Genomic DNA, 72089 nt, shown 5'->3' with positions numbered 1-72089 from the left:
ATGGTTCTTCTTATTGAATCAAGTAAAATGGTGGTTTACTCACCAGTTACTTCCCAGTTAGATTACTGCAATGTACTCTACCTGGGAGCTACAAAGGGTAACATAATTGTATTTGAAAGAATGCAAAATGCTGCGGACCACCTGTTTCTTAATCTCCCCAAAAGGACTTCCACTACAGCAGCATTAGCCACCTTTCACTGACTTTGGCTTGAAAAGAGAATCTGCTTCAGGGCTCTTTGTTTCTGCCATAGGATTCTTGCTTTCAAAGGTCCCAAATACTTGCGCCCCCTGATAAAGCCCTATTCCCCACAACGTTACCAAAGATACATTAAGGCCAATCATGTGCAAATTCCCATGATCCAAAGGGCGAGATTGGGGGCACGTTCCTTTTCCTTCCTTGCAGCCAAAATTTGGAATTCTCTCCTGGCACTGATAAGGGACAAACCTTCGGAGACTCGGTTTAGTAATTTTTTATAATCCTGGCTCTTTAGTTCCACATAGTCACCCTCCTTGGGCTCTGTGTTGCTTCTGTTGGGCTTCGGTAACCTCGTCTTGGTGTAAGCGCTGGGACACACCAGTGTGCTGTAACCAGACGCTCTATAAATCAATATATTGGGCCCGATTCACAGAACTAACTTAAGACAATATCCTAAACTTATTACCATTTTTGTATTCACAGAAGACACTTACTCATTTTGGTATTCACAGAAGACACTTACTCATTTCGGTATTCACAGAAGTTAGGACTCCTAACTATAAGACTCCTAAATGCCTTCTATGAACACTGATCTTAAAATTTGGATTTTTTTCAATTTAGTAGCAATAAAGTTAGGACTCCTAACTTTAGGACTCCTAAATGCATTCTGTGAATACTGAAAGTCTTAAAATTAGGATTTTTCTCAATTTATAAGTCCTAAAGTTAGGACTCCTAACTTTTCTCCAATGTAATGAATTTATTTTACTAACCCTCATTAGAGGGACCTGTAGAAGTTTAATCTATTTTAGATGCCTTGGCAAAGGAACAAAATTGATCCTTGGCTATCCTGGCATCATCAAAGGATGCCGTAATTTATCTGAGGCAATTTAAAGAAGGCAAGGTGGCAACTCCACTGTTTATAAAAAATGTATTCTAAAAATCAGAGTGGATGATGGATGTAATGCCACACTACAAGTCATTTCAAAATATGTGTGCAAAATATATGTCATTAATGTTCTTTCCCTGAGTAGAGCTCCTATGCCCTCCCCTGGCATGTGGCCAGGGACATGACCACCCTGCTCTGTCACTCAAAAAAGATAGTGGGGCAGCTCCTCTCCCAGTGGGATTGGTGCCTGTTTGACTACAGGGACAAAAAAGGAGTAGGCCCAGGTGTTAATTACTTCTGGCTAAGACGGGGTAGGCCTCTTCGAAGTTCCTTGGCACATCCCAGATCTTCATCCTGCTAGAGGACGGAACACGCAAGACCTTTGTCTCAGCCCTGGGAGCATGTTCACTTGACACCTCATCAAAGAAGGTATTCAGTTCCTGGATGACCATTGCAGTGCATGCAAATGGGCCTCTAGAGCTATAGGCAGGGAAAGGGTAACTTTTCTAAAAATACCCTTTCAAAAATATTTATTACAGAACTGAAACCCCCAGTGAATTGTACTTGTAACAAACATTTAAAAATGTCCAAACACAAACTTTGTAGCTTTTGCATAGCCAGACATAATATTATTCAATATAATATAGTAGGCCAGTGCTTCCTTATAGAACATACAACCCTGCTAGGGTGAGAATAGTCTTTTGGGCCTTTCGCTATGAGGGCATGTTTAACATTAACTTTCATCATGTCCTAATTTTAAACACCATCTCCCTCCCTTGTGGGCAGTAAGGCTTACTTAGGGATGACTTATTATCATATAAATGGCGGGTTTAGACCTGTCAAAAGGGGTTATTTTTTACAGGCCACATTTGCAGTTTCAGTGTACCATGTGTAGCCTACCAGTTTATATTTTAACTGCAAATTCAGCTTGTCACAATGACTTCTTTTGACAGGCATGCAGTTATTTTTGCATTGTCGCTGAGGAGGTGGCACAGGAGGTGCTACAGCCCACATGTAACATTTAACTTAAGAGGTCCTGGGTATACTTGGGGTTCTATAAAATGAGGACTTATAGGTAAGTTAAATATGCTAAATAGTGGTATGCCAATTTCCTCATGTTGAAAGCTGTCAAGCAAGCCACTCACCTGGTGTTTTTCTTTGTTCTTCTCTAACAATGATAGAATCCCCGTCTCCTCTGTAGTTCCCCAAACGGAAGAGTTTTATTAAGTACTCTGAAGTCTGAAAAGCCACCAAGGGGAAAGGGGGATGGGAATCAAAAGACAAGAAAAGAGACACTGCTTCGACTGGTGAAATTGCAGCTAACCATTGGTCCACTGTTCACAACTTCTCACTGTGGAATGGGTATAAGTCTCTTGTACTGGCAACTTCAAATTATTATCAACAACACAAGACCTGTTCTTATGGTGAGTGTACTATTCCTGATCCACACCAACCTACAGTTTTATTGGGTTGGAGCTGTGGCCATAATCATCTGGCCAGCTTTTTACTAGACCAGGCTCACCCTTTGTGGTTATTTCATGTAAAAAGATGTGATGTATACACTATATCTCCTATCTTGCTCTCCCTCCCCACCCAGGCCTCATCTCTGCAGCTGCAAATCTCCGCCATCAGATAATCTCTGTCTCTGTGCAGGCCACTTATCAACTCATCAAAGGAGTTTGGCTAAGTCTGTTAAGGGCTGGCCAATCAGGAAAGGCTGCTAGAAGGCTAGATTTTGGCTCACAGAAAACGTTCTATAACTTATTTTCTGTATTAGTTACGATAAATTCAACAGTGGCAAGTTGTTAGATTTATCATTACCAGTCTTTTAAATCCTTGAAAAAGTATTTTAGCTCTTTCCAGTTAATAGTTACACTGTATTACAGTATTCCCATCTTGGCCCATGGAGCTAAAAGAGCTACAATGGGGAAACACTACATTGATAGTTTTCCCTTCACCACGGCAGATAAAACATCCTTTGAAATGTCCCTCCTTATTTCTACGTGGCACCCTACCCTAGGGTAGACCTTAGCGTTGACTTACATGTAAACATAAGATGGTTTAATACTTTGGTAAGACGTTTAAATCAAAAGTCGAATTAGCAAGTAATTTCACTTTAAAAGAAGCTTGCAAAGCAGGGCTGACTTTTAAAACGACAGCAAGCCACACAGTAGTGCACACTCAAGTGCCTCAAAGCTGCTGGGCTTCGAAACCTACATGACCTACCTTATACTAGGGACCTACAGGTAGGTTGTTAGTGCCAATTGTAATTACACCTAATTAGCATATACCCCTTTAATAAGAGCACTGACCCCAGGGCCCACAAGGCCCAGGGCACAGACAGAGTCAGTTAGCACTAGTATCAGTCAAAAGAACGGGCGTGATCAGGGCAACTAGGATGACTTTCTCACACTGTGAAGTGCTGCAACTTATGTTCCTGCACTTTGAGGTGTGCAGGTGAAGGGGCAGGAACATCTCACTTATTTATTCATACATCACATAACTGTAAGTCACACTCCCAGTTAAATGTTGTACAGCCAAGTCCAGCTCTGTCAAGTATGTCCAGTCCATGTGTGATATGCAGCACCAGGTTCACCTTTGCATTCTGAGACTTGTAGTGGAATGTAGAACATGAGTAACCAGGAGTACAAGTCCCACAATACAAAGCAAAAAGCCTGGACTGGAGAAGCACATCATGCATTAACACTTGAACACTAACCAACCTGACTGGGACAATGCAGGCCCCCTAGCACCATGAGGCCAGTGTATCTAACTTGGGTCAATGCAGCCAAACCTGGCCTAAAAGCAGTGGAGTGGAATGGGGTTGGCAGAGGATGTACTCATCTGAGAGGGGGTTCAGGTTTGGAGTATGTTAAGTATTGCCAAGTTGGCTCTTGCAAACAGCCAAGTGAAAAGTCACTAGTATGAAACTACTTTGCACGCAGCTGTCAGGATGTGCTGTGTGAGGGCACATAGGTGTCCGCTGCCATGTCACAGACCACCCTACCATATATACTCACAAAAGGGTTAACTAGGAGCATTATACCACCCTTAAACAAAACTACTGTCCGGCTCCAATATGAATCATAACACAGAACGTGCGTGGGTGTAAAAAGAAGAAGAACGGATGTAGCATGATGGGAGTGCTGTGCTGTTAGGACAAGAAACCTCACTCACCCGAAGGTGACATAATTCATCATTGGGTTCCCTTCACATACACTAGGACTGCAAGTAACCCATTGTGAGCTACAACTCAACATAGGGAGGAACAGAGGTGTTTTCTACTCAAGATGAGCTATGTTAATGGGTATGAGTGAGGGTCGGAGTGCAAATTAAGTGAAACAAGTATGATCTAAAACTATCTTGTGGTGGGACAAAAATGTCATTTGTTCTGGTGCCCCCACTGGATAGAGTTAAAAACAATAAGGATAGGGATTGTTATGATTCCCTACCCTATGTGGTCAACATGTTTCTGCCAAATAAGATTTGAAAAAGTTCAAGGCATTCATCAGGACCAGGGTATGAATGTCACTCTACTATTGTGTTCAAAATATTTAAATCTAGCCATACAAACAACTTGATGGTTCTTCTTGTGACCCCTTCGCAGTTGTACGGTCCACTTAGAACACCTGAGCGTGACTAAAAACTTCGCTCAACCATCATCAATCCCTACCTGAAGTACAGAGCTTCGCTGCTTCCGGGCGCTTTTTCCTGTATGGGACTGGTCAAAGACTGCCCTACCTCCTGTCATATACAAATGTATACTGGGGGAGGGGGTGAATGCAAATGACATACACCAGAGGATCATTATTGTTTCCTGCCAGAAAAGATGTTGTGTGAGTCTGGTGGGCCCAAAGTAGTGTAGTACAATGTAGGTGTGGCTGAGCACATTGAACTGCCACTGTGTCTGAATGGGGAGTCACTGCATAGCAAGGAGGTAGGTTGTGACATGTGCTGAAAGGTAGCCTGAGTAATACTCACCCACTGCTGTGTCTGATAATGTCACTCTTGTCTCACAGCTGTGAAGGGAGGCCTTAGAAGAGGACATTGGTGTACTACATCCTACATGTAATGTGAACCAGGGTGAAGTTATAGCAGGTGTCAGGAGGGAAAAACAAATGTCTGTCTATGCCACATATGTCAAAGCAGGATGATGTGAATCAGGGAATAGTGAAGTGAGAAGATGAGATCAGTGTTTTCGAAGATAGACTTGTTTTTTGCATGTTTGAAGGGTGAGGTGTATGGGCCTAGTTGTGTGGCCATATAGAGTAGGTACATATCACAGAGTATCATTACTATTTGCTTGTGGAGTAAAGCTTGAGTCATAGCTCTCAAATACAGTCAGCCATATTGGTCAATTGCATATGGTAACTTATACCGGTAGTATTGGTGTCACATGAGTGTCAATTAATGATCTGGGTGCCATCAACGTGTTACAGTACGTTGAGTCCTTGAGTCTAAATGTGGATTGCAAGAGGAGTCATGTACATGTACAAGTGAGCAGATCTGAGTTATGCCATGTTTGATACTCTACAAATAGCCAACTCTGCCAACACGTAACAGCCTTCAACTGCACACCACACATCATATATTCCACTATATCACTGGGAATAACACTCAATAAGAATCTAACCATACAGGAACACATCAGCGTAGCCACCAGAGGAGCAAACTTTCATTTGAATATTATTAGAATACTAAAACCCTTCCTTACTGTCAATGACCTCAAATTGGCCGTGCAAGCTCTAATGATACCCAGATTAAACTATAGGATTAAAACATTATGTGGTTTGCTGAGATCCAGACTGTCTCCACTATGAGCCTCCTTCAACACGCCTGCAAGGCTTGTCGCCAGCTCCAAAAAGAACAACTGCATCTCCCCTGAACTAAAGGCACTTAACTGGCTTCCTTATGAGGCAAGAACACAGCTAAAAATTGCTTGCATGACACACAAAGCCCTGCACTTCAACACAACAAAGTATATAGCCAATAAACTAGATTTATCAGGCGGTGGCAGAAATTCAAGAAGCACTAGCACCTTGCTGTTAAAACCTCAAAAAATTTGAAAACAGAAACGATAAAACCATATCTTCTCCAGTCTAGCACCTAAATATGGAACTCCCTGCCCCCGGAAATCAGAATAAACCCATCAATCACTTTCATCAAAAAAGAAGTCAAATTACTTTTGATGAACAAAACTTTATCTTGATCCCAATTCTTGAGCTAGTTCGGCACTTACCAGATGCAGCCCACCTACCAGGATCCACACTTGACTCTTAGTGAGAATGACTAACGCACTCCTGCATAACATCTGGATCTACAATGAGTATTGGCAACTTTTATGTTCTCCTGTGATCCACTCATATATGTGTTCCCATTTTTTTTCCACCCCATCCATTTGATGTGATCTACAATGAGTACCATCATCATCTATGCTGTAAGGTTATACTTGTTCATAGTTTTTCACTCTATCTATTTGATGTAACATTTCCAAAGTGTTCTGATACCCTTCCAGGGTCCAGCTCGCCCTATATAAAATTTTAAAAAATAAAATAAAAAATAAACCATGAGGCAGAGGCCAGAGCTACATCTCTGCCATGTGACCCCAGTGAGGTTACCACCCAGCTGGGGGCAATATGCACCATCCTCTAATCTATGAAGCGCGAGCAGGGCTCCTATATTGCAACTTTGGTTGCCTTCAACAGTGAAGCTGTTGACTGCCTGACAGGCCATCAGGCCCTTGTCAGCGTTGTGCTGCATTCCTTGATGGCACAGGCAAATGGTGTAGGGACAGGAGAGCCACATCCTCTGCCCTGATGTGTGTTTGCTTCAGATGCCTCCCACACAAACACCACTGCCCAGACAAGAGGTACAACACAACTCAAAGGAGAAAAATGTGGACTTCACTAATTTCTGGCAGCGAAGTGCCCAGTAATATTTGGCTGAGCTTCTTGATCAGTTTCATATGAGACCTGTGTTTATCATCATGGCACCACCTTTTCACCTGGTACTGTTTCCCTTTGTGTATGCCCACCTGTTTATCTGATCCATTTGTGACCTGTTGATGAGGCCTAACTTCCCTAATGGCAATTTGAACAACCTCCTCACTGGAATTCACCTCACCTTGACATGTCACATGACATGTATCATGCATGGACTCTGTCTGGACACCCTTCGATCTCTACAAATGCTGTGGCTGTTGTCCCAAGAACTGCACATTTGTTAATGCCCATGCACACACCTGTAAATAAATGCACTCCTATGAACCGGTGTGTCGTATGTCTATTGAGGATAGGACTATATAGACCATGGTGAATGTGTATATACAAATGTCCCTTCTTAGCATATCAAGGAAATAGCGCACAGTTACTGTCACCTGCTCTGGTTGGATATGTCCAAGCCTCAGACACATCCACTGCCATGGCATTATGCGAAAACCGATTGAACATCATGGTGTGACAATAAGCATCAGTTATTTGGCTGGCACACAGTAAAAATGCCTTAATATTCACACAAATGCCTACCTGCACAAAACGGCTCCTGAGTGGCATGCGAGCAACTAACACTGTTTCATGAATCCACATATATCTTGTTCAGTGATCATGAATACGTGATTAAGCACATATGATGGGACAATGCTTACATTTAGGATATCCTATGAGTAGTAAGATTATGCATGTACTGACAATATGCAGATACTCATGCCCAGACTCCTTCTGATTTAGCATCCTTTAGCAATCCTTTGTGAGAGGTGAGTGAACCAGTAAGCCTCACTGCAGTGAACCAGAAACACATGGTCATGTTCACTACTACAGTTAAGTTAACATCATGCTGCCAAACCCAAAGTTCAATCTGTCTCAGTCCTGTCAAAGGCAGTAGCAGTGCATATACTCTGATGACAGGTCTTTCTGTGGGCCTCCTTGTCCAAAAAGACAGCATTCCCTGACAAAGGACTATGTAATGCCACACACTTGAATGTCATTTTCCCATTGGGATGTTACAAGTTTAGCTAATCCGTCAACCATGCACTTCTACACTCATGCCAGGGGTAAATTACACCATGTTCAATGAGTGTGTGTGTTTGTGACTAACAATACGTTTTTGCCAGACTTTTCATATGGATTATCACACTCCTGAGTTCTTGATATTCTTCAAGAGTTGTGATGTTTGCTAAACCCATATCCATTGTCATACTTCTTTGGGTAAGTATATACAGTGCAAAATGATCTCATAATGTTGTATTGCAAGACTTTGACTCTCAGCACATGACTGTTGAATTTGTGTGAGTTCTGCATGCTGACAACTGTGTCCTGTAGATGTATATATGAAAATTAGGCCAGTAATTGAGTCGCATATGTAGTGTTTTGAGGTTCTTCAGATATGCATGTATGCATTCTGTAACAGGACAATTTCATCATGTACACATCACACTTGATCTTTGTCCATGACAACTGTCACTCATGATCTGTGAAGGTTTGTGCTACAACATTAACTCCTGCAAAGTACTACCATTGTGCAAGCCACCACATTGGTGAGACGCACTACACTGAGTTGATTATCTCAGGTATGAACATATTTGGTGGTTTGTGTTCCAACGCTCACTGAGTGCCATTTGAAACAAACTTTGCTGCTGCAGAATACAGCAAGACTGCAAGCTGTGCAGCACTGAACTTCTCAAGTGCATGAGGACAGGAATGATAATTTTGCATGTGGGTATGTGGCGTGCCTGGCCTGTCTGTTTAATGTAGTGCACTGCATCACATTGTAATTCTGTTTAAGTGGTTTGAACAAGGGGAGCCATAGCACTTTGTTGCTCAGAGGGTCAGATAGCATGATTGTTACATGTTGCGGTCTAATTCAAGTTGAGGATATGTGAGTGAATAGAACACAAAGAATGTGTACATACATTGATTTACAATTTGCACAAATCAGTTTATATGTGAAATTTGTCCATTCAGTAATTGGAAATTCACACAAAGAAATTCTGCACAATGTGGTTGCACCGCCGCTTAGCAGGAATTGTGTGTTGGATCTCTCCTCCATCCTCATCCTCCTCTTCCTCCTCCATTGGTTCCTGCTCCTAATGGTCCACGTCCCATGGATTATTAGTCCGTACACATATGTTGTGTAGGATGGCACATACAAGGATGATCATGCACACCATTGAGGGTGAGTATAGCAATCTCCCCCATGACATGTCCAGGCATCGGTAGCAGGACTTCAGCACACCAAACGTTCATTCCACAATGTTCCTGGTTCATTCCAGAATGTTCTGGTCCAATTGTGTGTTCATGCTCTTGGCCAGTGCCTGGTTATACTAACCTTCAATCTGTATGTTATTATGTGCAATTGGGGTCATACCCCATAGCTGCAGACCACATCCTTGTTTAGCTGAAATTAGAAACAGATACTACTGTCAATGATTATGCTGATTGTTAGTCACATTCCTGTCCATGTCTGTTATGTGTACTTAATGACTCCTACACATTTCTTACAGTATTTGTCAATATATGTTACATATACATGTGTCCATTGCATTACATGTGTATCTTCCATTTCTCTGTGTCATAGCAAAATCTTTGCATGACCTGATACTATGGACACTTCTATATGCAGACATTAATGTCTGGCCAGAAGCTCACTGTGATAGGTCTTTTGAGAGGTTCATTACCAGTCTATGGTATGTATACAAACTGCATGTGGTAAGTAACAGTATGTCCATCTGATTTGTGGCCTTTTGGTCACCCCAAGTGAGGCTGTGGCAGTGCCAGCATGTTTGACATTCACACAGACGTATGTCCATGTAGAACCACTGATGTTGTTGCTGCCCTCCCTAACAATGATAGTCTTTGAATTGTTCACTTAGCTTGGCATATGCATTTGGTACGTACATGTAGTGCATTTCAAACATGTTACACAAAGAGTTGAACAATATATTGGCAGCCCTAGACTGTTGCTTTTGCTCTGACAATTTGTCATGGTGCACTGGGATTGACACATAGGTATTGCAATGCATGCCATCTCTATGTAGGAACAATGATGTTGTTCCAAGTATCTGTCTGCCACAGACCTGGACATAATACTTTGGTATTCACATGTATGTGTATGGCGGTAACTTGTAGGAGATTGTGTACCTCTATGCTTTGATTTTATCATCATTGCTGTGGTGAATTAATGTTGAGATTGGTATCCAGAGTACACTGTGATGCCTTGTGTAGGTTGCATTTTATTCTGTGTCGATGACTGATGCATGGCGTGTTTGACAGCATTGTGTTAGACTTTGTGAGTTTAACATTACTGGATTAATATGCTTTTCATTTGGGCAACTTACACAACAGAAAAGGTGAGCCATCACATTGGTTACATCTGTCAATGCTGCTGTAAACCTAGGTGCATGTGTGTATGTAGACTGTCAGTATGACTGAGACATTTGTGTGTTTTGTACTGTTAGTGCTACAATGTCATCCAGTATTGACATTTGCACATGTCTGGGGCCTACACTGACATAGCGTGCCACACATGGCCTTTCCAAATATTACTTCCTGTGTTGCTCCTGAAACATTGTTCAACATACAAGTATACTGCCATGTGTGACACACTTAATCATTTCCACAGTACTTGTTTTCACACCACAAATTATTGACCCTTGACTGATACCAAGAGTAGATACGCTATTGAGGAGACACTCATCTCACACTTATCCCTTGGGCTGCCTTTGTACTCATATTGGCTTGTCTAGAATACCACATGGTTTTTGTATGATTTGTTACCCAGTGCAGATGATGTGGTTCCATCCATACATACCAGTAAAATGTCATATTACTACTCACTGATGTACAGTAGCTACTGCCATTGACAGATTATTGGGTGCATGTCAATGTGGGACATAATTGTCTACATGTTGCAGTGCAAAGGGCCCACTATGTGCACATGACATAAGGGCCCAGATATTTGTAAATGTGGCACTGTGCAGTGCAGCAAATCGCCTATCAGTGCTGCACTGTGTCACTGAGAAAGGGCAGTATTGCACATTATTTGGGCCATGCAGCACATTCCTAACCTTTCACCCTGCAATGCACACAATGGGCTGCCTAGCACAGACACAGGCACAAATGCATCATGTGTCTTGGGTTCCTGCATTACATGCAGGATTGTTCTCGTGCAGGAGGCGGCACCTTCTTGTTCTTGATGATCCTTCAGAGGCCTGATCATCTATGTATATGTGCCACAGAATGCAGCACACATAGGAAGCAGAAGTGTCTTGGATGGCTTGTTATTTTAACTATTTTAACTATTTTTACTTTAATCATCCTTACCCTCAATACTTCACACAATAATAATCACGAATAATCCGGTGTCTCTGTGCCCTATAGTTGGTAGGTGCTTCCCATACCATGCTCCTCCCTCTCTGCTGCTCCCCTTGTTATCATTGATAGAATTGATGCCAATGTTTATAATGATACATTCGAACATAAGAGCAAAATTGCATCACTACTATCCAATTCGCCCATCATGAGGTCTCCATCAACCCGACTCAGAAATATGTGATCAGGCCTGCCCTGCAACCTAGGCCTGAGGTTACTGATTGACAGGTCACAGGTGGGTGGCACATAGCAGGCAGACATATATTTGAACAGGAAACTCAGGTCGATCCTACAGATAAGCACTGCAACACCACAATGGCCCACGGAGATTTACCCCAATGAAGCACATATGGCCGGAGGGGTGTGCACATTCAAAAACACCATAACGTCAGATGCCACATGAAGTTAGGATCCCACAGCCAATCAGGACACAGCACACACAGTACACGTAGTGATCATGCACCCCTCATGCCAGACATATGGACACGTTACCCACTGGCCCACTTTGTGTCCAAACAAGGTTGAGGCCCACCTGCATTTGTTATCAGGGGCCTTCTTTATGACTCCACAGACAAGGGCCACATTATTTTACCAAAAAAGGATCTACTGAAGTGCTTTATGATACCAATAAAAATGTATACAATCCTGTTCAGATTGATTATACTATAGGACTGTCCTCAGACAAGCTTCTGTAACTGTGCTCCTGGCCGATGTAATTAGTTAAACCAATGTGTCCTGTTTTGCCAAATGGCTCTTGTATTTTGTTTTTTAAAAGCAAATTCATATTCAATCAACACCCTAGTTCTTTCTAGCGGAACCTCAAGAGTAGAGTGAATAAGGCTCAAACACAGTTTTGATCACCTCCAAATGCACATGTGCACTTAGTCTGAGATATTTGATGTCTTACCCATTCAAGGGATGACTGAGTTCTTTCACAATTCTATCAGGCCTGCCTCGTTCTCATTTTGCATATCCACATACATGGGAGGGCAGCAGCCCACTGACTAGCATCAATACAATGTCTTTGGTGCCAGGCACAGGGTATCATTTAGCAGTGCACCCGCTCTACCTTCATGTCTCAGTCACCTTGAAGATCGGCATCCCTTAGTTGGTGCGGTCTCAGGCACATTGTCCATAGGTGCAGTTCCATGTGGACCTAATGATCAGCAGTTGCAGCCCCATGTCTGGGCTGGCTGAACAGAAGAAATAGTTGCCAACAGGGCTATCAACACATAGTGATATTCTGAACCTTAACAGACACAACCCTCATGGGCCCTACAGACATTTAGGACAGAAACCCTGGTTGTATACACTAAGCGGGAGGCCCCAGTCAAAACTTTATCTTCACACTTAGAAACTTTTTATGGAGCTTTTTCTTCTAAACTCGCTCGATCCTCCACCACGGGCTGGATTTGGAGATGGTTCTCCGGCTTAACTTTCTGCAAGATCCAGTCAAATCCTTGAAGTCTGGAGCTCCAGAGCTTTCAGCAGGATGAGCTAGAAATAATACTGACTGGGTTTTGGTCTCTCGACATCGGGTCGGTCATCCTATTGAGCTCTTTCACATAAGTTCCCAAAAGTTCTCCATACATAAGGAGGTGCTCCCTGTAGGTCTCCTCGTAGGATCAATGTGTCAAAATCACCAATCCAAAGGTCAGCAATCTTCTAGATGGTCTCTGGGATGTCTGGACAACAATTTCCACAATGCATATGGCCAAATCCTTAAAAGTCTACTTGAAGCACTAGAGGATGGGAATGCAGTGGATGTTAAAAATAGGGGTCTCTAGTTGGCAGAGGTAGGAACCTTTGTCCAAATAGTGACCCTTCTTTCTAGTCAGAGTAATGGGGATACACTTCTAATATAACCCCTGCTCACCCTGTGGTAGCTTGGCATGAGCAGACAGGCTTATCTCAGAGGCAGTGTGTAAAGCATTTGTGAACACATACAGTAATACAGTGAAAACACTACAAAAGGACACCACTCCAGTTTAGAAAAATAAGTCATATTTATTTCAACCAAAACAAGACCAATTTACAAAAATCCAGAATACAGTAATACAAATATGACTTTCAGATGGTAGAGATAGTTCAGTTCAAAGCAAATTGCAGATGCAACACCTTTCACACAAAGTACCTGGGATGCGTCATGCAAACAAAGAAAATGGGCCGCTGGGAAGGTGATGTGTCGGTTCATTACTGCTGCGCAGGGGAGGTGATCGGTCATTTCTTACTGCATGGGAGGTAATGCGTCAATTTCTTACTGCGTCCCCCAATGATACGACAAACTCAGCGCCTCCATGTGATGCGACGATCTGGAATAATGCATGGATTCTTCCAGCTCTCAGCGGAAAACAGTCTCTAGAGGTCCAAAACAACAGCAAGCACCTCTTTGCAGGTCAGAACTCCCAGCAAGGACATTCAGGGGAGCTGGTGGTGAAGTCCTTGTGTCCCTGAGACTTCAGAACAAGAGGCAAGCTCCGTTTAAGCCCTTGGAGATCTTCCTCAAGCAGGGGACACAGCAAACACCAAAGTCCTTTCTCCTTTCCTGGGCAGCAAGTAGCCACAGCAGGCCAATCCCAGGCCGCAAACAGCACAGGGGCAATATTATTCCTCAGCTTCTCTGGCTCTTTTCCTTGGCAAAGGTCCCTCTTGATTTCCCAGAAGTGATCTAAAAGTCTGGGCCCCTCTTTTTATACCCAAAGATCCTTTGTTCTCTGAAGGCAGAGAGTTTCTGTACCCAGCCGACGCCAGTTCTGTGGGGCACTTTGCAAATGGACAACAACCTCCATTGTCAGTGTGAACCCTGGCTCCAGACACACCACAGGGGGGTGGAGCCATCATTGTAGAAGGCAGGCACAGCCTTATTCAGTTGCAGGTGCTACTCCTCTCACCACTGCAAATGCAGACCAGGCCTATTCAGCCCAGCCCTGAATCATCAGGCTCTCTGGAGTCACTGCTCCTCCCATCCCCTGACACTTCAAAGCCAGACATGCAATACACAAACCGAGCAGAGGCATACTGGATGGCTAAACAAGAAAATACATTCATTCTAAAAGTGGTATTTTGAAACACAGAATTTAAGAATCACCTTCACTAAAATATGCATTCTAACATTCTGAGTTCAGGCATATCACACTTTATTCTCTTACCTTGTTCCCATGGATACTTATGTTTATAAGATGTTATAAATAAAATCCCCTTTGTATCCTATGAGAACAAGTAGCCTTGCAATACTGTAAAATGAAAGTGGCAGTATTTCACTATCAGGAGATGCCACACACACCAGGGCATGTCCTACCTTTCACATACAAAGCACCCTGCCCACAGGGGTACTTTGGGCCTACCATAGGGGTGACTAACATGTAAGAAAATTGAAGGTTAGGGACTGGCAAGTGTGTGAATTTGGCATGTCGACATGGCAGTACCAGATGGCATATAGGCTCTGCAATGGCAGGCTAGAGTTTACATTTACAGGCTGCTTATGTGGGTAGCACAATCAGTGCTGCAGTCCACTAGCAGCATTTGATTTACAGGTCCTGGACACACACAGCGCAGTGTACTAGGGTCTGACTAGTAAATGAAATATGGCAATCATGGAATCACCAATCCATAATAACATTTTACAAAGGGAACACTTCCACTTTGGCATTGAACAGCAGTGGCAAAGTGTCCAAAGCATCTAGACCAGCCAAACAAATTCCAACACACAGCAAAAACACAGGAGGCAAAAGGCAAAAATACAGGGGAAACTCACACCACTGGTGCCAGGTCTAACAGTGGAGATGATGCAGGTGCGCTCTGTTAACCTGTAGCTTGCAGGGAGTCCTTAATACTTCTTGAAGCAAGGCACAGTACCCAGGAGTTATTACTAGATTGTGTAGCAGGTGCAGTCATTCAGAGTTCAAGCCTTTGCATGCAAATCCACATTCCAGCAGTGCAGTCCTTTTTTCCTGTAGTTTCAGGCAGCAGATTTGAGAGAATGTGAAGCTCTCACATATTTATTCAGTGTTCTGGGGCCACAATCAGAAGGAGACCCCTCTGCCCAATAAGATGATGGGTGCCACCCAAAAGCATGACAACGTCCTTCAAAGTGTGGCATCTTCTTGTCCCATGAACCTTTGCAGTTCCAAAATCCAACATGGCTGATTTGTCTCCAGAGGAGTAAGAGCTGGCTAAACAAACCCACAGTGTTGCTCATTTCTATTAGCTATCCTCCACCTAAACTCTGCAAATTCCTTTCTTAAGTTTGCCATCTGGCTGGGGCCCAGGATGTGGGGGTAGGTACTCCTGGGACTACTTACTGATCTGCTCTCACCTTGAGCTCAGTTTGATTAACTCAGCACCCTCTTTATGACCTATCCTCCTCAGCTGCAGAGCTCTCTCCATCAGATAACCTCTGTTATAGCCAGGCCACTTATCACCTAATGAAAGATGCCTAGCTAAGCTGGTTAAGGTTGACCAATCAGCACAGACCACTAGAAGGCTGGATTTGGCCTTACAGAAGAGAAAGTTCTATAATGTCTTTTCTGCATTAGTTATGATATATTTAACATTTGTAAGTTGTTGGATTTATCAGTCGCAATCTTTTACGTCTTTGAATTATAGTGTGACTCCTGACCTAGCAATAGTTATACCTAAATAAAATATTGCAATGTTACCCTATGGAGCAATGGCGATAAATGAAATGGACAGTTTTCCCCTCAACAAAACATTTAAAAGATATTTTATAGTTTAGATGACTCCCCCCCCACCCTTACAGCACCTAGAGGAGCCCTTGGGGGTGCCTAATATGTACAAATAGGGTGGGTAATCTCTTTTAAAGTGCCCATACCACCAAAGTCGAATTTACATCCAATTTACTTTTAAATCAATTTGCAAAGCCAGACTGCCTTTAAAATGACAGCTGCCACTCAGTAGCTCACATATGCAAGTGCAGGAAATCTGCTGGACTTTTAAATTCCTGTGCCCTATTATATACTAGGGACTAATAGGTAGTTTGAATCCCCTAGCCCTATTATATCTATTATATACTAGGGACTCATAGGGTCTGTCAATTCCACACATATCACTGATTTAGTGCAAAACTCTAATTCAATGCTGTGATTATATTTCCAATGCTGACTAAAATTAAGTTGCTACTGATGTTTTACATAACTACAAGTCTTTACACAAAACCATCCATCAAGTTGTTTTCCAGAGCAGTTCCCTCACTCCCATGTTAAGGGTGACATCATCTCTCATGTGACAGTTCAGTTTGGCAATTCCATTTTTTCTCATCTTCATCGTAATCCGTGGGTGCAACTTGTCCATAGGGCAGGCGTGTAGTACATTTCACAAAAGAGGGTGTCCAAGTGCCCACCAATGAATCAAGTTTACACAAAGTTATTCAGTTTAATCTTTTTAGCGTGCACGAAATATAATCACAGCATTGAATCAGAGTTCTGCACTAAATCAGTGATATGTGTTATAAACATCTTTGCTTTATCACTTGATCGACGTTTTGGATACCAGCAGCAGGTGGGCGGGGTAATCGAGAGAGTAATTCAGAAAGGTTTCATTCAGAGGTAGTGAGTTTGACATGAACTTGGAGGGGCGATATATTTATGGTACAGTTCACGAAAGGATGTTTATGGGAGGGTTATGAGGGGAAACATTCTTTACAACGAAACCTTTACAACGCAGTGCTATTACAACGCAGGTTTTACAACGAAAACCATTACAACGCATTGCGCTGGGGGGCGCTCTAGGATAGGGAATAGATTTAATTTACTATCCAACACCTTCCCTAGTGTCCACGGGGACTGGAGTTGGAATAGTAAATTAAACTATTCACTATCCAGCACCCCAAGGTTAGGTGCTCGTATGGTTGGATTGAAGGGGCCTTGAAGGTGGGAGGTAAGACATTTAAGAAATGTGTTGGAATGGAATTATGTGGTCTGAAAACGGTTAGGGAAGGTTGAACGAGCAGGGATGTGAAACAGGGAATAATTGGTGTACAGGAACTTTTTGAAATAGAGTATTATGGGACTTGTAGGCACAAAGAAGGATGGAGTTTTTATATTTCGGGAGTGGTCATGTAGAGAGTGTTTAAGTGAGGGCAAGAGCAAGACAAGTGGGAAGGAGCCGATGCCAGCATTGGTTGAAAATATAGGGGTATGTTGACGTTCTTGGGGGAGTGGACTGATTACACTGGGGTTTGGTACAAGTTGGTGGGGACTAATTTAGGAGGGTTATTAACGGCATATGGAAAGTAAACAGGGCAGAGAGTAAGCGATTCGGAGGAAGCCTATTTGGTTACCAGATAGCGTGCAATCACGGAACTAGAGGGATAAGGTTGATTACGGGGTAGCGATAAAAATCAGAGAGGGGCTAGGAGTAGCATTGTTGCTTGCAAATATTACGTTTTGGACATACAATCTAAATGTCGATGGTGTTTTATTTTAATTCAACTCCTGACGAAGGGCAAAAATATGCCCGAAATGCATTGGGAAGAACTTTTATCACTAAGGATAATTTGCGTTTAAATATTTGCTTCAGACAAAGGCCTGGAATGGCATATCTGATGTATTAGATGTTGAAAATATGCTTTGTGCCTCATGTGACATGATGAACTGATATGAGCACATTTGATAATGATGTTGGAATTCAAGAAATAAACAAATACTGAACGTGGATGAATGTGTGGAATCTTCTGCCAGAAGTCACTGATTCAGCTGTTTGCCCGGTACAGGAGTGAGACTCCGCTCCAGATTTGGTTGACATTCAGGGACTCCTCATCAGATTTTGCATTACGCCACTGATTGCATGAACGTGCCCAGATGTTAATGTGAGCTCTGTTTCCAACGTCATGATCATGGACTTAATGGTTTGATTGGCAATGGAAAGTTATATATATGTATCCTGCACAAACAGCCACTGAGGACCCTCCTGCTCCTCCTCCTACTTGTTTCCTGCACTTTTGCACTATGACCCCGTAGTCTGATTTATACATGTTCCGTGGCTGATGGCTTTCTTACGCTCGTATCTATTGCTCCTGCGTTAGAATAAGTCAGTTTCTTATGGTTAAAGATTGGAGGACTCACCTCCACCAGTTTAGCATCTTCGCAACTTGTCAGTTTGGATCGCCTCCTTCACCAACCACATTTTCAAGTTGGGGAAAATGATGCTGTTTTATTCCTCGATTAATAGCTTTGAAAGAAGCGTGTGTGAAAGAAAACGTCATCTCACATTTCAAATGGAGTTTGAAATTGTTCAGTGACAAAAATTATTAGACGGTAAATCAGAGAGCGCTGTCGAGGGGCTCTCACATACATCAGAAACTGAGAAGGCTCATTCATACAAAGCAGAGCTCAAGTATGTAGCCTACAGTTTTAGCACAGATCACATGACAGGGTTCCCACTAATAGAACAGAGAGGGGCACTGAAGAGATCATGAGAATTAGCACATGGCCTTGAAGAATAACTAAATGTAAATCGTTTTTTATGAGTACGCTGATTTTCATACTGTTCCATCCTGTGTGCCAGGGCGCAGTCCGCCTGAGGCTCAGAGGAGATGGGCAGATCCAGTGATGCCAAGTTAGCATGAGCGAGAAAATGCGGTAATGCAGGTTATAGTTATGCTAAACAAACAAAATGTAAATTCTTCTACATAAAGCATATGTTTCACTTCTGCTGTTTGCATGTCTAACTATTTGCGCACCTGTTACGGTGTGAGCACAATTAGCACATTTTCAGATGCACAAATGTATTATTGATGAATTAATGTTTTTGTTAATCAGGCCTTTGAATTTGTGTGTGGGGAAAACGAATCCATTTACATGGCTCAGTGCATTTCGATTGTTATGCGGTATTCATAGGCTGTTTTTTTTTTTTCAAATTATACTCCCCCTAGCCACCCCCCACCCCAGTCGGTTCGTCGGAGGAGAAAAAAGAAACAAAAAAAAAATGACCGGACATTTGATACAAAGGATACAGGGATAAGAAAGCAATACAGCCCCAATACATATGTATACATAAATGGAGACAGAAAGATGAAAAAGCCAACCAAAGAAATCAAAATTATCTGTATTCAAGCCATGTGGATAAAGGTTCCCACATCCGCTCCCCATCTCTCCGGGCCCTAGCTCCTCTTCTTTTAAATTGTACGTATTAATAAATTTACTCAGCCAGACATGAACATTTGGGGGAATAGGGTCAAGCCAGACAGTAGTTAAACAGAGTCTAAAACCAGTCATTGCAATAAAAATCAACTTACGTTCGGGTTCAGACATATTTTGCTCGATAATCCCAAGCATAATAGCCTGAGGTGTCAAAGCCACGTCGAAGCCAAACATTTGACCCAAATACTGCTCCACTTTTTATACTAGAGGAGCAAGTTCAGGGCAGGACGCAAGCATATGCACACTATCTGCCGCTAGTTCCCCACATCGTAGGCAGTTTATCCCTGCAGTACCACCCCATTGAAGTATTCGGGCAGGGGTTATATACAGGTTACACCAGGGCTTAGACTTCCTGGCAATCAAGATTTTATAAATCGGGGATAAAGATGTTTGACCCCCTTTTAAAGCTTCAATTACCGTATTAGGAGCCCAGCATGTTGTCTTTCTACTAAAAAAGTTCCTAATCTGTAGAAACTTAAAAAATTGTCTATTACATAATCCAAGTTTTGTTTTAATTTCTTCAAAACTCATCAGTCCCGATATAGAAGCTATGTCCCCAATCCTCCTAACCCCCTGAGAGAGCCAGACGCTGAAAAAAGCATCCCGAAAAATATCTGGAAATAATAAATTATCTGCAAATGGAGAATATATATGTAATCTACCAATATCAAACATTTTCCGGACTGACACCCATACTTTATATGCACCCAAACGTACCTTGAACCTCACCCGCTTAAAATACGAGTAATCAATTTGTCTAAACAAAAGTCCCTGTGCAGTAGATCCTAAAATTAAATAATAGATGGAAATATCATCACAATCTGGCATCTCCATATCCAGTAAATCAGTAATACGTCTTAGTGTAATAGCAAAATAGTAAACCTGTAGATTTGGTACCGCCCAACCCCCTCTGTCTCTAGGGAGAGTCATATACTTCAAAGCCCGTCTTGGTCGTTTGCCGGCCCATAAAAACCATGAAATTATCCGGTCGAATTTCTTAAACCATCTAGAGTCAATTGGTAGCGGGATAGCTCTTAGACAATACAAAATCTTAGGTAGGAAGATCATTTTAATTACGTTGCATCTGCCCATTAGGGTCAGATGTAAAGAATGAATTTGTCGCGCCTCTACGTCTAATTTCCGAATTAAAGGACCTAAATTAAATTTGACTAACTCATCAGGATTTGCACCTATCTCTATCCCCAAATATTTAGCTTGTCCTACAATGTAGGGGTCTATCCAATCAATTTTTTAATTACAGATGATTTGTGTCTTGGCCTCGTTTAAGTGGTACCCAGAAATTGCCACAAATTGAGAAGTTAGTATTTGAATTCCTTGAAAAGCTGACAATGGAGTCTGTTAAAATGGTGAGGTCATCAGCATAGCCAAGGATTTTTGTATCGCCTCCTTTAGCTTGTACTGGTCGGATGGATGCTTCATTTACAATTTTCCTAATTAAAGGATCAATATATATATCGAAAGCAAAAGGGGAGTACAGGGGCACCCCTGCTTAGTTCCTCGACTTATGTTGATTATCCCCGATTGAATCCCCATGATTGAAACCTCAGGTATAGGTTGTGCATACATACTCTTTAAAGCACCAATAAACGTCTCTCCTATACCATAATGCTGCAAAGCAGCCCATAAAAAAGACCAAGAGACCCTATCAAAGGCTTTCTCCGCATCCAGCAGAATCAAAGCCATAGGGTCACCTGTCACCTTAGTATAGTCAAAGAGCGTTATCGTGCGGTGGATATGTGCAATGGTTTCTCTACCTGGCACAAAACCATGTTGTTGAGGGGTAACTAGTTTTTTAATTACTCTAGCAAGCCGATTAGCAAAGATTTTAGAATATATTTTTATATCGCTATTTATTAATGTTATAGGTCGATAAGACCCTGTATCGGCCGGTGTTTTCCCTTTTTTTTTAAAAATCACTATCCTTGCTTTCCACCAGGATTCCGGAGGCTTACCCTCCTTAACAACCTGTGAGAATACCTCCAGCATTAAAGGTGCTAGTTGTACTTTAAACGTCCTGTAGAATTCTCCAGGTAAAAAAATCTGGACCAACTGCCTTGGCTCTTGGAATAGCATCAACAACCATCCCTAGTTCTTCTATACAGAGTTCAGCCTCCAACATTGCTACTTCATCCTGCGTTAAACCCCCAACCTCTATTTTATCAAGATATTTTTGTATCTCTTTCAGCAGACCCCCATTGTCAGTAATATCTTCCTTATATAATTTTTGATAAAACTTCTGGAAAGCTACAGCAATAGCCTCTACATCTGAAACTAACCCCACATCGGGGTCCAGAATTTCTTTAATACGTGACGCTGCTTCTCTCTCTTTGGTTCTAACCGCTAACAGTTGGCCTGCTCTCTCGTTGTTTTCATATACCTTGGATTGCCACACCACAAACTTAGCTGCCGCTTTCCTCTGAGATATTTCTGTTATCGCTGCTTTAGCAATAGTGAGTTGTGTTTGGGCCACATCCCCAATGCCTCCATTCGCTAACGTTTTTACTAGGGTTAACTCGGCCTTTTCAAGCTTCTCGTAAAGTTCCTGCATTTTTATTTTCTCTCTTCTCTGACTCTCCCATCCATACCGTGTAGTCTCACCCCTTATTCCCGCCTTCAATGTATCCCAGATATTCTGTATATTAGTACTCCCTATGTTCTCCGTAATAAACTGCATAATCCATCTTGTCATACAATCAATGTAGCCCCTATCGCACAACAAACCTCTATTAAAAGTCCAGATATTAGGTTTCTTAACCCTCTGGTGATTTTGAATCTCAAGTACCAGTGGATTGTGGTCCGAAATCACCCACGGGTATTTAACTATGCTAGATCCTTGTATTAAACTTGAAGAAATAAAAAAATAATCTAATCGAGAATGAGTTTTGTGAGGCGCAGAAAAAAAAAGTATAACCGGGATCGCTACTTCTGAAATAAGCCCAAGTGTCGATCAGACCATGTAACTCTAACATTTGCATTAAATACTTATATACTTTGGGTTTTCGACCCTGATATTCCTTGTCTGGATATCTCAGATGTTCACTTCCTATATTAATATTAAAATCCCCACAAAGTATAATCGGGACGGGCCATCCTACAAGTTCTACCCTGAGCCCATTATACAGTTCTGGATCATCTAATATAGGCTGCTTTCTAATGTTAAATTCATCAAGTAGTGTCTCCTTCATCACACCCCACTAACATTGAAGTAAGTTGGATGCTTAGAAGCGAGCTTGCGGTGGCCTGCCTGATGAATTTAAAATTTTAGAAACTACAATGTGTTGAAAAGTGAGTGTTATGGAGAGCATTGCAGATACATATTTGCAAATGATTTGCAACAGCGGTCTATGTGCATGTTGTAACAAAGTGAATTATTTGGGGTGTATGATAGTGATCCACAAGTAAAAAAGTCGCTGACCTGTATTGCCCAGTGAAAGTTTTCAATCTTTTAAACCTGAGCAAAACTCCTGCTAGCTGTGGCACAGAGAAAGAAGGCATAACTGTAAAGTCAAAGACACAGTATAATATAAAATACCATTCCAATTTCTAAAACTAGATAAAAATGAAGCAAGCAAAACATTACCAACATAGCAAACAAAATAGGTGATGTGAATTTAGAATTAGGTAGAAATGCAGCAAGAAAAATAAAGCACCCAAAATAAGTCAATGGCCATGTTCGATCAGGACTAAGATGCTATTTTAGGGTGACCACAATGGAACTGGGGGTCAGATATACCGAGTGGATGGGTCCAGGTAAAAATCTCAAAGTCAAAAGGATGAAAAAAGATTATTTTTCCTTCAGAAAGAGACTTTATCACTCTTTTAAAGAAAAAAAGTTGTATTTTCTTCTGAGTCCAAGCGCATAGTGGGACTATTGTAAATGGACATTTTTGGACATTTCTGCAGTTGATTTTGTCTACCTGAGTCCTACTCATGGTAATTCTATGGTAAATCAATGGAGCGTGTTTTTCACCACTCTACGCCTTTTTAGGGCAAATTCAACAGGAGCCAATCAGTTCATCTAGTGACTTTGATTAAGGGACAAAAGCGTTGTTGCTCTTGTTATAAATGTTGTCTTCATAGGAATGTGATTAATGGAATAACCTAGCGTGTTTTTTGAGTTTCTGAAATATATTCTTGTACATGTTTGTTTGGATGTAATTTGATTTATTTGTTTACGTTTTCTCTTTAAGTGTTGTCATGATGTTCTTTGTGAATTTGAAATGTTTTTTACTAATTGAATAAGATTGCATTGTGTATTCCTGTTTCTGGCCTTTAAAAATTCCAGGAGTACATTAGTTTCTATCTATTTGGTCGTTGTTCTAAATCATATTGTACGTAGTGTGAGAAGGGGGCAATTTCTGTGTGTGTTCATTATAAAACGGTCCAGCCCTCCCTCAGCCCCACCAAGGACCTAACTCCTTTTGTGCGCAATTTTAAGATAAGGCAGCTGCGATGCAGGTAGGGTAAGGGGCACTGGGCTAGTTACTAGGGGTGGGCGTATTGAGCGTAGCGGGGCTATGCGGAGTGCCACGGAGAAGCAACAAATCTCTGCACACTCGAAGTAGCTCAGCGAGAAATGCGCATGCACGGCCGCCCGCGCATGCGCAGTTTTCAAGAAGAAGTCGCAATGGAGAAGGAGGGAAGCCCGGGTATGCCGCCGATAAGGTAAGGTGTTTTAATTTCGTATTTATAATGTTTTAATAGTGCGGACGGGAGGTGGGTGGGAGGCCAACTCAGCTTTGCCCCGAGTGTGCGGTTTGGCTGTTCCGCCTACTTCGCGGAACGCGAACAGGCAAAATTCTGCACATTCCGTGGGAGGAACGGAGTTGTTCGCCCACCCCTACTGGTTACATGCAAACATATGTGCACATGTGTGTGCATGTGTGGGCTGTGCTTGAGAGACTACAGTTGTGCACAGCTTACAAATAACATGCCTCTGGAAGTTTTAAATTGTCTGCAAAAATTACCACTTTTGACAGTGCTAACCCTTTCTTCTAAATATTATTAAGTCACCCCTAAGTAGGGCTTATTGCCCACACAACGATTTTCACTGTACCTAGGCTGGCTGCCTACAAAGAGAATCATTGGGCTAAATTGTTACATTTATTAAATGCTGAATTCAGATTTGTAGCACATCAGATTGGTAGCAACAGGAGAAATATTTCAAAGACTAATTTTCATAGCCATTCAAAATGGTGAAATATAAATATTTTCACGTACTAAGAAACGGTTCACGTAAAAAATATACCAGCTTTGTAGCTGAAGCATGCAAGCCTCAAATTGTTACTAAGCAGCTAGATGGATTCACTATGATGACATTTGTATTGCGCCCAGACAAACAGCTTAGGTGTGGGCAGGTGCTGGCATTCCTTTGACAGGAGCTGTGTTCCAGGATGAGTTACCCTTCATAGAAGCCTCCCCTGTCACAAGCAGATGGAACTGTCACCAGGCCTGCCCTCTTCCTTTGTACCTCTAGCAAACTTGGTTCTAAACCCAGTGGGAGGGGGAAGCTGACCCAGAACTGGTTTCGAATAACCACAAGGGAAGGTTTGTCTATTATCATAGCCGTAACTGTAGGTGGGCACAGGAGCTCTGACTAGGGAAAGAAGGTTCTGCTACATTGGATTGTACCAGAATGCTGTGCAATAGGGCTGAGACACTGGTAGAGGGATGATATGGTATCCTAAGATTGGCTAGGTTTGCTTGGCACCTAGAACTCTACAACCACTCTAATGAAGCCCTGCAGAAGAGAAAGACAGAGAGCAAGACTCTAGACCTGGACACCAAAGCTTATTAACAGGAGTACAATGAGACCCAGATCAAGAAAATCAACTCAACGGGCCTAAGATCTGCCCATTTGAACATGCCCTTTCAGGAAAGTCAAGTGTCTAGCGCTCCACCCCATCTCAATTTCAAACCCACAAGGTTGACCAATACCAAAGGGTAAATGCATCGTTATTGATTTTTGGTCCCCCATGGTAGGAGGCATGTTTGGGGGCCACTCCCAATGCTTACTTCTGCCCCAGGGCTACACCATTTCTCTGGGGGCCAGCACATTTATGGAGGGCTGACCCATTCATATTTAAAAAGAAGGATTTCCCTTGCCAAAACGGTTACTGCGACAGATCTGCGTGCATGTTTAATCTGCAAAAGTCAGGCACAATGGCATGTGGATGGCACAACAAGTATTGCAATCCATAGGTTACATTTTAATTTATATGCTATATGAGTATTTTGTGCTCAATACACTTTCACCTTACCAGAAAGTTAAATAAACCAACCAGGGATTAACAAATGTCTATGTTTTAGGAGTCCGAGCACATACAATGGGCATTGGACAACAGTGCACGACTATGCAGAGTCTAAAAACCAGCAACAAAAGTTCAGCATAAAATAGGTGACCGCACAAAAGGAACATTTTCTCACACACATTTTTTTGTACCAAATGTAACGTTACTGAATGTTATGCACCATCGCCTTTTACCTTAAATATATTGCAAGACACCCATCGGTTCAGAAATCTGCCCCAAACATAAATATTAACAAGCAACTCATATACTGGCCGATATAAACACTCTAAAAAGGATGGATGGGATTTTTTGACAGTCTTAAGCAGTAGCCGACACGGAGAAAGGACAATTTCAAATAACCCCATGTTTTCTGGAAGGTGGATAAATGTGCTTTTAATATTGCTCCTGATTTGAGCATTCTTGGATACTGCTTTACATGGATTTCTTGTCATTCAACGTGTTCACATTAAATAAAGAAGGTTGTTTCTTTCTTTCAGCTCTTTAGCGGCTTCTCTCAGCAAAAAGAGATTTTTCATTCCGCTGAGGCTGTAACCTTGACACAGTAAGCCAAGGGTCTGCTGCGGTTATTGCAGTTCAATTCGCCAATTACAGTATGCACAGCGCTCAGATGTAGACAGCGTTTAGGAGGGGGCGCGTGTGTCAGCTGTCATCTGGTACACAGCTGCTCACCACACCACAGAGGGTAAACAAGCACCTCTGGTGCGGCCACAGTCAGGAGCACAGAATTGGAAGGGCAGTTACAGCCAAGTGCGCCACAATTTAAACCCGGACGGTGATTAATTGATATAACAAGCCCGAAACTGATGAAAAAAAAATATGTGAAGATTGGAAATCCTTTAGAATGTTCGTGTTCTGCTGGAAAAAAGGTCCTGTTCATACTTGCTCACGATGTTCTTTGTAACTAAGGAGACAATAAGCCTAGGTGTGTTCCCCAGAGTCTACTGGCACTTTCCTTGCTTCATTATAAAGCTAGAATCCGATTTATAAACGTTAACAAAAGGCTGAAAGAGGTGGTATGAACATAGATTAACTTGCACGTGTTACTTTTCCCTTCTACTTTACATTTATGTTTTTCATGCCACCTATTGGGAAAAATATTGACATTGATCGATTACACATGCCATTTCGTCCTATCGATGGTGATGTTGCACCGATCTGGACTAGAAAGCCAAAAGCTGCCATTGCAAAAATTCACAAACAACCCGTCCATTCTCCTCCTCTCTTCTTCATTTCTGATCCCTTTCTCTCTGTTTCTTCCCAGTGCCTGCTGCAATGAACCACGGGGAGGTGGGGAAAGTGTCACGGGCACTGGGAGTGGTCCAAGGCTTTGAAACCCATCCTCTAAGAGCTTCAGCCCACGGAGGAAATGCCTGTTGGAATAAAAGGCCTGTCCTGCCCTGATGACATAAAACATAAAAGACTGACATAAAAAAAACAATCATTCTTACCATATAATTACCGTGGTCAAGATGAGACACAAATGCCCAGATTTACTTGGGTTTTTCGTGAATGGGAGACAGCGGATGTGCAAAGATATGGTGCTGTTCACGTGTCTCTCTGCTCTGGAGCACATGTGGCTGCCAAGCGCCAGAGCAGGCACCCTTGTGCCAAGGTGCCTGCATTGTGGATGGGAAAAAAATCTGCGATATGATGCCCCATGAAATACTCCTGCATAGATGGGAAAAAGCGGGCATAGTGGATAAAGCCTGGAACTGGTTCAGTTTCTATCTCTCAGACAGTCTCCAAGCAGTTTTTCTTTCACCTTTTACCTCATGGTTTAGAGAGATGTGCTGTATGGTCCCACGGGGCTTGGCATTAACCCCAGCGCTGCAGTGGCAATTCCGCCGCAGCGCTGGGGGGGGGGGCGCCGAGCGGCACTCGCATGCTCGTGACAGAGCCGCTCCGTCACGAGCCGCGGTTGCGCTGTGCTCATGACAGAGCGGTTCTGTCATGGCCCCGCCCACCCAATAGAATGCGCCGCGCAGGCGCGAAATCAGCGCCTCGCAGGCACGGCGGCAGGGCCGTGATGGAACCGCTCCGTCATGAGCACAGCTCAGCCGATGCTCATGACGGAGCGGCTCCATCATGAGCATGAGAGGGGTTAAGTATAAATCTGTTTAAATCTATATGGCCAAACTAGCTTTTATATTCCAATGTTGGGGCTTTAATATCGTTTCATATGCAGATGATGCACAGCTAATGCTGTCATTCCAACAGTTTGACTATACCATGGTCAGTAATTTGCAAGGTAGTCACTCTGTTGTGGCCAGTTGGACGCATAGCAGCTTCTTAAAGTTAAACTCAGACAAATTGAACATCTTAGGGGCATATTTACAAGCTCCTATTGCCACAGGAAGGTTACTGTTTTAGACATTCCTATGGCAATAGGGGCTTCGTCTTATTCACAAGGCGGCCTTAGCAACTTAATGTGGCTTAACGCCACCTTGTGAATAAAACACCATTTCACGCTATATTTAGCATGTAAAGGGTGGACAATCGGTGTTGTGGTGGGAGGTCTGCTGTTTCTTTGTGTACTGCATTGTGTCCTGGCAATTTTTGCGGGGTAAGCGCTGGGTGCGTTCCCATGTACGCTCACCGGTACGCGCACCACAGGGTAAAACAGTGAAAGAAAATAGTTTTAAATAAGAATTTGGATTGCTTAGAGGTAGGGTAGCCCGAAAAAGAGCTGTTGTGTTATGTGGGTGATTTAAGTACCTACAAGTAGGTACTGATGCAGAGTCTAAAATTCAAGAGAAAGACTCTGTTCTCCTCATCGGAGAAATGTACATCGTCTCATCTGTAGATATCTTGCATGTTGTAATGCAAGTTATTGTGGTATATTGAACTCATACCATAGTCTCTCAGGAAAGCAGAAACAGATCCTTTTGGGAACCCCTGAGAAGGTCTAGGGGGTGAGGGGCTCTATATCCCGCTCCCTTTTCACGTTTTGAAGTATTATATTTCACTCTCTTCTGTAACCACACAAAATGGCGGCGTTAGGGTGTATCAGAGACAGATAGTGAGAGAAAGGAGGCAGGAGATGAAGAAGAGATGTCAACTATACATTGGAAAAAATACAGTGGTAGAGGGGAAGTAAATATGTGTAAACTTACTATGTTACATAAAAATGTTGCACTCTATACTATAAGTATCACATTATACTACAATCACTGCGCTACTACATCATAAATTAGAAATAAAAATGAATAATATGTCAACTCATTTTTAATTTGTAAATAATAATTTATTGTTCAGAATTTTCATAATTTAATAGAGCTTGTAGCATGTCCTCATCTGGAATTTCCTCTTCAATCATATGATCAATCTCCTCATGAAAAGTGTTCAATGATGATTGTTTGTATTCTTTTGTATCTAAACATTCAATAAATTCTTCGTCTAGAGATTTATCAAGAAAATCATTAATGTCATCTCCTCCTTGTGATGAAATGGTGCTGCTAATATCCGTGACATTTTGAATTTCGTAGAATGTAGTTGTAATTTCAAAATAAATTTCCTTGGTCTCCTCATTCATTTTAATTTCAAATTGTTTTCTGTAAATTGCAGAAAAAAGTAATCACTTTCATTTTTCTTTTTTATAAATACATAATATAAAAGTAGCTTATTGAAGTATTTAGTTCTTTAAAATTAATTGGTACTGAATAGTATCAGGCAGGAACTAGAAATATAAATCACTGCATGTGATGAAGTCTATCTTAACCCATAATTATAACATATGGCTGAGATACCCGCCACCCCCTCTCAACACGATCCCAAAAGGAGGGAAACCGGAAACAGTTCTTAAAGTTTTTGGATGTGGGAGGGAGTGACCCTCCCGCGGCCGTATTTATTAAAACAAAAAATTAAACATTAAACGTTTCATGTTATGTACAATTTCATTATCACATTGCGATGTTTGGCTAATCTTAACATATTCTCTAATACAGAGGTTCTCCTAGCCGAACTAGCATCCTACAAAAGACATTCTCTATAAACATTGAAATTGTACATCCTAACGTTTAAGGGCCAACGGCAAGGTCATAACCGGTGTCAAGATCCCTAACCAGACTTACCCCTCCCACTTGGGAAGGGCGACAGCACAGAGGCTTACCTCAAGTGCAACTACTAACAATTTCCCTTGACTTGTCGGGGGCACTTAAGACTCGACGCCATTTAAAGGTCGTTCGAATACTTGTGTGTGGTATCTAGAAGGTATCGTGGACCTCCCCCCACCCCACACAACTTACCGCATCTGCCGTCGCAGATGACACTGGCCCCGGGAAATTCCTCAGGAGGGGGCTGTAACCCCTCCTACACAGGAAGGGGCCTTGACCGCCTTTCCTTGACTTCCGGCGACCCGCCCTTAGACGGGACCGCCTCCCCATTGAGGGGCCAATGGCCACCTCCCCCGAGCGCTCCCATCCGTGTTGGGTGACGCCCACTCATAGGGATCTACCAATTAGTGCTCACCGATCATGACCTTACCGCCTACCAAAAAATAAATACGACAATTCTTACTCGAACCTATGACAACATTGGTCGCTACGACCGAAAGAGCCTGCTTAAAATGCAACACTACATCAAGTCATTTTAATCGTAACAACCTAAACGATATTCACCATACTTTATTATGATAAACAACAAAACTGGAACTTTCACAACCTGTAAACGAAAACAGCAAAAACATACTTAGAAAATTCACTTTATTGCACAACAACTTGCTGTCCTCAGGGGCTGGTGGGTGGGTCAAAATTGGCTCTTCGTTCTGTCCCGAGCTCACGTGTAGCGAGGAGGTGCAGCTTCGGAGCACAAGAACAAGAGGACGTCTTCTGGTCTTGCGTCTCTTTTTATCCGTCTTCAGGGCGGGCGTAAACCCGCCCCTGCCCGTCCCGTGGGCGGGGCTGGTTACGTCGGTGTCTAGGCCAGCCTACTCTAGAGCGGGAAAAAGCGCGCCCCGGCTACGCCGCTTCGGGCATACCAGCCGAGACGCGCCTCCCGCCAAAAAATGGCTTCCCGGGGGGATCGAGGCACTCCGCCATACGTTCGGGGGGACCGAGTGGTCGCCCCTTTCCAGAATGACTGTAAATAGCTAACAGAAAACATTTTCGAGATTATCTTAAAGTGTACAACATAGTTCTTCTTACAAATTACCAACTCACCTTTTTGTAAGTAGGAGAAGAGTTAGTTCTGAGCAATTCAAACTCCAGAAATTGAGCACCCAAAATTCTTCTCAAAAGTACCTCAGACAGGAGTATCTCAAAATGGCTGTGTTTTCCTCTCATTTAAGATATATACATAACGAATCATACTTCATCATATTCAAATTCAAAACGTAAGTAACATTTTGATTTGTTCTAATTTTCAATGCTTTCAAATGTGTTTTCCCCATGCAGTTTTCCATAGGACATTTAGACACAGCTACAGCCCATACTGCTGAATGGAATTACACCAAACTTGGCAAAATGGTAGGGACTGGTACGGAGTAGGGCCTTTTCCATATTTGTTTTAAAATTGCTCTAATGGTTTTTATGAAAAGCAACTTCAAAATCACATATATATATCTATAGGCGCTTTTCGAGTGCTCACTGGTACGCGTACCGGGGACCGCACCCGGCGCGCTACCGGAGTGCATGAGCGGAAAGCTGATTGGCTGTCGGATGTCTGTCAACATTGAAAACAGTCCGGAGAGTCCGCCATCTTGTGTCTCGGTAGAATCGAGACACATGAGGTAAAAATTATAAGGTGGAAATGATTAAAAGGGGGCAGGGTACACACCCCCTGACCCCATAGGTTTTTTGAGGGGAGCCTATAAGGACCCTGAAGGGCATACATTTTTTTTAAATTTTTTTAAATTTCCCCGGGGTATGCGCTGGGTGCGTTCCCATGTACGCTCACTGGTACGCGCATTCTGAGCGCACCACGGGAAAAAACAGTGTAAAAAATTAGAGTAAAAAAATAATTTAGAGTGCTTAGAGGTAGGGTAGCTCTAAAAAGAGCTGTTGTGTTATGTGGGTGTTTTTTGCACCTAGAAGTAGGTACCGATGCAGAGTCTCAAATTCATGAGGAAGACTCTATTCCCCTCATCTGTAAAATGAACACCATCTCTCCTATAGATGCCTTGCATGTTGTAACGCAAGTTGTTGTGGTAAATGGAACCTATACCATAGTCTCTGATGAAAGTAGAAACAGATTTATTCACATGTTTCCTTGCTTTCTCAATCTGTGGAAAAAATTGGTTGGACCAGTTCCATTTTTGCCTTTGGCATATATTTGAAAATACCAAGGCAGTTTTTGGAAAAAGTGACATCAATTGCCCAAGATGTCCTTTAAAAGCATTTCCAGACATACCCTGGTCAAAGTGCCCAGGTCATTGCCACCACAGTGCACAATTATGAGTTCAGGGTGTGGTAGATGCATAAAGGATTTTACCAATGGTATCATTGGTGACTTCTCAATCCTCTCTGTCCAATCCACACAATGTCCACATTTGGTAAGCCAAGGTTGCACATACCTCTTTTACTTGCATATTTTTCACTCCAGTGAACAAAGCTATGACCCACAAACCAGACTTTTGGCATCTTGAAGGTAGATGTGCTTGTATTCAGATGAGTTGTGGAAATGAAATGGCAGTTTGAAAGTAGGAGTTATGAAAAAAATTGGTTGAGATTCAGTGCACTTGAAAAACAAGAAAAGATTGGTGGTTTCTTAACATTCTCCACTGAAAATTATGGTGTATGCATCTGTTTTCTGAAAGAATAATTCTAATGGTTGAGAAAAAGTCATTGAAAGAAACATTGCATATGATTAGATACTACATTGAGAGGTCAAACACCCTTGCTGGATTCTTTTGCAACATAGTATGATGAACTTTTCAACTCTGTGCTGGGTTAGGTGGGTGTTCCCATGGTAACAGGGTGAATGAGCAATGGGGGTCTGCTTAAGAAAATCTGGTGTGTGTGACTGACACTGTTCTACATCTTCCAAAGCATTTTTAAAGGTGAGTAATGATTCTTTTAATAAGGATAGATTGCTGTATGTACTATGGGGAAGATTAAGAAGCATATTGTGCTTCTTTATTCCTGCATTGTGAGACATGTTTTTTTTTGTAATGCTGTTAAAAAATTGATGGGGCATATTTGAAATTTATTTTGGAAATGAGTTAGGTTTCTGCCTTGTTTTGTAGTGGTTATTTAAATGGCCAGTGCTCTATGTAAAAAATGATTTACTATGGAAAATGTTTTCTTGATTTTTTTTTGCCAGTAGAGACAGTGAAATAGTATGAGCAGAGACACACATACTGCATGCAGAGACAGATATGGTAGATTACATTTAACATCCTGGTCATGTGCCTAAGATCACACTGTGAGTCGAGCTCAATTTTAAATGGATCTGGGTGAATATTTTGCTTAGTTGATGTGTTTAAAAACATGGAAATACATGTTTTCTTGAAGTCAGTTACGCTTTAGCATAGGTACTAGTAGGGAATCTTAGGCAGCATGTCTGTTAGGCCTCTTAGTTCAGAAATAGGCTGCTAGCTGTGCAATCAAGTTCCAGGGTGTGCTGTTGAAATGAAAAAGGAATGTTATGTCTTGCTTATATATATGTTGTCTGTTTGTTTTACCAGTAGAGACAGAGAAATAGTATGAGCAGAGACACACATACTGCATGCAGAGACAGAAATGGTAGATTACATGTAACATCCTGGTTATGTGCTTAAGATAGCACTGTGAGTCAAGCTCGATTTTAAATAGATCTGGGTGAATAATTTGCTTAGTTGATGTGTTTTAAAAATATGGAAATACATGTTTTCTTAAAGTTATGTAATGTTATATGCTGTGTTGTAATGCGCACAATTACTACCAGAGTATCCTGGCGCGGTATACCGCAGGGGAACCCGTCCTGGCTTTCCCTGTGGGATGGTCCCTACTGAGAGTCCCCAAGGTGGAGCCAGGCATCCCCGGCGTTGATGGGGCCGTTGTGGAGATTAGGCAAGCTAATGCCCAGAGTTGCCGAGTGGGACCCCTGGTTAGAGTAAGCACCGAGGCGAGAATTATCGAGTCCGCTGACCCTGGTGCACGACCCTTAAAGTCAGTTAGGCTTTAGCATATGTACTAGTAGGGAATCTAAGGCAGCATGTCTGTTAGGCCTCTTACTTCAGAAATAGGCTGATAGCTGTGCAATTAAGTTCCAGGGTGTGCTGTTGAAATGAAAAAGGAAGGTCATGTTTTGCTTATATATACGTAGTCTGTTTTTTGCCAGTAGAGACAGTGAAATAGAATGAGCAGAGACACACATACTGCATGCAGAGACAGAAATGGTAGATTACATGTAACATCCTGGTCATGAGCCTAAGATCACACTGTGAGTCAAGCTCAATTTTAAATGGATCTGAGTGAATAATTCGCTTAGTTGATGTGTTTAAAAACATGGAAACACATGTTTTCATAAAGTCAGTTAGGCATTAGCATATGTACTAGTAGGGAATCTAAGGCAGCATGTCTGTTAGGCCTCTTACTTCAGGAATAGGCTCTAAGTTGTGCAATCAAGTTCCAGGGTGTGCTGTTGAAATAAAAAAGGAATGTTATGTCTTGCTTATATATATGTGGTCTGTTTTATTTTACCAGCAGAGATAGAGAAATAGTATGAGCAGAGACACATATATTGCATGCAGAGACAGACATGGTAGATTACATGTAACATCCTGGTCATGTGCCTAAGATCACACTGTGAGTCAAGCTCGATTTTAAATGGATCTGGGTGAATAATTTGCTTAGTTGATGTGTTTAAAAACATGGAAATACATGTTTTCATAAAGTCAGTTAGGCTTTAGCAAATGTACTAGTAGGGAATCTTAGGCAGCATGTCTGTTAGGCCTCTTACTTCAGGAATAGGCTGTTAGCTGTGCAATCAAGTTCCAGGGTGTGCTGTTAAAATAAAAAAGGAATGTTATGTCTTGCTTATATATATATGTGGTCTGTTTTTTTACCAGTAGAGACAGAGAAATAGTATGAGCAGAGACACATATATTGCATGCAGAGACAGACATGGTAGATTACATGTAACATCCTGGTCATGTGCCCAAGATCACACTGTGAGTCGAGCTCGATTTTAAATGGATCTGGGTGAATAATTTGCTTAGTTGATGTGTTTAAAAATGTGGAAATACATATTTTCATAAAGTCAGTTAGGCTTTAGAATATGTACTAGTAGGGAATCTTAGGCAGCATGTCCGCTAGTCCTCTTACTTCACAAATAGGCTCTAAGCTGTGCAATCAAGTTCCAGGGTGTGCTGTTGAAATGAAAAAGGAATGTTATGTTTTGCTTATATATATGGGGTCTGTTTTTTGCCAGTAGAGACAGTGAAATAGTATGAGCAGAGGCAAACATACTGAATGCAGAGACAGATATGGTAGAATCCATGTAACATCCTGGTCATGTGCCTAAGATCACACTGTGAGTCAAGCTCGATTTTAAATGGATCTGGGTGAATAATTTGCTTAGTTGATGTGTTTAAAAATATGGAAATACATATTTTCATAAGTTCAGTTAGGCTTTTGCATATGTACTAGTAGGGTATCTTAAGCAGCATGTCTGTTAGGCCTCTTAATTCACAAATAGGCTCTAAGCTGTGCAATCAAGATCCAGGGTGTGCTGTTGAAATGAAAAAGGAATGTTATGTCTTGCTTATATATATGTTGTCTGTTTTTTGCCAGTAGAGACAGTGAAATAGTATGAGCCGAGACACACATACTGCATGCAGAGACAGACATGGTAGTTTACATGTAACATATTGGTCATGTGCCTAAGATCACACTGTGAGTCAAGCTCAATTTTAAATGGATCTGGGTGAATAATTTGCTTAGTTGATGTGTTTAAAAAAATGGAAATACATGTTTTCATAAAGTCAGTTAGGCTTTAGCATATGTACTAGTAGGGAATCCTAGGCAGCATGTCTGTTAGGCCTGTTACTTCAGAAATAGGCTGTTAGCTGTGCAATCAAGTTCCAGGGTGTGCTGTTGAAATGAAAAAGCAAGGTTATGTTTTGCTTATATATATGTAGTCTGTTTTTTGCCAGTAGAGCCAGTGAAATAGTATGAGCAGAGACACACATACTGCATGCAGAAACAGACATGGTAGATTACATGTAACATCCTGGTCATGTGCCTAAGATGACACTGTAAGTCAAGCTCGATTTTAAATGGATCTGGGTGAATAATTTGCTTAGTTGATGTGTTTAAAATATGGAAATACATGTTTCCATAAAGTCAGCTAGGCTTTAGCATATGTACTAGTAGGGAATCTTAGGCAGTATGTCTGTTAGGCCTCTTACTTCATAAATAGGCTGTTAGCTGTGCAATCAACTTCCAGGGTGTGCTGTTGAAATGAAAAAGGAATGTTATGTTTTGCTTATATATATTTAGTCTGTTTTTTGGCTAGTAGAGACAGTGAAATAGTATGAGCAGAGACACACATAGTGCATGCAGAAACAGACATGGTAGATTACATGTAACATCCTGGTCATGTGCCTAAGATCTCACTGTGAGTTATGCTTCATTTTAAATGGATCTGGGTGAATAATTTGATGAGAGTTAGAGAGATAGAAACTTTGAGGAGACACAGGTGACATTATTGAAAAATTTGAAAATATAAATCCTTATTTCATACAGACACTTAGTGTGATATTTGTCAAAAATGTTATAGACATACTTTTTACCATGAAACATTTATCAGAGTGAGATGAGACCCATGCAATCAGACACATGACACACAGAAAGAGAGAGAGATGAGGAGGCACAGAGTGAGGTGAGACACAGGCAAATAGTACCCTTTTAGTTTAGAGATGCAAACTATGAGCAGACACAGGTGACATTATTGAAAAATTTGAAAATATAAATTCTTATTTCATATAGAGACTTAGTGTGATCCTTGTCAAAAATGTTAAAGCCATACTTTTGACCATAAAACATATACCAGAATGAGATGAGACACACGCAACCAGACAAATGACACACGGAAAGAGAGAGAGATAGGGCAGGCACAGAGAGATGAGACACAAGCACAGACTGAGATGAGACACAGGCATAGAGTGACATAAGACACAGGCACAGAATGAGATGGTGCTGGCGACATTCCTGCCTCAAACACAAGGCAGGGTAATAGTAACCCATCTCTACTGGAGTACATGATTTGTAGCTACGATCTATATGGCTCAGTCTTACATCTTAAAATAAAACTTGTTCATGGTAGTGATCATGCTATCCTACTAGCAAAAACAGAGTGGACAACCCTATCCAAACTCTCTAGCCGAATGATGTATAAACACAGCTCAGTACTGGTGAACCCTAACCAAAGACGTATTCACTGGAATTCGGCTACATTCAATAAAATAATCAACATAATAGATTCAATACAACTTCTACAAGTATCTCATTCTGCCAATCCGATAAAAAAACTTTGAACTGATTATCAAAAAGTTAACACAAAAATTGCAGGAAAAACTAAACCAATCAAGAACAATAAAGAATCTAAATAAAAGGCCAAAGTTAGCTACTAAAACAAAACATTTACTTTTGAATAAACTGATCAGACAACAGTTTGTAGAAAATTCTCCATCTAAACAGGTTGAAATCAATAAACTAAAAAACCAACGATAGAGAGAAAGGGAAAAAAAACAAGAGAATAGCACCAGAACAAAATTGGATAGAGCTGCAGGTTGCAGCAAAGCAAAATAACCAACGAGCCTACTGGAATATAATTGCCAAAGAAACGGGTACGAAAAAAATCTTACAAGCTATCCTGGTCCCTCCAAAGAAATGGGATCGTTACCTCGCCAATTTATACAAATTAAACACCAATTCGGAAATGATCCACAATCTTGCCATGAACGAAGAAACACATCCTTTAAATAGCAGAGTAATGAGTCCTCTCTCAATTGAGATACACATAAGAAAGGCACGCACAACAGGAACAGCAGGCCCAGATCAAATCCCGATTAAGGTCCTCAAGTGCAATCCTAAAGAATGGAGCAAGGTGTTATCTCCCCTTTTTAATTACATTTACACCACCGAAGAAATTCCCAAATCATGGAAGGGGAGTATAGTACTACCTGTACATAAAAAGGGCACAAGGCTACATCCCGGTAACTACAGGCAAATAGCCCTCCTGGATGCAACAGGAAAAATATTTAATGCAACTGTTTTAGATCACCTTAAAGATTGGGCCTTTTCATCTGGTCAAATCCCACTATATTAGGCTGGTTTTAGATCAAAGCATTCAGTCACAGATAACATTGCAGTGTTACAAACCATCTTAGACAAATACGTGACTGCTAAATCTCAGGTTGTATACGCTGCATATATCGACTTTTCCACTGCATTCAACAGAGTAGATAGAGGAATCCTCTGGAGAAAACTCGGCAAAATGGGCATTCCAGACAAAGTACTGCATATACTAATATCACTACACACAAAAACTTGGTGCCAGGTTCAAATGGGAAGGGAAAAGGGTCTCACTAGTTCTATCTTGACTCCAAATGGCTTAAGGCAAGGATGTCTCGTTGCTCCCCTACTGTTTTCCCTGTACCTTAGTGATCTACCTCAACGTTTCCAGGAGATAAGTAATTTTCCACCAAAAATCGCCTCCCACCAAATACACACGATGTTATATGCAGACGATGTAATTATATTAGATCTAACCCCATTTGGCCTGCAAAGAAACCTTCAGGCACTCCTCAAATACTAGGAGGAAAACTTTCTAATTCCAAACATTGCGAAAACAAAAATAGTCCTGTTCTCAGGAAGGAAAAGGAGTACTAAATATCACTGGTCCCTAGGAGAAAAAAGGGTTGAAATCGCAAATGAATATACTTATATAGGTCGAATTTTTACTAACTCTTTACAGAATAGGCCTCATACTTTGAATTTGATCTGGAAGTCGGATATGCACGTGGGAGCACTGTCTGGACAAAGACACTTCTTTTCCATGCTTAAAGTATACAGCGTTAAAATTCCACCAGTTCTGTCATACGCTTTGGAATACATACCAATAAGTCAATGGAACTTTTGTGATCTAAGAGAAGGAAAGATTCTACGTAAACTAACGAGGTTGTCACAGGCAGTACCAGTACAAGCTCTTCGCCTAGAGTATTCACTAATTAGTGCTTATGCCAGAGGAATTGCCAACGTAATCAGATGGGCATACAATCTCCTACATGCAGAGGAAGGAACACTCCGAGCCTTGCTTAAAATAGAAACATTCGACCACGAATCATCGAAGTACGTATTCTCAAGAAACATTTTAACGGCTTACAAACTGTCAGAGACTAACACTAATTTGTTATTATCCTGGACACCTGCCCACCAGAAATTCTTTTTAAAGCAATTTACGCCAAGACTTAGCTTTGAACTTGACTCTCAGCACTGTCTTAAACTGCCCCTCTATAAAAACGTTGCAGAATCTTTTGAATTTAAGAAATCTCAACAGTACATTAAATATAATCTTAACCACGGGGCTAGGAGATCGATTATCCTGCTTAGATTAGGAATTCTCCCTGTAAAAACCGTAACTTACAGGTGGCACCCAAAAGAAAGCACTATTTATAATCTGCGTAATGGTAGAGAGCAGGATTTAGAGCATCTCTTGTTTACCTGCCCAAACGTAACAGTTGTTAAGGCGCGGAAAAGGTTTCTGGACCCAGTCTATGCTACATGTAAAATCAACTCTGTACATGAAATGATTAATCTATGCAAAGCTCCGCCAAATGAATTTGTATGTTATAATCTTTTTACATTTTTAAAACCACTTTTATCTTTGTGTTAGAATGAAAGCTTTTAACAAAATGGTTCCAAATTGATTATATTGTTTTAAATATTTGTGGTTCTCAGTGGAGAACCAAATCAAATTAAATAAATAAACTTGAAACTTGATGTAGGAACTGCCTCTTGCTCTGCGCTACTGAAATAATACAGCAATGAGAAAAAGTGTTACATGGTAGGACTGCCAAAATTATTCGTCAAGAAAAGGAATATAGCACATTCTGTGGCAATAATATTTTACAATTTATACACTCTTAGTTACTTGTTTATTGCTGCTCTCTATTAATGCTGCTAAACATTTTCAGTGTAAAGCTGTATACAAATAATGTTTTTTACCTACTGTGTTTTATCTCTGTTTTTAACGATTTTTATTAATCAACGAATAAGATGGTGATGGCAGAGAGTAAGATTAATAATGAACCTGTACTACACTGTTACTGTGACACAGTAGCTGTGGTATAAAATAACTTATGTTGTAAACTACTGTTTATATTGTTTACTTATTTTAATTGCTATGTAGTATGTTTGTAGTGGTCTACAATATGTTATTTTTTCTTCACTTTAGATTATAATCATCTTTAGAAAGAGAAAAGAATATGCCGTCAAAGGAAAGACGTCAAAAGAAACATAAACAAGATTTACGGTCCAAGGAAACAGAAAAACAAGACTCATCCAAAACACAAAGTTCAGTGATAAAAAATAATACTCCTGATAAGCAAACTAAGGAGTTTTTAAAGAAGTTATTGAAATGTCAAAAAAAAATGTTGTTTCAAAGAAGAATAAGGCATCTCTAAGTAAAATGAAAAAACTATGCCCCTCCAAAAATGTTAGACCTGTAGAAGGAGTTGATATTGCTTTTAGCAATAGAAGGAGAAATCAATTTATAGAAATTCATAGACAAATGTTTTATAACAGAATAGTTAAAAATGTATTACAAAATGTAAAGCTGTATCAAAAAAAGACTGCTTTTTACAAGAAAAAAAAAGCATAGTGAAGATTGTGGATGAAGCATTTAAAGTGAAAAATAAATTATTTTGTTTAGTACTCAATAGAATTCGTACTCTAGATAAGGTAATCAATGTGTTCAAATCAAAATGTAAGTGGAAAAGAGTAATTAATCTGACTAATTTTTGTTATGTTTTTTCTGGGGAATGGAAGCATAGTTCAAGTTGTGAGCCATTTTTTAATGAAGAAAGTTACTTTCAGGATAATGATTTGGTGCATGTAGTTGACACCAGTGGTCGAGCATATGAGGTGAAGGACGGTTGTCCGGTTGAAAAAGAAAAGATTGTGCCTACAAATACAGAAGAGGTATTAGTTGATTAAGTTTTAGGGAGATGTCCTAAGGCTCCAGTGTATGCTTGGAATTGTAGTAGTATTTGTAGTGTGGGACAGGAATCAATTGATTTGTTTCACAGTTTCTTATGGACATATACTAAGAAAGGTCTAAAACAAAAAATGAAAATTTTGCAAGAGTTAGATCCTTGTAGAGTGAGAGAAAGAACAGGTTTGCATGGGTATTCAATGGCTTGTCCTTCAAGAAAAGTATGTCATTTTTAGGATGTTAGCAGTGCATCATAATAGAGTGAGGAAATTAGTGAGAAGGTTATATTATGCAAAAAGTCAAGCACTTAAGCTGAAAACAGTGGTCTTTTGGATGGAACTGAATTAGATGTGAAGAAGATTTGTGAAGATATTGAGTTTTGTTACTTTGGTGAAAAAGAGGACAGTGCAGAAAATGATAGAGTAATGGAATGTAATGTGGAAGAGAATGTAGAGATTTCAAGTACAAAAACTTTTTACCAGGAAATTACAAAGTTTAAGGTAAATTCAAGTATAAGGCCTAATTTTACGTGTGTGTGTTGTCGACGAACTCATTATAAGAATCAGACTAGATAAGTTGATTTATATGTAAAAAGTGAAATGGAAAATAATAAAGAGTGGAAGGATTTTGCAACTTATTTGTTGGTAGAAAATTGTTTTGATTTGGGTTCTGATCAATGTATTTGTAAATATTGTTATAATAAATTAAATGAAAACAGAATGCCTGCTAGAGCTGTTCATAATAATCTGGAGTTGGTAGACATTCCTTCTGAATTGATGTATTTAAATACCTATGAGTCTATTTTGATTCAATGTGTGCATCCTTTTCAGGCTATTGTTCGCATGGAGCCTAAGACAGGGAAATTGCCTCCTTCAGATTTACAGAGTGGATTAAAGGGAAGAGTTGTTTATTTGCCTCTAGATTTTAAGAAAAATATTGATACAATTGGTATAGAAAAAGTAGAAGAGGAACCTATGGTTATTCTAGTTAATGGTGTTCCGACAAAGAGTAAGAAAATCTGGCAAGAATTAGTGGATGTTAGGAAAGTCAAAAAGGCAATGTTGTATTTGGTAAAAAATAATCACTACTACAAAAATGTATATGTAGAAGAAGAGGAAACAACTGTAGAAGAGGACAGTGAATTCTCAGCTGGGCAAATTGAAAAAGTTGATGTCTCTAGAAGTGAAGAAATTTATGAACATTATAGTGTTCATCCATTGCATTCCAAAGAAGTAATGGGGAATGCTATTGACTTGTTTCAAATGAAAGAAGCAAAAGGAAGTCCCATTAGTGTATGGGAAGAAAGTTTGGAAGCTCGTTGTTTTCCACAGTTATTTCCAACAGGTCAAGGTGGACGATAATACGACTGACCTGTTCAAATTCCTGCATCTGAATATCGGACGTCAAGATTATATGCAGAAGATCCAAGGTTTCAACAATGCATTCCATATTTGTTCCATCTACTGTTTGAGAGTGACTTGTTTGGACTTTATTATGCAGTGAACCATATACTGAAAAGTGGAGTGCATCTACAAATTGTTTCTGCAAAAGTCTTTATGGATAAAGGACAGTGTTTTGGAATCTCAGCTAATTAATCTCATGGCATGTCAGTGTGGTACTAACGAGTATTGGTACCGTCGTCATGGTGAATTGAAATGTATGCTAAGAAACTCGTCACTCTTAGCTGTGCTGAGTATGCTTGGGAAGACTTACTTCAATTTCTATGAGAGGCAAATAAAAACATTGAAAATATTGAATACAAGACACCTGGAGAACTGTGCTCTTTTGATCCAGTTAATGTATGCAGGTATTTCAATCATAGGTTTGAAGCTATTATGTCTTTTATTACAAACCAAAAAATCCTCCCCTTGGAGAGGTTTTGGATTTCTTTTGGAGAAAGGAGTATCAAGCATGAGGTGCTCCTCACATACATGTGCTGCTATGGATTAAAGATGCACCCAAATTTGGAACAGATTCAGATGAGAAAGTGATGAGTTTCATTGAACAGTATTCTACATGTGCTGTTCCGAAAAGTACAGAAGAAAACAATTTAAGACATCAAGTTTTACGCTTTCAAACCCATCGTTGTGGAAAATACTGTCGTCGAAAATACAAATCCAAGGACAAGTTCTACACAAAATGTCGTTTTGCATTTCCACGTCCAGTAACATCGAAAGGAAGAGTGAACAATTTTATGTCTTCTCTGTGACATACAGTGATAAGAAAATCACCTAAAAAAACATACAACCTAAGAAGAAATGACGAGTCCAAATACATAAATGACTACAACCCAGTCATTTTGTCCATGTGGAATGCTAACATGGATATTCAATATGTTGCTGACAACTCTATTGCTGTGGCTCGATATGTGACGTCTGACATCACAAAATCAGAAAAGATGTAACTGAAGGAAATGTGGGAGGAGATTTTACATGAAAAGAGTCTAAGCAAGAAATTATACAGTTACAGTCTGAAGATGTTGTCGCATCGAGAAATTGGAGCATAGGAATGTTCTGATCGGTTATCATCAGCAAGTCTATATGCCAAATCTAGAACCATCATTTGGGTGAGTCTAGGTCTTGCCACAACACGAAACAGAGTTTTGAAATCTGTACAAGAAATAGAGTATTTGGCGGAGAAAGAACCAGACAGTACAGATATTTTGAAGACAAACATGTTGGATACATAGTATCCAAATAGAAGTACTCATCTTGAAAACATTTGTCTGTATGAAGTTCTGCAAAACTATACTTTTAAGAGGAACGCCACAGAAGATATCAATAAAGGTGTATATGCTGTAATTGGATGTGAAGGCTGTCTGGTGAAACAAAGAGAAGGCCATTTGATTAATCATCGAAAATTGAGTTGTGAATCTCCAGACAAAAGGGAATTTTATAACTTAGCTCTTTTGCAACTGTTTAAGCCTTGGCGTAAAGAAAAGAAAGTACTTGGAGATTTTCTTAGATATGAAGATTCATTCAATGCAACCAAGGATACCATAGAATGTCCTTTTTATTTTCAAATTATCTGCAAATGTTGAACGAGGAAATACAGCAAGAAGCTACAATTGCAGCAGAGATTGCTAGAGACAGTTCTCAAGACAGTCAGAGTTCTGCTTCATTGAGTCAGGATCCTCTAGGAGGACCAATTATACAAAATGAAGCTGCCACTGCCATGGATGAAGTTGAAAGAGCCAAGGAACAAGTTCAGGAGGATGTAGTTAACTTACAAGATTTGGAAAAAGAACTAAACGTTGAGCAGAGACAAATATATGATAAAGTCACAGAACAGATTGAGCATGGTTTATCTCATGAGAAAAAAAGAGTGCTCAAGTACATCATTTATACCTGTCTGACTGTACGTGAGTGGAGAAGCAGGAACTGGAAAAAGTTTTCTGATTAAAGCAATTGCAACTTATCTGCAGAAAGAAATGGAGTCATCTCTGTCTTGTGTTGTTACCGCTCCAACTGAGTTGGCAGCACATAACATTAAAGGGATTACTTTACATCGGTTTTTGATGCTGTGAGTAGAGCATGATGATAAATTACAATACTACAAGCTATCTGGAGAAGCTTGTTGTGAAGTTTCCCGAGTCTTGAAGAAAATGAAACTTCTTATCATTGATGAAGTAGGCATGGTATCAAATGGAATGCTTGCTTTTGTGCATTTAAGAATGCAAGAAATTCTTAAAACAGAGTATGATGTGTTATTTGGAGGCAAACACATCATTGTTTTCCGAGATCTACTGCAACTAACTCCAGTGAAAGGACAACCAGTGTTTAAAATGCTTACACATGAAGATACAAGGAAGTGCCTAGGAAGCATTGGAAATGTTAACATATGGCTAAATTTCAAATATGCAGGACTGCTACAAAATATGCGACAGGCAAAGGATGAAGATTATAAAAAGATTCTACAAGATGTAAGAATTGGAAAAGTAGGTGAGCATGGGAAAGCGCTTTACATGCACAATTAATTTCAAATTTGTTTCCAAAAGAAAACATTCTCCCAGAGAATATTTTTAAGAAAATTCCTGAAAACAAATCTGTCATATGCTTGATGCCAACTCTGCAAGAATGTTCTATCTTCAACAACAAAATGTTAAAGTTGGAAAATCAAGAGATTGTGAAACTGGAAGCAATTAATAAAATAGAACATGAAGGAGCAACTATTATTTTGTCAGAAAAGTTGAAATCAAAATTGGATTCTTTAGAGAAAACAATATCTAAAACTGTTGGTTTGGAAAAGACTCTGTATGCATCTTTAAATTGTCGTATAATTTTACAACGTAATTTACATGTGGAAAGAGGTTTAGTAAATGGAGCAATGGGTCATGTTGTTGATTTTGTGAATTACCGAAATAGAGATGGAATTGAATTTATAAAAATTAAATTTGATGGTATTGAAGAAGTACAACAAATCAGTCATTCTTCTGCCCGATTTTTGCTTGTGAAACATTTATATGTCCGCAGGAAACAGTTTCCTGTTTGTTTGGCATATGCGGTGACTATTAATAAATCTCAAGGTTTAAGTGTAGGTAGTGCTTTAGTGAATATTGGAAGTTCTGTGTTCAAGGAGGATATGGCATATGTTGCTTTATCTCGAGTCAGAACTTTATCTGGATTGTACTTGATTGATTTTGATGAGACAAAGATTAATGCAGATCTAAATTGTGTGAAAGAATATAAAAGGTTAAGAAGAGAGTATGCTCCAAATTTACCTCAATATCCTCTATTTGAAAAGCGTGTGGTAGGCCGAAAAAGAAGAAATGAGAAAAATTGTAGTGAAGTTGAAGCAAAAAGAAAAAAAGTAGATGAACCAGTAATTGTAAGCAGAAAGGAAACGGATTCAGATAAAGATGTTGTTGGATTTCAGTTTGAAAACAGTTCTGGTGTCAACTGCTATGCTAATGTAGTGGTTAATGTTTTTTTCTACAAACTGTACAAGAACAGATTGCTGAAAATCAGGATCAAAGATTTGGTTCTTTGTTGAATTCTGTGTTTGAAAAATGAAGCAGTGATAGAACAAAAATACAAAGTGTTTCTGAAATTCGAAATGTTTTAGACATATGTTCCGGTCTAAATCAATTTTCACAGAATATTCAGCAAGATTGTCAGGAATTTCTAATGTATGTGCTTGTTGTATTGCAAGATGAAGGTGTAGATGTTGAAAATCTTTTTGGCCTTTCTTATAAATGGCAGCATGACTGCGACAATTGTTTCTTTTCAAGTAGTACTACAATAGACACTGAAAGATTTATATATTTGATTTTACCAGACTGCAAATCAGTGTCTTTTAATAATCTAGTTAGAGGAGCAGATCAAAACATGGTCTGTACTCAATGTAAATCTGCAATGCTATCAACATTATTTATACAAAGATATGGACAGTATGTAATTTTAATGTTCCAACGATGTAGAACTGATGGAACTAAATTGAAAACTTTAATAAAAAGGTTGTGGCTTCTCAATTTTCAATTTCAGGAAGAACCTTTGCAACTGCAGCAATTATTTACCATGATGGTCCTTCAACAACAAATACGAAACAGGGGGAGAAGGAGGAGTTGGAGACTAGGTCGTCCTCCAAAAAGCTTAGTGCATAAGTAGGAATCCTCTGTATTGGATACCGGGACCTAGCTCATGTGTAGGTGACTGACCCTATTCGTTCAGTGCAACCATAAATAGAAAGAAAATTTCTTTCTAGGTCCCCTCACTCACCGGGGTTGCCCCACGGTGACATGCTTCATCATTGGGGCCATCCCAGTTCTCTACGAAAAGGGGCGTGCTACGACTCACGAGCTACGTAGGAGCACTTAAAGGTGAAAGACTATGTGTAGTTCAATGAAGTGGTCGAGTGGATGTGAGTGAATTAAAAATACCGTGCTTAGTGGGCCTCAACAGATTTATTTCCTAGGCAGGTATATTAAAATGGGGTGAATATCACTGTAAACCAACCTATAATGGGGCTTGTTTCAGTGAAAATGGAAGGTCAACATATTTCATGCTACCCCTAGCATTTCTTCAGGACCATGCCGGGACCAGCCCTGCATTTGCCACTCCTATGTCCCTGATTAAGGGTATTAAAGACAAAAACTCAATAATCAAAGCATGCGTTCACACTGGAAATACATAAGTTTGTATCAGTTGCTGATGTTAGTGAAGTGCAACATAACACTTCATGGCATCATGAAGATGCGGTCCCGCGGAGGCAACCATCAGGTGTAACCGATCGTTTTCACCAGCCAGGAACAGTGAGTCCAATAGGTGAAATCGACCCCCTGAGAGACCATGAAGTGTCATGTTCACTGAACCAAGCCCCATTATAGATTGGTTTACAGTGATATTCAGAGAACTGGGATGGCCCCAATGATGAAGCATGTCACCGTGGGGCAACCCCAGTGAGTGAGGGGACACTAGAAAGAAAGTTTTCTTTCTATTTAAGGTTGCACTGAACGAATAGGGTCAGTTACATACACGTGAGCTAGGTCCCGGTCCTCCAACAACAGTGATACTCAATTGACTTTCAAACAACGTTTGCCTTCTGACTCACAAAATTCTTACCTAGTGTTCTTACAACCAAAATTTTAGAGAAGGTAATTGGCCTATGAAGATTGTAGCAGTTAATAAAACTTAGTTTGCTGTTCAAAACTACTTTCTGAGTGAGAGTGATCAAGATAATAAAAAACATGTAGTTCTCATAGAGGTAGTATAAGTGTATCACGTAGTGTGTGCTGTGAGTATTATAGGAAATAGTATTAAAAAAATAAGCTAGAGGGGGAAATAAAACTATTGTTTCATAATGTAAAAGATGTTGGAGCTTTTCTTTCAGAAACTCGGGTAAATGAAAGATTAGGAATACTCTTGAGTAATTTCCAAAGAAAATGACTTTCCATATACTATTTGGCCTCGTGGAAAAGTACATGGATCAAAAGTGAGTTAAGATGTTTTTTTTTCAATTTTTACATTATTTATTGAAATGTTGTATGGGTTTTTTAAACACAATCATTTTGATTGTGTTTTTTTTTTGCCCGCTGTTATATGATGAGTAGTATTAAAGTCACTGTTTTAAGTGAAATTCAATACATTCTGAGAACAGCAAAAATAAACCATATAACATGTTATACAAATTATTTTGTATTTTGTATTATCAAATATATATTATTCTCCCCTTGTCTTATGCTCACTCACCTTTTTCCACCCTCTATCACTCCTCTTAACTCACCCTCACTGGTCTTCTCTCACTCTCCCTCACCTCCCTTCCCTTATTCCACGTTCCTCACTTATCCTCATTCTCCATTCCTTCACTGCCCTTTCCCTCTCTCCCATCCACCACTTTCCAGCTGTCAGTCACTCTACTTCACTCCCCTTCCCCTTCTTTCCTTACTTTGCTCCCTAAATAATTCCCCTTCTCTCACTCACCTTACTCCACTTCACTCACTCCTTCTCTCACTATCTCTGTCCTCTCACATCCTCACTCCCCTTCTCTCATTCCCTCTCTCTTAGCCTCACTCTCTCTGTTCTCTCACTCTCTCACTCCTCTTTCATCATGCTCACTCCCTATAACTAACCCACACTGCCTTACTTACCTTTCTTTGCTCTCTCACTCAGTCCCTTTCTGTCACTCTTTCCTTCACTACCTCTATGTCCTCACTCTTTCACTTCCCTTGTCTCATGCTCTTGCTTTTATCCTCCCTCTATCTTCTCTCTTTCCTCAACCTCACTGCCCTTCACTCACCCTCCCTCACCCTTGTTCCCTTACTCTGGTTCCCTCAGTTATCCTCATTCATAATCCTTAACTCCCCTTCCTCTTTCTCTCCTCACACACTCACCTTTTCCAAGTCCCTTTGCTTCACTTCTCTTCCCCTTCTTTCCTTCCTTTTCTCCCTCAGTCCTTCTCCTTCCCTTACTCACCTTACTGCCCTTTACTCACTCTTTCTGTCACTCTCTCTGTTCTCTCATATTATCACTTGTCTTCCCTCACTCCTTCTCTGTTACCCTCACTCCCATTGTCCCCTCACTGTCTTACGACCCTACATTCACCCTCACTCACCTTCCATCCCTCATTGTCATGAATCCACCATCACTCACTCCTGCTTCCCTGTCACTCACTCCCCTTTCTTTACTCCCCTTTCTTCCTTTAGTTTTCCTAATGCACATTCCTTTAGTATCTTACTCACTTTCACTTTATTTCTCTCTCCTGCTCTTCTTCTCTGTCACTGAATGTATCCATGTCATTATCCTTTTAGTAATTTGCTCTCCCTCTATTTCTTTTTCACTCTCTCTGACCTTCACCATTCTTTTGTTTTCTTTTCTGAGTCCTTCACTCCTACTTTATCTCTTAATACCCTTTTATGACTTTAAATCTCCTGCTTTGTCTCTTGTATTGTAAAATCTATATTGTAAATATTATACCTTTCTTTTTTTCTCTTTCACAGATATTAAATTTACTGTAAATATGTAATTAAGTTTACATTACATATAAGGTAAGTTTGACGTACAAAATTTACTTTCTCAACACTCTTTTCCTTAACCTCACTACTCTTCTCTCACCCACCCACACCCCCGTTCCCTTACTGCGCTTCCCTCACTTACTCTCAATCCCCACATTTATTCCCCTTTTCTTCACTCCCCTCCCACACTCACTTTCTTTCAGACCTTCTCCTTTACTCTCCTTCCTCTCTCTACCCTTCCTTCGCTCCTTCACTCGTTTCCCTTCCCTTACTCTCCTTACTCCACATCACCAACTCCTTCTCTTACTCCCTCTGTCTTCTTACTTCTACACTCCCCTTCGCTCATTCTCTCTCTGTTAGCCTCATTCTCTCTGTCCTCTTAGTCTCTCTTTCCTCTTCTTTTATGCTCACTCCGTATAACTCAGCCACACTCCCTCACTTATCTTTCTTTGCTCCCTCACTCAGTCCCTTTCTGTCACTCTTTCATTCAGTACCTCTATTCCCTCACTTCCTCACTCCCTTTGTCTTGCCCTCACTCACTTTTATCCACGCTCTTTCATCCCTCTTTACTCAGGCTCTCTGCCATTCTTTCACTCCTGTTCTCTTAGTCTGATTCCCTCACTACCCCTCATTCCATATCTCTCTCTTCTTTTCCCTTTATTTTCATCCCCAACTCACTTTCTCTCAGTAGCTATGTTTCAGTCCTCTTCCCCTCTCTTTCCTTCCTTCACTCACTCACCCATTCCCCTTCCCTTACTCTCCTTACTCCACTTCACTAACTCCTTCTCTCACTCCCTCTATCCTCTTACTTCAACACTCCCCTTCCCTCATTCTCTCTCTGTTAGCCTCATTCTCTCCATCCTCTTAGTCTCTCACTTCTCTTCTGTCACGCTCACTCCCTATAACTCAGCCACACTTCCACACTCACTTTCTTTCAGATCTCCTGTTTTACTTCCCTTCCTCTCTCTTCCCTTCCTTCGCTCCTTCACTCTTTTCCCTTCCCTTACTCTCCTTACTCCACTTCACAAACTCCTTCTCTTACTCCCTCTGACTTCTTACTTCTACACTCCCCTTCCCTCATTCTCTCTCTGTTAGCCTCATTCTCTCCGTCCTCTTAGTCTCTACCTCCTCTTCTATCACGCTCACTGCCTATAACTCAGCCACACTTCCACACTCACTTTCTTTCAGATCCCCTGTTTTACTTCCATTCCTCTCTCTTCCCTTCCTTCGCTCCTTCACTCTTTTCCCTTCCCTTACTCTCCTTACTCCACTTCACTAACTCCTTCTCTTACTCCCTCTGTCTTCTTACTTCTACACACCCCTTCCATCATTCTCTCTCTGTTAGCCTCATTCTCTCTGTCCTCTTAGTCTCTCTTTCCTCTTCTATCATGCTCACTCCGTATAACTCAGCCACACTCCCTCACTTATCTTTCTTGCTCCCTCACTCAGGGGCATATTATCAAGGGGGTTTATCTTCACTTTTTTGTCTTTAAAAGCCAAGAAAGCGGAGATAAAATGATCTCCCTATTACCTAGCTGTCGCTAACACCAGTTAGCGACAGCTAGTAGGAGATAGCGACCATCTTGGGCCCCACTTTGTATGTCAGTGATATTTATCACTAGTGACATGCAAAGTGGGCGTGCCAAGATGTTAGCGACTGGAAACAGTCGCTAACATCGCTATCTCCTATTACCAACTTATGGAGATATTCGCGCTAAGCGCGAATATCTCCAAAAGCTAACACCTGCCCTGAGCAGTTCTTAGCCATGTTATCCAATGGGAGGTGGATAACATGGCTAAGAGCATTAGCTTGGTAATGCATGAATATCGCGGACTTTTCAGCGATATTCATGCATTGCGGCCTATTTTTATCGCATTTGCGATAAACCTTGGTAATACCAAGGTTTATCTGCGATAAAAATCGTCGCAGCTCAGCTGTAAATTTTTGTCTCCAACCAAGCAATAGCGATAATTATCGCTATTGCTTGGTAATATGCCCCTCAGTCCCTTTCGGCCACTCTTTCCTTCAGTACCTCTATCCCCTCACTTCCTCACTCCCTTTGTCTTACCCTCACTCACTTTTATCCACCCTCTTTCATCCCTCTTTACTCATGCTCTCTGCCGTTCTTTCACTCCGTTCTCTTAGTCTGGTTCCCTCACTACCCCTCATTCCATATATTTCTCTTCTTTTCCCTTTACTTTCATCCCCAACTCACTTTCTCACAGTAGCTATGCTTCAGTCCTCTTCCCCTCTCTTTCCTTCCTTCGCTCACTCACTCATTCCCCTTCCCTTACTCTCCTTACACCACTTCACTAACTCCTTCTCTCATTCCCTCTATCCTCTTAATTCTACATTCCCCTTCCCTCATTCTCTCTCTGTTAGCCTCATTCTCACCGTCCTCCTAGTCTCTCACTCCTCTTCTGTCACGCTCACTGCCTATAACTCAGCCACACTTCCACACTCACTTTCTTTCAGATCTCCTGTTTTACTTCCCTTCCTCTCTCTTCCCTTCCTTCGCTCCTTCACTCTTTTCCCTTCCCTTACTCTCCTTACTCCACTTCACTATCTCCTTCTCTTACTCCCTCTGTCTTCTTACTTCTACACTCCCCTTCCCTCATTCTCTCTCTGTTAGCCTCATTGTCTCCGTCCTCTTAGTCTCTCTTTCCCCTTCTCTTACGCTCACTCCGTGTAACTCAGCCACACCCCCTCACTTATCTTTCTTTGCTCCCTCACTCAGTCCCTTTCTGTCACTCTTTCCTTCAGTACCTCTATCCCCTCACTTCCTCACTCCCTTTGTCTTACCCTCACTCACTTTTATCCACCCTCTTTCATCCCTCTTTACTCATGCTCTCTGCCTTTCTATCACACCCGTTCTCTTAGTCTGGTTCCCTCACTACCCCTCATTCCATATATTTCTCTTCTTTTCCCTTTACTTTCATCCCCAACTCATTTTGGTGTCTCGCCGTGTATCGGCATAAGGATCTCACCTTACTTGCAATCTTTCAGCCGTGTTGAAGCGGCATAACTCCTGCCTTTTAAATCACTTTGTCAATAAATTACAAACCATTGTACTATAACACAACAAGTGACGAGTAGAAAACATGTTGACAAAGTGATTTAAAAGGCAGGAGTTATGCCGCTTCAACACGGCTGAAAGATTGCAAGTAAGGTGAGATCCTTATGCCGATACACGGCGAGACACCATGAAATGCAAGAGTAATTTTTGTGCAATTCATGTCTTCATTATTTAAATCACGGTTGTCAGTAAATATGCTCGAAATTATCGCGAGCATGTACTGGGGCTAAATGAAGTAGGAAAGCCTTGCATTGTCCATTAATTCACAATGTGTCGTATATTGTGAACAACTTCCAATATGGTGTAATGATTTCTAGTCCCTTGTTTGTTTCGCCCTCTTATCACGAGTGTACGCTGTTAAAAACATGGCGCCCACCATCAATGTTTGTAACATTGAGAAAGGCGGAGCGCCGAAACGCGTCTGTTGCGAACTTAAAATAAACTAACTGAAAACGACCCCCGGAGTGCGTGGTTTCTTTTGCGAAAACTGGTGGAAACCGTGAGCTGAATGTAATGCGGGTCCTGTGACCGCATCGCGCACCCGTCTGCGAGTGCTCCTGGAAACTTGCAGGGACTTGAGCCGGATTCAAATTCAAGAGCACCGCCACGCTGAACAAAGGATTTAAAACACCGACTTCTTCGCGGCTGGTTGGACCGGAGCAGCGCTTCGGAGAGAGGACTGACGACGGCCAACAAAGTGGTGAGGAGACATCAGTTTTCCTGTCATATTGAAGCACACTAGGCAAGACAAAGGGTTTAATGTTTTCGACATAACATCTATAAGCGCAAGTAAAACCATGGATGGCGCTATGTTTTGTGAGGCGTCACGGCATGAAGCCGTCAAAGGAGTGTTCAAAAAACACAAGGAAGGACCGCAACCCTCCAAAGTAAGCCCACCCAACAAAATAACTGATCGTATGACATCTCTAGAAAGACTCTATGAAAGAGAGATCAGAAAATGGTGGGAGGCAACCAGCCTCCAGCATTACTGTGATGAGAAGATGGTACCAAGGGGACTGAGAGTATACACGGTTCCCTCTTATGAGAACCCCGACCCCCAATTGTTGACGGATTGGGAAGAGCTAACATCACATTACTGCAAAGGAACCTTGTGTCTCCTCATCAAATACGCCTGGAGTGATCGGGAAAAGGCGTTACTGGAGATACGCAATATAGAGGAAGATTTGGCCAAAATGGAGGAGAGCAAAGAAACGATAGATACCATGAGAACACAAATGAAAATAAGACTTGGCAAATACGAGCAAAAGATCAAAACGCGGAAACAAGAACAATTTGACCGCGATCAAAGAGACTACTCCCAAGGTCGGATTCTTACATTTGCCCGAAAATTCGATGCTCCAAGGAAAGAGCTAAGTAAGAGGAGTGGACAGGCACAAGCACGGAGAATAGAAACTTCAGAGTCCAGTGCAACAGAAAATGAATCCGCGGATGAAATGACAATGAGGGAGAGAGGCCAAGCGAATACATCAGAGCTGACACCTTTTCAGGGCGAATATCAAGTTATCCAGCACGCATGGCTACGGGGAGGCAAAAACAAACCCCCAGAACAAGAAGAAGAAAAACGCGAAGAGGAGGAGGGGGCAGCAGGTGGAAGAGGACGCGGGAGACCCAAGAGATCCAATTGGGCGAACCGGAAGAAAGTACAGTAGAGGACATCACTGTAATAAATTTAACACCAAGAGTCCTCAATGACACCGAAAATAAAGTTCTAAGCTTGGGTCTCAGTTTCTGCCCTACAAGCCATCTAGAGTATACGCAGACGCGTATTGATCTGTTCAATTTCGTCCGAAGACTGAAACTGCACAAATATTTTAAAACACGACCATCCCTGCAAAACACATCAGGACCACAAATGAGGGCCTCCCTGACTGATGCATTAAGAGGTACAGATTTACCAGCGGTGGAAACAGTACAAAGTCTAGTCTTAGAAGAATATGGTAGCCAGCTCCCATCATCTTCCGAGGAGGAAGCAAGCAGAGCATCAACCTTGGGAATCTCACAAGAAAGAGAGGAGAGCGGCTATAAACTGAGATCACATTTCAATCCGCAGCTAACACTAGATGCCATTGACATATTCTCCGAAGCAATGACTAATGATCTATTAAAATTTAGAATGAAAAGCAGTAAAGATGGAAAGAACAAGGGGTGTAACAATATGAACTCGGATGAAAGAAAAGCAATCCTTGATCTTATGCAGGATAAGAATGTGATAATCAAGCCTTCAGATAAAGGCGGGAATGTTGTCCTACAAACCAGGGAAAATTACTGCAAAGAAGCAATGAAACAACTTAGCAACGCAGTAAATTACGAACTGTCTTCTAAAGAAATATATGCTGCTAGCATACAAGAGTACGATACAATGATCTATAACTGGTACCAAAAAGACATGCTGGGTAAGGAGGAATATTTATTCCTAAGAAGCAACAATCCAACTATTCCAACCTTTTATCACATTCCAAAAATCCACAAAAACTGCAATAACCCCCCGGGTAGACCCATCATTTCATCTCAAAACAGTCTAACCGAACATCTTTCTACTTTCATCGATCATTTTCTTCACCCCCTGGTACAGCAACTGGATTCCTACATAAAAGATACAAAGGACTTTTTATCTAAACTTGGTAAAATTAAATGGGATCCCAGTTACAGGATGCTAGTATTGGATATAGCAAGCCTGTATACATGCATCAGCCACGAGAAAGGCATTAAAGCAGTGGAACATTATCTAAAAAAACGACAACTGAGGTTTTTGGAGCACAATAAGATGCTGGCAATCTTTGTTGAATTTTGTTTGACACACAATATTTTCTTATTTGAGGACGTCTATTACAGACAAGTGTCTGGAACTGCGATGGGTACCTGCTTTGCCCCCAGCTACGTGAATCTATTCGTAGGATGGTGGGAGGAGCAGGTACCCAGGTCGCTGGAGGTTAACGGTGAAAAGGGCTGTGTAATCAAGTGGTGTCGTTACATTGACGACTTGTTTATAATTTGGCAAGGATCGGAACACACCGCAAAGGCCTACATCGACGTCCTCAATACGAATGATATGAATCTGAAGTTCAGTGGCTCCATAAGTAACACCTGCGTAGAATACTTGGATCTAAAAGTATTCATTGTTGATAACAGCATAGAGACAGCACTTTTCCGCAAAAGTACAGCGGGTAACTCAGTATTATACGCCACCAGTAACCATCCAACGGCGTTAATACAAAGTATACCCTATGGAGAGCTACTCAGGCTCAGGCGTAATAGCTCCAGAGATTCAGACTTCAAGATTGCAGCATCAGCATGCATCAGTAGATTTCTAAAACGAGGATATGCAATGCCAACGTTACAAAGTGCATTACAGAGGGTCAATGCATTAAAGAGATCCAATCTACTGATCGATAAAGACCATTCTTCCGTGGATAAAAAGAACGAACAGGGAAAATTCCGGCTGGTAACCCCTTATTCGGCGGAAGCAAACTATCTGAAACGCATGCTGAGAAAGAATTGGCATATTTTAAAAACTGACAGTTGTATCAAGGATGATATCCCTGAGTACCCCTTGGTAACTTTTAAGAAATCAAGATCTCTTAATGACATGTTGGTCCAAAGTCACCTAAAGAAAATCGAAAGGAAATCCAATACATTGGCAGATCTAAAGGGCTTCCACCCATGCCATCATTGCAAAGCATGTGCGCACAGTAAAAAGGTCAAAACCTATGAGATTCCGAACACTGGTATAGTGAAAACGATCAACAAATACCTCACATGCAATACTTCCTACGCAGTATACTGTCTCAAATGCCCGTGTGGATTAATGTATATTGGGAGCACGATTAAACCCTTGAAATTAAGGATTTTAGAACACTTGAGAGCAATTGACAAAAATGATCAGTCATATCCTGTTGCCCGACACTTTCAGCAAAAACATTCAAGCAATAGACATCAATTGCAGTATTTCGGATTAGATCATATACCGGAAAATCCCAGGGGTGGTGACAGACTGCATAGTTTGAGGAGACTTGAGTCTCGATATATCATCGATTTATTGACCAAACATCCAAATGGTTTAAATGCAGGGGAGGAATTGGCTTCTCATATAGGTCATTAAAGGGAATAAGTCATTTGAAAATGTACAACCTAGAAATGACCCTGAACTGTTTCTTTGAATGAATGTCATAGAACAACAAAGCAGACTAACTGGCATGTGATGTTCAAAATGTACGATGAATTAACATGAGAAATATTATTCCAAGTTAGGTACTAGGAAGAAATGATAATGTCGTGAGGATATAAAGAATTTGGGCAGCTACTGAAGGAAAATTAGAAGTCAACTCTAATGGTTTATGTATTATTATTTTTTCGTTTATACTTTGCTCCTTTGTAGAACTTCCACAGTGTGAATTTTGAAATTATGAAATGATAAGGATATTTATAGTTTAGTAATGGGACAAAACAAAAATGAATCAAGGGTGACTTGCCGATCCACGGCGACATGTTTTCTACTCGTCACTTGTTGTGTTATAGTACAATGGTTTGTAATTTATTGACAAAGTGATTTAAAAGGCAGGAGTTATGCCGCTTCAACACGGCTGAAAGATTGCAAGTAAGGTGAGATCCTTATGCCGATACACGGCGAGACACCATGAAATGCAAGAGTAATTTTTGTGCAATTCATGTCTTCATTATTTAAATCACGGTTGTCAGTAAATATGCTCGAAATTATTGCGAGCATGTACTGGGGCTAAATGAAGTAGGAAAGCCTTGCATTGTCCATTAATTCACAATGTGTCGTATATTGTGAACAACTTCCAATATGGTGTAATGATTTCTAGTCCCTTGTTTGTTTCGCCCTCTTATCACGAGTGTACGCTGTTAAAAACATGGCGCCCACCATCAATGTTTGTAACATTGAGGAAGGCGGAGCGCCGAAACGCGTCTGTTGCGAACTTAAAATAAACTAACTGAAAACGACCCCCGGAGTGCGTGGTTTCTTTTGCGAAAACTGGTGGAAACCGTGAGCTGAATATATATATATATATATATATATATATATATATATATATATATATATATATATATATATATATATATATCAAAGCTCTCCTCTCCCTCACCTTTGAAGAAGCGCAGCACTCGCGGGAGGAGGGTTCAGATTCTTTATTACAACCCTCAGAGAACCAGACGCGTTTCGGCTACTGCCTTTGTCGATGGTACACTGACGCGCCATTTTTTTGTTTTTAAAAATACCCATCACGTGTATGTCATAGAGGTAAACAAAGGACTGTTACATAGAAAATGCCCACAAACAAACGGGGTAAATAAGAAGAAACAAGAAGAAACGAAAGGATCGATAGTGACAGCGCAACTATTGAAATTAGAAAGACTATTTGAACGTGAAGTCAGGAAGTGGTGGGAAGCCACTTCCTTACATAATTATGTGGAAGTAAAAAGGGTGCCAAGGGGATTACGGATCTACACGGTCTCAGCTTACGAAAATCCAGACCCACAGCTACTGGAAGAATGGTCAGAGTACACAGCGGATTTCTGTCAGGAGCTCCTGAAATTGTTGATTAAATTCGCATGGAGTGACCATGGAAAAGTACGGAATGAAATAATGGAATTGGAAAAGGAGATAGAAAGCATGGGCGAAGAGAAGAAGAAGCTGGAAGAATTAAAAAGCAATATGATGAACATATTAAAATCATATGAAAACAAAATAAGGAAACGTAATAAAGAAAAGTTTGAACGTGATGAAAGAGACTATGAGGCAGGGTGTGTATTAACACATTAGTTGGTATATTTCCCTGCACATACTTTTTAACCAATACCCAGCTAACCACGGAATAAAGTTTTTTGTTTGGTAAAGCTGTTTGGTATTTTTTAGACTCACTTTTTTGTATACTTTGTCACAAAAAATCCCGCTCCGCAGTAACCTGGCGTTGCAGCACACCAGGGAGGCATTCGGCTTCTCCTGGTGGGCCCGATGATGAAGCATGTCACCACCCAGGGTGGTGAGTGAGGGCTTACAAGAAATCCCTGGGAAATCCCTATTCAGGTTGATTTGACTTTTTTGTCTCTGTGCTGGACACTACTACCCCTGTGTGGGCACTCTTTTGTTGTTTGTAACTACTTCCCGGGGGACCGAGAGTGCCCCTTCCCTCTCTCTCTCGTTGTTGTTATTGAATGCATCGGAGAAACAAGGAATACAATCAATCAGAGTGAAAGATTTACCGACCCTGGAAGTGATGCAGGAATTAAGATTAGAGGGGGCAAGTCAACCGGAAAATCTATCCCAATTGGATATAATACAGAGAGACGGAGAAACAAATTTTAAACCAGCATCGACATTCGTACCTCAGACGCCTAATGACAATATAGATCTCTTCATGGAATCAGTCTCTAAGGAATTAAGAAAATTGGAGCAAAGAAGGCACACGAACAAACAAATGAACCTAACACCCGGACACTGGCAGGCTATAAAAAACTTACAAGAGGATAAGAAACTGGTCCTGAAGCCTTCGGATAAAGACTGGAACATAGTCCTACAAACTTGTGAGGATTACAATGCGGAAGCTATGAGGCAACTGCAAGATGTTAAGTGCTACCAAAAGGTGGGAAGAAAAGAATATCAAAATAGTATCATGGAATGTCATGAAATGCTAAAAAAATGGTATGGTAAAGGGATAATTGAAACAGAGGAATATCTTTATCTGCGAAGTCTGAACCCCACCATACCATGTTTCTACCACCTACCTAAGGTGCACAAGGACAGATTGAAACCACCGCGACGACCAATTGTAAGTGCACAGGGTAGCCTGTTGGAACATTTATCAGTGTACATTGATTCTTTTTTAATTGATCATGTGAAAAATTTGCGAAGTTATATAAAAGACACTAAAGATCTGCTGGGCAAGTTAGAACAGCTCACACTAAGAGAGGGAGATCTACTTATAGTGATGGACATTACCAGCCTTTACACAAACATAGGCCACGAGGATGGCATGCATGCGGTAAATGACATTTTGGCAACTAGGGAAGCAAGTTTCGCAGATCATAATGTAATGCTCTTGGAATTTCTAAATTTCAGCCTTAAAAATAACATTTTTCTATATGAGGACCAGCATTACCGACAGTTAGTCGGAGTAGCCATGGGCACAAGTTATTCTCCAAGCTTCGCTAATATATTTGTGGGGTGGTGGGAAGAAAATGTGGCATGGAATGCATTATATGCAGAATGGACTCAACATATATTAGTCTGGTACCGTTATATAGATGACTTGTTGATTGTATGGCGGGGACCTAAGAGTAAGGCTGATGAGTAGATTGACAAATTGAATACCAACAAACATAATTTATACTTCACAGCGGAACTGAGTGACACCAAAGTAAACTTCCTTGATCTTGAGATTAGAATAGAACAGGGGAGAATACATACACAGCTATTCAGAAAACCCACGGCAGGGAATTCCATACTACATTCCAGCAGCAGCCACCCACCGAAGCTAATCTATAGCATTCCCTACGGAGAATTACTCCGTATAAAAAGAAATTGTACATCGGAGGAGGATTACATTAGAAATGCGAGAGCAAGCGTAGAAAGATTTAAGATCCGTGGCTACGGTTCCAGGTGTCTAGAAGAAGCCCAGAAGAAAGTTAAGAACATGTCACGAACAGAGATGCTAAGAGAGAAAGTAAAAGATACCAAGAAGGAAGGGAAGTTCAGATTTATTACCACCTTCTCAGAAGGGGCTGGTGGGTTAAGGCAAACACTGAGAAAAAACTGGAAACTTTTAACTACAGATCCAGTCATTGGGATGGATATTCCCAACCAGCCAATGATAACATATAGGAGGGCCAGAGCACTACGGAACACTCTGACTAAAAGCTATCTAGCTCGCCCAGTAGACCGACCTTTTGGGGAACATAAACCAGGATTCTACCCATGTGGCCGGTGCAAGGCATGTAAGCATAGCAAAAAAGTACTATCTTATGAAGTCAGGGGACAAATGCGGAAAATCAAGTTATTCCTGACCTGCTCGACCCCCTTTACAGTATACTGTCTTATGTGTCCATGCGGACTACGATATATTGGCAGCACTGTAAACCCCATGAAAATGCGTATCTTAGAGCATCTCAGGGCAATCACAAATTGCGATCCCTCCTACCCTGTAACTAGGCACTTTAAGCAACACCATAAGAGCAACAGTGACCTAATATACTACTTTGGGTTGGATCATGTAAAATGTAAATGTAAATGTAAATGTACATGTATTTATATAGCGCAAATTACCCACATCGCAGGCATCTAAGCGCTTGCTTAGGGAACCCGTCCTGGTATTCCCCTGTGAGATGACCCGGCAGGGTATCCACAAGGTGAAAGCCAGGCATCCCGCCGCGAGGGGCCGTTGTGGAGATTAAGCAAGCTATTGCCCAGAGTCACAGAGTGTGAACCCGTGAGTCGAGTAGGCACCGGAGCGAGAATTATCGAGTCCGTGGAATTATTGAGCCCAAGCCCCGTCGAGGCGGGGAATTGAACCCTGGTCCAGGGCCGATCTCAGCTTCCGGGTCTGCCACCTCTAACCCCTGAGCCACACTTCTGTACAAGCGAGCCCTAGAGGAGGTGATAGATTACAAAAACTAAGAAGGCTGGAATCCAGACACATAATAGATGTCGGAACCAAGGTACCGGGGGGCCTGAATAGCCACGAAGAGATGACAGTGCATCTGGGGTAGGGGGCTCCCTGCTTCAAGATGAGAGAAAGTTGTGAAAGAACAGATCCTAAGAGTTAGTTATGAAATTGACAAATAGACCTCGTGTTTTAATGAATTTTATAATTTGCTTCGTTATAGTTATTATGATTTTGCACAGTGGGTTTGTATGAAATATAAGATGTCTAAGAGAGGTGATCAGGACAGGGAAGCCAATTCAGGGCGAAATGTTAGGCAATAGCTGCCTCTTAAATTGATAATGTATGATAACTGGAAATGATTGTAAGTTATAGCCCATCCAGGGCAATATAATTGGGCGTATCATAGCAAGATTGATGAAAGGGACACAACTTAGTCCAATCAGGACAATGTATAAGGAATTTGCTGATAATGTTTCGACAGCTTATACACATCGCATGAGATTAACACATGCGTGAAATATTAAGGTTGTCAAAATGTAATTGATGCTGGTATATAGCCACATGTAATTGTAATGAGACCAATACATGTCCATGATAATTTGTCCCTAACCTGATATGTATATAGATGAACGATAATGGCCCATCCAGGGCGCGATATACATTGTTAAAAACCATTACAAGATGGCAACTATGTAACAGTCCTTTGTTTACCTCTATGACATACACGTGATGGGTATTTAAAAAATTAAAAAACAAAAAAATGGCGCGCCAGTGTACCATCGACAAAGGCAGTAGCCGAAACGCGTCTGGTTCTCTGAAGGTTGTAATAAAGAATCTGAACCCTCCTCCCGCGAGTGCTGTGCTTCTTCAAAGGTGAGGGAGAGGAAAGCTTTGATAAAAGCGGGGTGACGCCCCCCACATACAAGCACCCGTGTTTGAGTGCGCGACTTGGCGGCACAAGGAAGCAGGAATATATATATATATAGCTATAATATATATATAACTATAACTACCTACTGTCGACCGCCAGTAGGTAGATATAGTTAGGACCTAGTTTCCATAGGAAATCCGCAACATTCTATTGGGAATAACTTTGGCGCCGGTTAATGAATCTATGCAAATTTCTCAAAGGAGATGGCCCGTTACTCTCCGCTCCTTCCCTGTAAGTTTTGGGAGGATTCGTGAAGCGGGGGCTGAGAAAAAAGGGGGGTCCCAAAATGTATTTTCCCCGTGCAATTTTCCTTAGGACATCTAGACAAGGCTACAGCCCGAACCGCTGAACGGAATTACACCAAACTTGGCAAAATGGTAGAGACTGGTACGCAGTTTAAATGGTGTAAATCGCTCCAGTAGTTTCTGAGAAAATCAAATTTGAAAAATATATATATCTATATGCGGAACACCGTGCGCGCACCGTGCGAGCACAGAGCGGAATTTTGATTGGCTGATGGACGTCTCTCAACATTCCAGTCAGTCGAAATCAGGTAGTGCTGGCTGCCATCTTGTCTCCGAGGCAGAAGCTAACTGAAAACAAAAGTGTAGAACCTGTTAAGGGGGCAGGGTAGAGTCTCCCTGACCCCCTAGCCGTTCTCAAGGGGTCCCAGAAGGACCCCAAGGGTAAAAAATTTTTTTTTTGAAAAATACAGTTAAATAACAAGTTTGAGTGTTTAGATGTTGGTTGTCTCTAAAAAGAACAGCATATCATTGGTTTAGAAAAGTTGAGTTCACACAGGTATTCTGTGGAGAGTTGTAAAACACTAAGAAGCCCGGGGGTCTAAAGTAGGAGTCAAGTATGTTCTCTAAACTGATGAGACTAGAAGCCACAGAAGTGTGCAAAGGAATCAATCAATCAATCAATCAAAGACATTTATAGAGCGCACTACTTACCCGGAGGGTCTCAAGGCGCTTGAGGGGGGGGGGGGTGCTGCTACTGCTCGAACAGCCAGGTCTTCGAGCACGAGTTAAGGACATACAGTCTTACACTAAGTAGGTAACTCAGCGCATCCGACCACTTGCAAAGGTAGGTGAAACCCAAGGTCCAGAGATGGATTCCCATCAAAGTCTTGTAGGTGATCAAATGTTATCATTTGGTCATCCAATGGTTGGGCTAGTGTGTCTCTTGATCACTGAGACTGCCTCTAGACCCACTGTATAGGACTGGGATCAAAGCCCACGATTGCTTGTAGACCATGCGTGTGATCACCCAATGGGATCGAGTGCAGTGCAAACCAAAGAAAAGTGAGTATATTGTAAGGGTTAACAATAGAATAAAGAACAAACAGCGAAATCATTTTAATAGCTGTAAGCCTTTTTCTGATTAAAAACACAGAACAGCGCAAAGTAAGCAGTGTCAACAAATAACTGCTTGTGGGGCCGACATGTTTCTGCCAAAACGGGGGGAAACCCTCTCAAGGCTTTCCTCAGGGCCTCTGTTCTTATAAAGATTTGTGCTACTGCTAGTGCGGACTACACAGAAAAGTAACCATGTAAACTGTGACTAAAGCAAAACATAAAGGACATGTGTTTCTATTCCTCCATGCCAAATGGTGTATCATTCACCTACAAAAAAATGCAAAAATGGTGTAAATGCAAAGGGTCACCCTATTTGTAAACTTAAAGAAAGGTTGATAACAGGAAACACATTTCTTACTCACCCATAATGGCAGGGGATAATACCTCACCTCGCCTGGACCAAGCTCAGGATGAAGGAGGCCACGCTCTACAAGGGTAAGGAAAAAGGATGCTTACTTTGAGGGAGAAGGAATAGTGCTACTCCTCTCCCCAAACAAAGGGTTCCTATAATGTCCTACCCTCAGAGCCCTTAAAATCCAAGTACTCATCAAAAAAGCTCACCCACAGCTCTCTGATTTAGCAGATAGTGGATACAGTGAAAAAATAGTTAAGGTAATGCCCACAACCAGCAGCTCCTTACCTCTCCGTCGTTACCTCAGGCAGTTCCTAAGGTTGGGGGAGGCAACGACTGAGAGGCGGAGGCTGTCTTATAAGGGGCATGTCAGGAAACTCAATTGCCTGATTAACCAATCGGCACGAGTTAAGGACAAACCTCTAGCCTATCAGAGGCTGTGATTGCGAAGACTACTTAATGTATGAATATTTCCCAGGGGATATTAAAAAATTGTAAAAGTGTAACAGCCCACTCGTACTGGTGTTTAGAAGTATGCAAACCATAACGCTGACTGAAAACGAAGAGCCCTACGTTAAGATGTTCGTATTCGCCGCGTTAGGAAGAACTACAAACATGGCGCCATTTGCAGAGGATGTTTATAAACATCACGTAATTGTATCTCGCGAGTATTAAGTGAGCTCCGAGATCTATACAATAATCACTCACCGTAGAAAACCGAAGTCACCCTTAAGCATAGGCATGTATTGGGGATGTGGAGTGCCACTAAACAAAGCCCATAGTGTGCATAAAGAAAGAAACGGCGGAACCGGCCGTAACCACGAGGATCACGTAATATCGTGAGATCTACTTGAACTACATGATGACCTCACAACTGAAGAAACTGTAGTTCGCAGTGAAACGGGGCACTGAACCTGTGGGGATAAACTGTGATTACTCAGTTGATGTGGATCGTTTCTTTAAAGAGATAAATGGGGCTTCTAGCGAAGCTGACCTGAGACCTCTTTGCTCTAGAATGAAATGCTGGGGACCCCTCTATGGCGGGATCACGGGAGTAGCGTGATCTCGCGAGAAACTATGGAACTACAGAATGACCTCAGAGGTGAGAAATGCGTAGTTCGCAATGCAGTAGGGGGAATAGCGGGGCTCCCAAGGTAGTAAGTACCTATTTTATGTAGGGATTCAGAGTTCCCTCAACCCATGAAGAGAGATATCATAGGTACTAGCGCCCTAAATGTGATTGTAGCTATTACTTCTGAAGGAAGCGTGGGGAAGAATAAGGGACAATCCATAGATGTTGTCTCAAAATGGGGTAAATTCTAGAGTGGCAGTGTTGAAAAAGGATCAACCACAATATATGGAACATAGAGCCACAAATGTTTGTCATGAAAACAAAAATTATATAAGGCTCAACCATAGCCAGGTATTGGTAGTAAGAGATGTGTATAAGCTTAGCTTATGTCCCCCACAATGCACAATTGTAATGTCTAAGAAAGTACAACAAGTGGGAGATATGGAAGGCTCAAAGTTCTGTCTATTCTTCTGAGTAATGTGTTTATCATAGCATAGTCCAGGGTATTTCGTCGTTCAGACCCCGGGTATCTGAGGATAGTCTGAAAATCCATTTTTGTTCCCTAAGAAATAGGTACTTAGAAACGTCAGTAATCTGAGAAGGTATGAAGGGCTTTTCCAGAATCATCCAGGTGAAATCAGTTTCACCGTGGTTCTGCTCAATGAAGTGTTTGGTGAGTTTGGAGATGCTTTTTTTGCATCTAAACGCATTTTTGTGCTCCAACATCCTCGTCCGAACCTTCCTCGTGGTCATGCCTACGTATTTTGCTAGGCAGGGGCAGGTAAGTAAATAGATCAGTTGTGAGCTATTACAGTTTGAAAAGTTCTTCAGAACCCAGGGGCGATTAGTTCCTATATCGATCTGGGTAGTCTTAGATGTCTGTGGACATACCGAGCAGTTCCCACAAGGATAATGCCCGATTACTGCCGCTGAGTCCCACAGTGTCCCTATCGTTCTCTTGGGGGTTTCTCTAGGTCGAGTGTGTATCAACCGGTCTCTCAGACTGCTAGACCTCTTAAAGGCAAAAAGGGGTTGCTCGATCTTATCATTTCCACGGTTGAGAACTGTGGAAATGATAAGATCTCTAAAAATTTATGAAAATGAAGTTTAAAATCAAATTTGAGTGTTTAGATGTTAGTTGGCTCTAAAAAGAGCCGTTGTGTTTATTGTGTGTTTCTTTGTACCTACAAGTAAGTACCGATGCAGAGTCTCATGTTACAAAGGAAGATTCTGTTCCCCTCATCTGTGAAATGTACACCATCTATCCTATAGATGCCTTGCATGTTGTAACACAAGTTGTTGTGGTATATAGAACCCATGCCATAGTCTCTGAGGTAGGCATACACAGATTTATTCACATGGTTCCTTGCTTTCTCAATTTGCGGACAAAATTGGTTGGACCATTTCCATTTCTGCCTTTGGGGTATATTTGAATATACAAAGGCAGTTTGTGGAAAAAGTGACATCAATTGTCCAAAGGTGTCCTTTAATAGCATTTTCAGACCTACCCCAGTCAAGGTGCCTAGGTCATTGCCATAACAGTGCACAATTATGAGGTCAGGGTGTGGCAGATGCAACAAGGATTTAAACAATGGCATCAATTGTTGACATTTCAATCCTCTCTGGCCAATCAACATAATGTCCACATTTGGTAAATCAAGGTTGAGAAAGCATCTATTTGCTGCATACCTTTCTCTCCCGAAAATAAAACTGTGTCCTACTATCCACACTCTAGGCATTTTGAAGGCAGATCTGGTTGTACTCAAATAGGCTCTGGAAATGAAATGGCAGTTTGAGAAGCAGTAGTTTAGAAAAAAATGATTGGTGATTTCTGAAACTTGAACATTCAAAGCTAGGGTGTATTCTTCTGTTCTTTCAAAGAAGTAATGCTAATGGTTGAGAAAAGGTAATTGAAAGGAACATTGCACAGGATAAGCTGATGTATTGAGAGGTCAAACACCCTTGCTGAGTTTATTTGCAACATTGTATGATGAACTTTTCACCTGTGAGCTTAATTTGGTGTTCTGTGGAGTGTTACCATGGTAACAGGTAGAAAGAGCAGAGGGGGGATGCTTGAATATTATGTGAGTTTGATAGTGTTGAAATGTAGAACCAATTAAAATGTTAGTTTAGTTTTGAATTTTTGTGGGAACAAATTTGATTGGTTAAGGACATGGATATGTGTGAAGAATGAGAGGCAATCAGTGGCATTTTTGGTTGCAGTGTCTGAGGTACATTTAAGAGATTCTGCTTAAGAAAATCTGGTGTGTCATTGCCACTGTTGTACATCTTCCAAAGCATTTCCAAAGCATTTCCAAAGGTGAGTTATTAATTTGAAAGGGGATATATGTTGAGCAGTTTAAGTTAATAATAAAAATGTCTTCTAATGTGGAAAATACTAACTTTCCCTCTTTCTCTGTCTCTTCTCTCTCATTGTCTTCCTTTCTCTCAAACAGTGTTTTTTTTCTTTCCTCTCTTTTTCAATAAATCTTTTTGATTCACTTAGTCATTTTACCTTTCTCTTAATATGCTTCTTTTTCTCTCATTCTCCTTTCCTTACTCACATAACTGTTTTCTCACTGTAATTATCCCTTTTCTTTACTCCTCTTTTGTAATTGTGTTTACTCCATCTTTCTCTCTACCTTACCTTTTTTGTGTTTACACAACACTACTAGGAAGAGTCCCCCTTTCACTTTGTATTGTGTCCCATGTTTGTATGTAATGCTGGCAAAAAATGAATGGTGCATATTGGAAATGTATTTTGGAAATGAGTCAGGTTTCTGCATTGTAATGTAGTTGTCATTTATGTGAGCTGTGCTGTGTGTTTTAAAGAATTTACTGTGCTATATGTTGTTTGGTAAAATGTATGGCTTTAACATTTTTGACTAGGATCACACTCAGTGTTTGTGTAAATTAAAGAATTATATTTGCACCTTTTTCTAAAATGTTACCTGTGTCTCCTCACAGTTTGCATGTCTTTGCTTATAGGGAACTCTTTTTTTAATATTGTTTCTCATGGTTTGATTAAATGCTGGTATAGAGATAGTGCTGTAAAATGGAACTGGAATGTATTTTCTGTCTGCACTATCCCTCTGCCTTCGCCTGCACCATCTCCCCTCTGCCTGTACCATCTCTCCCTTTGTGTGCGCCATTTCTCCCTCTGCCTGCGCTATGTGTCTTTTTGTCTTTGCCATCTCACCCTCTGCACCATGTCACCTTCGGTGGTAACAAGCATCCTGGGACAGGGGTCAGAGTATGTCACCATTCATCAGCCAGGATTGCTTGAATCCAGTGGCACAGTGAGCAAGGGACCAACATCTGGGCATACCCATCCAACATAGAGTGAAAAGTGCTACGCACACAAATGATGGACCGAATGCTGGATGAATCATACATTTGCCCCCCAGTCAAGAGATCTGGGTTAAATCCATTGTTGTTTTGCTCACCATGCCACCCCAGTTTAGACACAGCCATATGCAAATCAGTCTTAACCCTGTGCCTCATGGGAAGAGTCCAAATCAAACTGCCAATCCAGGTCCTCCCTGGACCGGAAACAATCATCCTGGGAATGGTTTCAGGGTATGTCACCCTTCATCAGCCAGTCCAGCTTGAATCTAGTGGCGCAGTGAACAAGGGTCCCTCGTCTGGCCATGCCCATCCAACATAGGGTGAAAAGAGCTATGCAAGCAAAAGATGGACGGAATGCTGAATGAATCATACATTCTTCCCCAGTCAAGAGATCCATTGTTCTTTTGTTCACCATGCCACCCCTGTTTAGACCCAGCCATATGCAAATCAGTATTGACCCTGTGCCTCATGGGAACAGTCCAGACCAAACTGCCAAGCCAAGCATACTGGTATTGGTTTCAGGGTATGTCACCCTTCATCAGCCAAGCTAGCTTGAATCCAGTGGCACCTGAGCAAGGGACCCATGTCTGGGCATACCCATCCAAAATAGGGCGAAAAGAGCTACGCAAACAAATGATGGACGGAATGCTGAATGAATCATACATTCACCCCCAGTGAATAGATATGGGTTAAATCCATAGGAACTTTGCTCACCATGCCACCCCAGTTTAGACACAGCCACATGTGAATCAGTGCCTCATGGGAACAGTCCAGACCAAACTGCCAATCAGTCTTAACCTTGGGCCGGACACAAGCATCCTGGAACAGTTTCATGGTATTTCACCCTTCAGCAGCCAGGCTAGCCTGAATCCAGTGGCACAGTGAGCAAGTGACCCACGTTTGGGCATACCCATCCAACATAGGGTGAAAAGTGCTACGCAAACAAATGATGGACGGATGCTGAATAAATCATGCATTCACCCCCAGTTAAGAGGTCGGGAATAAATCCATTGTTCTTTTTTTGCCATGAAACTCCAGTTTAGTCCCAAACATATTCAAATCAGTCTTGACCCTGTGCCTCATGGGAACAGTCCAGACCGAACTGCCAAGCAGGTCCTCCCTGGACCAGAAACAAACATCCTGGGACCAGGGTCAGGGTATGTCACCCTTCATCAGCCAGGCTAGCTTGAATACAGTGGCACAGTGGGCAAGGGAACTGTTGCTATGGGGACAGGCAGAGATGGTAAAAATGGTAGTAACCATGTAATTGAATTATATATTTTGTATGCTACCCATACTCAACCGGAATATGCCACTAACCCAAGTAGTGCCTGAAATCCAAATGTTCATTAGGAGAGGCAGGAGTTTTGTACGTTGCGTGAAGACATGCTATCTAATGCTTTTTATCTTGCCTTATATGGAGTTATACTCAATGGTACACCAACTTTTGCGGCTGGATGACCCTTCAATTGACCTATAACAAAATGAGTTACAAATACCTCTACACACTGAGGGGCAGATCTACAAGGAAGTGCCACAGCGTGGCCCCGCAAGCCCTTCAGAAGCACAGGGATGAGACATATTTACAAGAATGTGATGCATCCCTGTGCTTCCCACCGTGTTGGCACACAAACTGCAGCCATGAGCTAGTGCAGGCACCCTTGAACCATAGTGCAAGGATGCCTGCGTCATGGGGAGATTGTTTTTGTGCAGGAAGGGGCACCTTCCTCCACAAAAACAATCACTACAGGCCTTTTCCTCTTTCAATGCATGCTGTAGAATGCAGCACACATTGAAAAAGGAAAAATGAGGAGAAATGAAAAAATGTTTCCTCGTTGCGCCTCGCTACGCCACCTCTAGGGTGGTGTAGCATGCATACGCATCTCCAGATCCACGAATTCTTGTAAATCTGGAGATGTGTCTTGTTCAATGGGTGTTGTGTTGGAACGCCCACAGCAACACCCATGGAACACCCCATCAACGCAAAATGCTGCGTGTGAAGGGGCCGTATTTACAATGAGAGAAAAAGTCATGCATGGGGGCTTGTAAATTTGCCCCATTGTATGTATATTATGATAAATATCCAGCTGTGACAACTGACAATCTGATCATATGATTTACACTTGTACACCATTCGTATGAAGCAATGTCGCTGTGCAGATTGATAGCAAGGATCTCCACAGGGACCCATGAGTACAGCTCAGTTTACGAACACTTCAACAATTATTTGCATATGGTTCAGATAAACCTATCCACATTGTAGAGAAGAGTTTGATCTAAAGGCAGGTCGGAGGCTGGAATATAAATATTACTAAAAAAGTACTCTTGTGGTCTTTCCATTTTCCATGGTACTTGATCATTGTTTAAAATGGGGCATTCGCAGGGGTGTGGTGTCAGATCTATCCGGACCTCTCATAATTGACACCATCTCTAGCCCTATAGAAGAAACACTACAATCACACTGGCAAGTGATTACATATAATGAATCCACAGAAATAATTATCACAGCCACTAGAATCCCACAAAACTTCATTTTTGCTATTTGACAATACTCCACAACTGGTACAGGGATCCATCCAAGCTCAAGTGTGCAGGTCTCTGTACAGGCTATTTATACTGGTGAGGCAACCAACCTGACTGTGACAAGTTAAAACATCTACATGCCCTCCATTAGGGATGCAACTTACTGGTCGAAACTATGGAGAATCATAATTGTCACTAGTGAACTAGTCTTCACCCCCTCAGTCTGAGTGGCAATACTGAATGGCAACACCTAACTTGAAGGCCTTACTGATCATCTGAGCATCGTCAGTTGGCAGAACTAACTATGGCCAAAGTATGCATCTTTTGACGCTAACATTTACCCACTATCCCACACACACAACAGCCTCATTTGAAAGCAATTTATTGAGCTGTGCTTAGACCATAAACTATGCAGTAGTTATTGATTTTTTTCAGGTTCGATTTGCCTCACTGTTCGTAAGACTTTGAATCAAGAGACTCTTGATTATATTTACTTCGGGCCAGGAGTTCTTTATAGCAGCATGACAGAGTAGAGGGGAGGAAATTCATTAATAAGCAAATCACTTAACAATGAATTCTCTGGGACACATAGTAACCACAGACAACTATAGGAAGTTAGTTTCAAGAAACAGAATGCAGAGGATCAGAATGCCTGAGTCCAAATTTCCCTGCATCAAGGTTTGGTGAATAAAGAGGGTTAATCTATCCCTACACTAACACTAGGATGGCATCCCTATTTAAGTATGTTCAAGAAGGAAGGATAAAAGGTGTCAGCAGAGCCAGACTGAGGACACAAACCAGCCCTAGCAATTCAGCAGGACCGGCTCTTGGCATAGGGCTCTAGTGAGTAGCAGCACTAATTCCACTGTAGCGTTGATGCCTGTTTTGTTACATGGGGTGACCAGTCCCCAGTAACAATACCGGCCCCACCTTCCCAGTCCACCGAAAAAACACCTGGTGCCCACTTCAGCCAGTCCGGTCTTGTGTTTCAGTCTGTGGTGTCTTCTAAGAAATCTCTCCACAGTTAATGGGTCATGTGGCATAAAGCTGCAGAGATAGAGCTCATTCTCAGATGCTGTCTCTAAGAATGTAGAGGAAGAAGTGGGCAATTTCCCTACTCCCTATGTCATACTATTGTAGATAGATTTCCCAGTATTGTTAGCAGATCAAGCCACCCGCTCTAGGGTACAATCCTAGAGGCAGTTTGTCATGGGACAATGGTGTTCTTTCATGGCAAGAGCTTGTCCTTGGTTTCCAGGCCT

This window comes from Lissotriton vulgaris, chromosome 6 (assembly GCF_964263255.1).
Source record: "Lissotriton vulgaris chromosome 6, aLisVul1.2, whole genome shotgun sequence".
Lineage (NCBI taxonomy): Eukaryota > Metazoa > Chordata > Amphibia > Caudata > Salamandridae > Lissotriton > Lissotriton vulgaris.
This window is presented reverse-complemented; position numbering follows the sequence as displayed.